This window comes from Chrysochloris asiatica, unplaced genomic scaffold (assembly GCF_000296735.1).
Source record: "Chrysochloris asiatica unplaced genomic scaffold, ChrAsi1.0 scaffold00104, whole genome shotgun sequence".
Classification (NCBI taxonomy): Eukaryota; Metazoa; Chordata; class Mammalia; order Afrosoricida; family Chrysochloridae; genus Chrysochloris; species Chrysochloris asiatica.
In genome coordinates, this window is record NW_006408622.1 from 10,563,118 (window position 1) to 10,614,138 (window position 51,021).

The window sequence follows — 51,021 nt, forward strand, 5'->3', positions numbered from 1 at the left end:
TAAGTGCTGTCGAGTTAAGTTCTGACCCACAGTTTCCAAGGAGGGGCTGGTGAGCTTGAACCTCCAACCTTGCAGTCCAGCTCATTAGCCCACAGCACCACGCAGTTAATAATATTGTGTGGCCTGCAAATGATGTTACACATTTTGGCAGAAAAAAGGTTCCCCACCCCTGCTCTGAAAGCATCTTTTACTTTTCTTTCATGGCACACATTTCAGGTTTTTATAATATTTTTATTTGTGTCAGGATTTGCTTAAAACCTGTTCCCCAAAACTAAGCCTTATGCAAGCAGGGAACATGGATATTTTGCTGACCATGGTATCCCCAGGGTCTGGCATAGAGCCTGGCACATATTAAACACTTGTTAACTATTTCCTGCCTAATGGATAGATGGCTAAATGGAAGAATTTGAATGGAAATGATTCCATTTTCAAAAGCTCAGAGTTGTTTGTTCTCAATGTCTCATTTCATTTTCTTCTGGGGCCCTGATAAGAAATCCCATCCCGTATTCACCCGAGACATCCCTTGTGGATTACTCGAGTCTTTCTGGGAGGAATGGAAATGTTTTTCCATTGTCAATGTTGATAAAACAGACTAATATACCTTTATTATATTAAAAAGACCAACCACCTTGCTGTTCATTCCGACTCATGGTAGTCCTGTGTTACAGAATAGAACTGCTTTGTAGGGTTCTCTTGGCTATAATCTTTATGGAAACAGATCCCAGATCTTTCATTGCATAGCTGGGTGGATTTGAATCACCCATCTTTTAGATATTTCATTAAGAGACTTCTTACTGTAAGGGCTACCAGCTTTTGTTTCTGTTTATCAAGGATGGACTTCATTTTTCTTGACACCGCAGGAAATTGTGCTTGATTCATGCAGCGTAAAAACTCAAGCACCACCAAATATGTTATTATATCTTAAATGATGATCTGTACATGAATGATAGGGATAGAAAAGAACCTAAAATAACAGGGGGGAACGCAGCATTTCACTGTTAGTAGCACTCAGATGAATAAAGACATGCTACTTTAATTCTTACATTTTCTTCTTCATTTAATTGGGGGTAGGGGCTCAAAAATATTTAATGCCAAACATAAATTTAAAATTCGCAGCTTCTTTTAAACATCGAAACCATAGCCTATTACAGCTTTTAACTAAAAAGCAACAGCCACACATAAAAAAACCCCCAAAACTCCAAAGCAGAACAATAGTATTTCTTCTTCTTTTTTTTTTTTTTTGTACACAAAACTACAATAATCAAGCCTCTTTTTTAAAAACAACAACAACAACAAACTATCTTCCCTTCACCCAAGTTAACACATGTCTACCCTCTAGCCAGTGAATAGTTCTCCCTTCCTTCCCACCCTTGGTAACCATCAAACAATGTTTTGGTTAGCATGAAAACCTTTTCTCAACTTTTTACAATAAGGATCTCATACAATATTTGCCGTTTTGTGATTGTGTAATTTCACTCTGCTGCACAAGACCTTTTTAAAGCGTTGAAGAGCAAAGCTGTCAGCTTGAGGGACTCAGGTGCGCCTGACCCAAGCCATGGTATTTTCAATAACCTCATATGCATGTGAAAGCTGAACAGTGAATAAAGAAGACCATAGAAGAATTGATGCCTTTGAGTTATGGTGTTGGAAGAAGTGCAGCCAGAGTGCTCCTTGGAGGCTAAGATGGCCAAACTTCATCTCTCATGCTTTGGACATATTGTCAGGAGGGACCAATCGCTGGAGAAGGATATCGTGTTTGGTAAGGTGGAGATACGATTCTGTACCGACTCGATGGCACTTAACAACAACAACAACAACAATGTCTTCCAGATTCATTCATATTCTGAGGTGTTTCACAGATTCAGAATTATTCTTCAGCATTTCGTAGTAGTCCATTGTGTACTTACCAAAGTTTAATCATGCCTCTGTTGATGGACATTTAGGGTGTCTCCATCTTTTTGCAATTGTGAATAGTACTGCAATGAACATTGTTGTTGTTAAGTGCCGTTGAGTTGGTTCTGACTCATGACAACTCTGTAGAGGATTTCTGATTCTGTAAATTTTTTCAGGAGCAGAAAGCATCGTCTTTCTCCCATGGAGAAAGACTGTGTTCGTAGTCCAATGCTCACTGTATGGAACCATGCACTCCCCAAGTGAACATGGGTGTGCATATGTAACTATGCCTGACATGACTCTTATTACTGGAGGATATATACCAAGCAGAGAGATTGCTGGGTCATACTGTATTTCTATCTCCAACTTTGTAAGAAAGCGCCATACCATTTTCCATATTGGTTATACCATTTCACAGTCCCACAGCAGTTTAGGAGGGTTCCAGAGTCTCCACATCCTTGCCAGCATTTGTCGTTTTCTGTTTTGTTGAGCTTTGCTATTGATACTGGTGTAGGATGATATCTCCTTGTTGTTTTGATTTATATCCTCAAATGACTAATGATTGTGAGTGTGAGTGTAATGACTTCATTTGTGTGTTGACCGGCTGAATGTTTTCTTTGGTTAAGTGTCTGCTCATGTCCTCTGCTCATTTTTTAATAGAACTATTTGTCTTCTTGTTGAGTTGTTCAACAAATTTCACAGTAGTCCTTTCTCTGATATGTTATTGACAAAAAAATTTTCCGAGTCTGTGGGTTCTCTTTTCACTCTTTTGGTGAAATCTTTTGACTCACATAAGTGTCAATTTTAGGAGGTCTCAGTCATCTATTTTTCTTTCTGCTGTTTTTGTTTGTTTTCAGTTTTATTTGATGGTATATTTATGCCATGTATCAGAGCCCTTAAATTTGTCCCTGTTTTTTCATTGATAATTTTATATGTTTTTTTAAGTTTTTCATTTAGAACCTTAATCTTTGTATGTGGTTTGAGAGACGTGTCTTGTTTCATTTTTTTGCAAATGGATTTCCGGTTTTGCCAGCACCACTTGTTGAAGAGATGATCTCTTCCCCATTTAATGTGTTTTGGTCCTTTGCCAAAGATAACCGAGTGACAGTTGATGGACTTATTTGGGGGTTCTCAATTCTGTTCCACTGATACATGTGTCTTTCATTGTACCAGTACCAGGATGTTTTGACTACTGTGGCTGTGTAGTAGGTTTTAAGATCGGGACTTGACAAGCCTCCTACTTTGTTCTTTTTTTAGTACTGCTTTGCTTATCCAGGATCTCTTTCCTTTCTGTATAAAGTTAGTGATTAGTTTTTCCATCTCTTGAAATAATGGTGTTGGAATCTGGATTGGGATTGTATTACATCTATAGATTGCTTTGGGTAGTGCTGATAGTCTCACAATATCAAGTCTTTTTACCCTGGTGTGGCACTGCAGGAGAATGTGCTGGACCACAAGGTCATTTAAGGCACAAGGACAGCAGTTCAAACCAACCAGTCACTCCTCAGAAATCCTATACAGGATCGCTATGAGTTGGAACTGACTTGATGGCACTTAACAACAGCAACAACATCCATAAACATGGTATATTCTTCCATTTTTGTAGGCCTCTTTGGGGTTTCTTGTGTAGTGTTTTGTAGTTGTCTTTGTATAGGTCTCTTGTTTCCCTGGTTAGATTTATTCCTAAGTATTTAAACTTTTGGGTGGCTATTGTAAATGGTATTGATTTCCTGATTTCCTTTTTAGGGCTTTCTTTATTAGTGTAAAGGACTCTAACTGATTTTGTATGTTGATCAAAGTACCTTGCCACTTTGCTGAATCTTTCAACAAGTTTCAGTAATTTTTTTTTCTAAATATAGGGTCATATCATCTGCAAACAGAGTTTTACAATTTTGGTACCTTTATTTTCCTTTTCTTGGCTTATCACTCTGGCTAAGACTTCTAGCACAAATTGAGTAGGAGTAATAGAAGGCATCCTTGTCTAATTCCTGTTCACCGGAGAATACTTTCAGTTTCTATATTCCCTTAATTATGTTGAAGAATTTTCCTTATATTCCTAATTTGTTGAATGTTGGATTTTTGATACATATACATACCTTTTCTGCATCAATTGATATGATAATGTGGCTCTTTTCCTTTGTTTTATTTATGGGGTGGGTTAGGTTGATTGAACCATCTAATATTGAACCATCCTTGCATACCTGGTATGAATCCCACTTGGTCATGGTGTATTCTCTTTTTGATATGTTGTTGGATTCTATTAGCTAGGATTTTGTTGACTCACTTTCATTCTTTCAGTTATCCTTTCAAGAAGTATGCATTAAATCCTAAGGATGTGTTGGGATCTGTGCCAACCACTGGGGCTATCAGAGTATAAAAAGCAGACATGGTCTTATTCTCATAGTTGTGGTGTACATTCTAGTGGGGGGAGATAAATAATAAACAAGTAAATATGAATACAGAACTAATCAGACAATAATAGAAGTTATGAAGGAAATGAGCCAGGGTGATGGGTTAGAGTCACCAGGGTGTGATTGGGATTCTTAAGTCAGAAGGTTCGGAAAGGCTACAATTATAGTTGAGCTGACACTTGACTGCTGTGAAAAGGACCAAATGAAGTTCAGTGAAAAGAGTGGTCTAGGCAGAGGAATGGTCAAGTTCAAGCAGAAAGCACCATTGTGTGTGAGAGGAACAGAAAGGTCAGTGTGGTTGGAGCATGGTGAGTGTGAACACTTGCAGTGAGGAGATGAGAGTACGCAAGGCCTGACTAATCACAGTGTGGAGTTGGGATTCCATTCTGAAGCAGTGGAAGTGGTTTGAGGACCTTAAGAGGATGGTGACATGATATGATTTATTATTTTAAGAGACCATTCTAGGGGATTGTAACCATGGCAATGAAACGATATATGATAGAATGAATGTAAAGCTAATATTCTCCCATGTAAACTATCACATAATTCACAATAAGACATTTTTAAAAAGACCATTCTGGTTGCTGTGTGAAGAATGGTCCAGCTAGAAATGCCTGGTGGTTATCTAGAGAGTATTGATAATGGCATGTGTTGAGGAGGATGATGGCAGCAATGGAGGTAGAGGATTAGTTGAGATTTGGATGTAACTTTAGATATATTACAAAGAACTGTAGAATGCTAGAGAGTACTGAAACTCTAGAGAGGAATTAAGAGAGAAGATCTTTCTAGACAAGTACATACAAATTGGATTTGTGATAGTCATTGCTCCCTTTCCACCATTCTCTTCTGTGCATCCCTCTTTTGCCTTATGATGGGAAATCACTCTGCTGTGAAGACTTTATATCCAACCCCATTTTACATCTACTCTTTTAGTTACTGCTTCTTCAGTCTTTCCTCTCTCCTTCCAATTTTGTCCTCTAATTCCGTAGCTGCCATATTTGTGAAGAAGAGAAATAAAAAGAAACAGCTCCAGGCTAGCATCTCAAGAGCGCTCCTTAGGCTTTTTCTTTTTACCTCTGTTGGGAACATCAACTCGTAATGCTGAAGGATTCTTTGGGGAAAATATTGAATGAGGAAGAAAGCATCAAAAGAAGATGGAAGGAGAGGAGAGCGGGACCTTATCCAGAGAAGCAGTGATGCCTGAAATGGAGGCAGAGACGATGACATGGAGAGATGAAGCAGTTGGGGACTTTAGACACAGAGAGGGAGAGGGGTTGTGTGCTGATGACCGGGGAGCAGGTTTGTAGTGTATACCCTTTGGTTGTTTGATGATGCATGGAGGGGATCGTAACCATGGCAATGAAACTATATACGATAGGATGAATGTAAAACTAATGTTCTCCTATGTAAACAACCACATAAGTCACAATAAAACATTTTTAAAAAAGAAGAAATGGCCAATTTTCACCCCTTTCAAGAGGTAGAATATTATCAAAAGTCAATGGTACTGAAGGAAGATGTCCAATGTACACTGAAGGCATTAGAAAAGAACAAGGCTCCAGGAATTGATGGGCTACAAATTGAAATCTTTTGACAGACTGATGCAGCACTGGAGGCACTCATTTAACGATGCCACAAAATTTGGAAAACAGCTACCTAACCAACTGATTGAAAGACACCCATTTTTATGTCCATCCCAAAGAGAAGCGACCCAATGGAATGCAGAAATCATTGGCCAATATCATTAATATCACATGTAAGCATAATTTTACTAAAGATAATCCCAAAACAGGTGCAACACTACATTGGTAGGGAGCTGCCAGAGGTTCAAGCTGGATTCAGATGAGGATGTGGAATGAGGAATATCATTGTGATATCAGATGAATCCAGGCTGAAAGCAGAGAATACCAGAAAGATGCTTACTTGTGTTTTATAGACTATGCAAATACTTTTTAAAGTGTAGATAATGGCAAGCTATGGATATCATTGTGGTGAATGAGTATACCAGAACATTTCATTGAGCTCATGAGGAACCTGTACATAGACCAAGAGACAGTTAGAAAAGAACAAGGGGACACTGAATGGTTTAAAATCAGGAAAGGTGTGCACCAGGGTTGTTTCTTTCACCAAATTTGTTCAATCTGTATCCTGAGCAAATAATCTGAGAAGATGGAATGTATGAAAAACCTGGCATCAGAAATAGAGGAAGACTCATTAACAACCTGCAATATGCAGATGATACAACCTTGCTTGCTGAAAGTGAAAAGGACTTAAAATACTAACCAATGAAGATCAAAGACCACAGCTTTCAGTATGGGTTGCACATCAATGTAAAGAAAGCAAAACTCCTCACCACTGACTTTAATATCATGATAAATGAAGAAAAGATTAAAGTTGTCAAAGACTTCATTTTGCTTGGATCAACCATCAACACATGGAAGCAGCAGTCAAGAAATCAAACAACATATTGCATTAGGCATATCTGCTGCACAAGACCCCTTTAAAGTGTTTGAGGGCAAAGGTGTCAGTTTGAGGACTAAGATGCATCTGACACTAGCCGTGGTATTTTCAATAACCTCCTAGGCATGTGCAAGTTGCACAGTGAATAAGGAAGATTGCACAAGAATTGATGCACTTGAGTTATGGTGTTGGACAAGAATATTAAAGATACTGTGGTTAAGTCCAGGACTGCAAAGTTGGTTTGAACCACAAAGTCGGCGGTTCAAACTCACCAGTCACTCCTTGAGACCCCTGTACTGGATCTCTTTGAGTCAGAACTGACTTGATGGCACTTTAACAACAGCAATGGACTGCCAGAAGAACAAACAAATCTGTGTCGAAGAAGTACAACCAGAATGCTCCTTAGAAGCTAGGATGGCCAGACTTTGTCTCTCATATTTTGGACATATTATCAGAGGGGATCAGTGTGTGGAGAAGGGCATCATGCTTGGTAAAGTGGAAGGACAGTGAAAAAGACCCCCAAAGAGATGGATTGGCACAATGGCGGCAACACTAGGCTCAAGTGTAGCAGCAATTGTGAAGATGGCACAGGATTGGGTGAGGTTGTGTTCTGTTTACAGAGGGATACTAAGGGTCAGAACCAACTCAACGGCACTTAACAACAACAACAACAAGGTGGACATCCATGAGTGTTGCCACCCATATCATCTGGAGGTAATCATACTCCAGTCTCCCCATGTGGAGACCTCTTTTCCTTTAGTCTTTGTCTGCCGGCTTTATTTTAAGTAGATTTCACTGCTGGCCAATACTACCAGCTGTGTTGTTGTTAAGTGCCGTCATGTTGGTTTCTACTAATAGTCACCCTGCTTAGGGTTTCTGAGGAGTGGCTGCTGGGTTTGAACCACTCACCTGTGGTTGGAAGTCCACTATTTATCCTACAGTGCTACACTAGGACTCCCTACCAGCTGTGTTGTTGTTAAGTGCCACTGAGTCGGTTCCGACTGCTGGTGACCCTGTAGACGATTTCCGAGGAGCAGCTGGTGGGTTTGAACTGCTGACCGTGTAGTTCACAGTCCACTGCTGATCCACAGTGCTTCACCAGAAGTCCTACTAGCTGTTGTTGTTGTTAAGTGCTGCTGAGTCAGTTCCAACCCATAGTGACCCTGTGTAGGGTTTCCAAGGAGCAGCTGGTGACTGGTGGCTGTGTGCTGTGGTCGGTTCCAACTCATAGCGACCCTGTACAGGGTTTCCGAGGTTGTAAATCTTTACAGGAGCAGAATGCCTCATCTTTCTCTTGTGGAACAGCTGGTAGTTTTGAACTGCTGACCTTGTGGTTCACAGCCTGATTCGTAACCACTATACTACGAGAGCGCCTTAGCTGGTGACTAGGAGACAGAAATTAGAATGATGCTGTCACAAGCTAAGGAATGCTGGCAGCCAACAAAAACTGGAATAAGAAAGCCCTCCCAGAACCTCAGTTTCTGCCCAGTAACACTGATTTTGGGCCTGTGACTTCTAAAATGAATTTTTTGTTGCTTTAAGCTACTCTGTACATGGTCATTTGTTATAGCAGTCATAGCAAACTAATACATCAGCCAACAACCATTGTTCATTTTCTGGTATTCTGTGGCAGGCACTACACTAAGCACTTTCCAAAGAAGACCTTATTGAATCCTTAAAACATTCCATGAGATTGACACCTTCATCATACTCATTTTATAGATGCAGAAACTGAGGCATAGAGAGATTAATCTTTCTAAAGTTCTACAGCTGGCAAATAAATGGAGGAGCTGAGCTCTGATCCTGGAACCCAGTCAGCAAGCAGTCTAAATCTGTTGTCCAGGATCTTTACCATGGTCCTTTAGTCCCCATTGTACTGTGAGGGTTAGGATTAGTACTAACTGTCTTACCAGACCTGGAAGTCCTGTGGCTCCAACAAAGGAGGACACAAGGAAACAGACAAGAATGTAAGACCAGATAGAACATGTCATCTGCTTCCCACAATGAGTATCTGCACCGTCACCAGACTTCCCCCAAAACTATGAAAGCCTGACCTTCACCCCTAATCTCACAGGATCTAGGCAGCTAGATCTAGCCTTTTGTATATTCTAGTTCCTGTTTTAACCCCAGATCCCAGATGCTATGCTCTTTCCATTGGTCTCTCCCTTTCTATCTCTAAACATTTTGTAATAACAGTGAATAGACTGTCTTGACTGTTTCTCTCTACCAGATTTACTTGTGTCATTTAGCTTTTATGATTTGCATTAATGTTTAGGAAGATGTGAATATGATTGCGAAACTGAAATAAGAATTTGGGAGGAGAATGACTCCTTTATTCCAATCCTGAAGAGGTTGTCTGACCTTTTGCTTCCTCCCTGCTGTCTATGCAGAGCTGATCTTCAGATCAGGAACAGAACTAAAAAGTCTCCCCCACTCTCAACCCCTACACACACACACACACACACACACACACACACACACCCCTTCCAGGTCAAGCAGAAGTTAGTTGGTTATCATCTCGGGCTATCTAGCTTAGTGTTGACTTTGAGCAGAGGAGCGGGGGAAGTTTCTAGAACTGGAAGTAGCAGAGATTTCCTCTATAAAGCTGGATATCACTGCAGTGCTGGCTGATCCTGCAAAGAGTGAGTCAAATCAGGCTCGAAGCTGAATACTTTGTGTTTTGTTTTTCAGCCCAGCCTTCCCGCTGCTTCCCTCACCTCATTTGTTTCTGTGACATATGCAACTCACCCTCCTTTGGTAGCTGTGAATTATCAGGGCTTCTTTCAGTTCATAGACTTAAATTTAATTTAGAACCACGGACCCTCAAGAAGTGTGTGGAGTAGTGTATCAGAATTTCCCAGGTGTGAGAACAGAGAACCGTAATATATGTTGTTTTGAAACGGCTTGGAAATTTTCTTGGAAGGGGGAAAACTTCAGGTTTTCTTCATACAAACCACAAAAAGTAAAGTTTGTGTTTATCGAAAGTGGGAATTGGTTAAAAATAGATTGAGAAATAGTGATGCAATTGTTGTAATACTGTAAGACTAGTTCTTAGGAAAGTTTATATGAACGGGGATTCTGTTCGTGTTGAACCAACACTTTCCATCACCAGAAATAATCAGTGAAGACTTAGCTTGCGAAAGTGGATTGAGAGCATGCAGACTGTCTTAGCTTGGGAGGTCTAAAGTGTGTATCTCTCTGCTTGTTGTTGTGAAGTGCCACTGAGTAGCTTCCAACTCATAGCGACCCTGTATAGGGTTTCTGAAAGCAACTGGTGGATTTGAACTGCTGACCTTTAGGTTGCTGGTGCAGTGCCTATCCTGTAGTGCCACACGATTGTCAGATGTGCCTGAAATCCCACATTACAGAGACTTAACACCTAGAGAACTATTTTTCTCATGAAACAAGAAAGAAACAGTTCAAGTCTGGTGCTGCCGTTTAAGAACAATTATCAACAACCCAAGCTTCTGGATTCTTGTCTGACCATCTGTAGATTTTGACTTTCGTTCGTGATTATAAGAAATATCTACTGTATAGTTTGAGCAGAAAAATAGGGGTGGGGAGTACAGAGGGCAAAACTAGATTAATCCGTTACTTAATCAAGAGAATTATAAGATTTCCCAGAAGCCCCAATCACCAGATATCTGATTACGTCTCATTTGCTATTCCTGTATCACATGGCCACTTCTAGGTCAAAGAGAGTCTGAGAAGGTAAATAGTAACGGGGAATGTTACCAACTTGACAAAATTGGCATTCTGTTGGTAAGGAAGAAGAGGAATGTGCCAACATTATACAACTCTTGAATAGCAAATATGGACAACAAAAACTTCTAAGACTAACATATTTACAGTGACCATAAAAACGTGTGGGATTTTAGAGAGTGTTTTTATAAATTGTTTTTATTGAAGTGTAGTGTACATACAATAAAACACAGCTGATGGATATTAACATCTGTACATAGGCTTGTAACCAACACCCACTATGTCAGTGGGTGAACATAATTTAAATCAAGTTCCAACAGTGGTGGTGGTGGTTATATGCCGTGGAGTTGGTTCTGACTCATAGCAACCCTGTACGGGGTTTTCGAGGCTATAAATCTTTACGGGAGCAGAAAGCCTCATCTTTCTCGCATGGAACAGCTAGTAGTTTTGAACTGCTGACCTTGCGGTTCACAGCCCGATTTGTAACCACTACGCTACCAGAGGTTATGTTTGTCTTCGAGACACATCGGATGTGCTCATTCTGTTAGGCATCGCTTTAACTCATTGTCATTGGGAAATTTTTAGATTCTGTAGATTGCATTTGTATTTTCTTTTGACAGATGTGTCTTTCCTGTCTTAGTGTAAGAATGCAAACACAGCACTGTGGGATAGGAGATAGGAGATGAGCCATCCAAATCCTAGCTGTCCCACCTGGAGAATAGAGGGAAATCTTGAAGTGTCTGGTGAATCCGCACTGCTTTAACTCTCAGTACCATTTCTAGCCATGAACCACGGAGCTCATAGGCCATGGAGAATCCTACTGTGGAACCAAAATCAAGACTAGACAAAGACAAAACGTCACTTGCCCAGAAGCATCTGACATGGGCCATGGCCTCAGCTGCCCTGAAAGGAGAGGAGAGTCAGGTTTGTCAGTATTGAGCTGAAGATGCAGATGAAGCTGCCAGACTCCCCCCAACCCCATCTTTGATTTACTTCTTTAACTTTTCATTGTGAGTTGAGTGACAGCTTACAGAACAGATCACATTTCTACCACTTGTCTGTCAGTTTGTCGTACTGTGGTGCCTTGTGAATTGCTGTGATTCTGGAAGCTATGCCACCGGTATTTTAAATACCAGCAGGGTTACACATGGAGGACAGGTTTTAGATGAGCTTCCAGACAGAGACAGACTAAGAAGAAGGAGTGACGAACTACTTCCAAATATTTAGTCACTGAAAATCTTATGAGTAGCACAGAAACACTGTCAGATACAGTGCTGGAAAATGAGCCCCTCAGGGTGGAAGGCACTCAAAATGCAACTGGGGAAGAGCTGCCTCCTCAGAGTAGAGTTGACTGTGATGATGCAAATGGAGTAAAGCCCACGGGACCTTCATTTGCTGATGGGGCACAACTCAGAATGAAGAGAAAAAACTGTAAACATCCATTAATAATTGGAACATGGAATGTATGAAGTATGAATCTAGGAAAATTAGAAATTGTCAAAAATGCAGTGGAACGCATAAACATCGATATCTTTGGCGGAGAAAAGATTGAAGTTGTCAAGGACTTCATTCTCTTGGATCAACTGTCAACATTCATGGAAGCAGCAGTCAAGAAATCAAATGACGTGTTGCATTAGGCAAATTTGCTGCACAAGACCTTTTTAAAATGTTGAAGAGCAAAGATGTCAGCTTGAGGGCTAAGGTGCACCTGACCCAAGCCATGGTGTTTTCAATAACCTCATATGCATGTGAAAGCTGGACAGTGAATAAGGAAGACCATAGAAGAATTGATGCTTTTGAGTTATGGTGTTGGAGGAGAATATTGAAAGTGCCATGGGCTGCCAAAAGAACCAACAGATCTGTGTTGGAAGCATTGTAGCCAGAGTGCTCCTTGGAGGCCAGGATGGTCAAACTTCATCTCTCATACTTCAGACATATTGTCAGGAGGGTCCAGTCCCTGGAGAAGGATATCATGTTTGGTAAAGTGGAGGGTCAGAGAAAAAGAGGAAGACCCCAGTAAGATGGATTGGCAAAGTGGCAGCATCAATGGGCTCAAGCGTGGCAACAACTGTGAGGTTGTCCCAGGATCGGGCAGTGTTTCATTCTGTTGTGCATAGGGTTGCTATGAGTTGGTACCAATTCGATGACACCTAACAACAACAACAACAATCATACACTTCTTTTCATCTCGATTGCAGTCCCTTCAGTGTAACATGGCTTATCCCACATCCTCTGTGGTTCTTGTCTCCATTCCTCCTCCTTTCCCCACTTTTCTGATTTTGTCCTTGGGTAATTGCTGCCCTTGGTGAGCCATGGTGATGAGTTCAGACCCACCTGAAGGGTGACCAAGGCCCTTAGTCTCAGGGTTCCAGCAGTCTCTATCTGACCTGTAAGCCTGTGTTTTTATGATTTTGAATTTAGTTCCACGTTTTCTTGCACTCTATAGGACCTTCTCTTGTGAGCCCTTTCAGAGCAGTTGGTAGTGGTAGGTGGGCACCATCTAGTTCTTCTGGTCTCAGGGTCATGGAGACTGATGTTCATGTGGTTCATTAGTCTATTGAACTAATTGTTTCCAAGTGTCTTCAATTTTCATCATTCTTCTTTCTTCCAGATGGGGAGACACCATTAGTTGTACCTTAAAAGACTGCTCATGAGCTTTAAGATCCCAGTTGCTATTTTCCAATGTAGGATGTAGAACATTGTCTTTGTGGGCTATGTAATCAAGCTGCCAGACTTGTCATTGATAAAAGAAAAGTGTGGGATCAAGTAAAGGTCTTTGAGAATGTTCTGCTTGAGTTAAGAAAAATTAGGGTAAGATACCACCCTGATTTTATGTTCCTTTGCTCATGCTTAACATACTTGGCTTCTATCAGTTGCTTCTTTAAACACCTGTTAGTCTCTCCTTTTCCACTTCTTGTTCGAATGCTTATTGAAAGCCTTGTGATCTGGATTGATTCTCCTCATCAAATTTCCCATAAAGCACTGGTCCACAAGGTCAGTTTGAACCACAGGGTCGGTGGTTTACACTCACCAGCCACTCCTTGGAAGCCCTATACAGGGTTACTATGAGTTGGAACTGACTCGAAGACACTTAACAACAACAACAACAACAATATCTCAGGAAAGCTTACTCTATTTCCTCTCCTAGACATCTCAGACTTTCGGCTTCTACCCTTCTTGGATGAGAAGTGTTCTTGTGAGGATTTTGAAGTTTGGAATCTCGAGCCTTACGAAGAAGAGGAGATAAGAAAAATGACCGTCACCGAGTTTCATCGGTGCTAAATTCTCTTATTTTCACAGACGTTTCTTTGCCTCTTCTGAGAAAGGCAAACTTGGTTTGAAGGAAAAGAGGGGTTTGATGGTTCTTTCTAGTAAGACTGCTCCATGCAGTGGCCTTCAGCAGATCAGGATCATATCCCCATGCACACAGTGTCTGCATTTCCAGCTGAGATCTCTAATCTGGTCCTCCTGGCTCTGAGTGGCTTGGCTTTTAGGATGGTACAGAAACTGAGTGGGAAGGGCTTGTTCCCAAAGCATAGAAGGAGGGAGCTCTGGGTGAGTCCTGCTGTTCTGTGATGTTATTCCTTCCTGCTCCCTCTAGAAAGGATAATGGAATACCCATAATGAAGGATGAAATTAGTAACCATTTACTACTCATCTTTTAGTTTACTTAAACTTACAAACCTGGACCTTTCAATATTATTAGGAACCAGTGACTTGCATTTGTTGCCTCTACTTGCCACATACCAGTGTGTCTCAACCTTGGAAAATTGCTGAGTTAGAAAACCAGGTAACCTGCCTGTGTTCTTTGACGTGGCTACCAATCTAAGCCTCTGCTTCCCGCAATCTTTAGATCACACTTCTTTTTCAAGTTGGCTCTCTTCACTGTTGTTACCTGTCAGATTGCTCCCAATAGTGGCACCTCCCACTCTCTGCTGTGTGTTCCAGTATCTCTTTGCACCCAGCACCACCATGGTGAAGGTGCCTGGACAGTGAAGGGTTTTCACAGTCTATCCCAGGAAACATCTTCACACGGCAGGGCTAGGGGTGCATGTCGGTAAGCACTTTGACCTCTTCTTTCCTTGGGACATAGAGCTTCCTTATTCAAGAAGTCATATATCAGAGGGATGAGGAGTAGTCAGTGAGTTCTTCCTGAGGCAGCTAAACATCTCTCCAAATTTCTACCCCTATGAATCTAATGGATCTCTCAAGTCCCACCTTTCCTTTCAGGTCTCTTTGTACATCTGCAATCTGTTTGATTTACACTTTCTTCTTTGGAGGATTCTTTCAATTGATTTTTATTTACTCTCCAACTGGTTCTTACTTCTCCTTCTGCTCTTTCTTCACCTCCCTTCCTCCCCCACTGTCACCCAGGACGACAGATTAAGTTCCTGTTCCCTTCTCAGCATGATCCAGCCAAAGCAGGTCCATCTCTGGTGTTTTGCATCACCTGGCATGCCTGACCATCAGAGTACATTTCGTAAAAATTGGGGCTACTGACTTTTAAGTCATGGAGCTCCAGCTAGCCCAAAAAAGTGTCCAAAGTCCAAGTGAGCCCTCTTAGTCCATTACTGCCTGGGGAATTAGGCTTAGCTCTTTTTTTTTTTTTTAATGTTTTATTGTGAATTATATGATAGTTTACATGAGAGAACCTCAGTTCCATATTCATTCCATCGTATATCATTACATTGCCATGGTTCCAATCCCCTCCATGCATTGTCTTCCGACCAAAGGGCATATCCTAGAAGCCCGTGCTCTACACTCCCCCTCCCCGCCTCAGTCTTCGGCCCACAGTTCCTCTCCCTCTCTGGATCCAAAGTCCCCAGCCGCTTCATCCCTCCATGTCATCATCTCTGTCTCCATCTCAGGCATCCCCGGTTCTCTGGGTGGGGTCCCGTTCTCGGCTCTTATCCGTTGGTGGTCCCAGAGACCTCCACTGCTAGACTGGAGAAATAATCACTCTCTTCCTTGCTACAAAACATCTACCCTTGCATTTCCAACCCTCACAATCCGTCTTGATAACCATTATTCACTACGGTATCGCATGTAACCCATCTGTATTTCATTTCATCAGCTCCACCTAGACAAATTGGATAGTACTCACTGGTGATTCTACCTTCCTCCATGCCCCCTAGCTCTAGGTTCCCTTTTGAAAGCTTGTAAGCCAGTTACTTCTTGCCTTTGTAGTCCCTTCCTCCCCATTGGGTATCCAATGTCCAAGTTGCCCCTCTCAGTCTACTCTGTGTGTGGAGAGTAGGCTTAGCTCTTGTTCCCATACATCTTCTCTTTCCCAGTGTCCTCTCTCTGAGATCTGAGAGAGACAACCCCGGCCTCCTCAGGCACTCCTAAAAGTCTCTTAGTTTAGGTAGACAAGATGCGTTACAATGAATTCCATTATTCATCTTTTGGCCTTGGTTCTTTGAAAAAAACGACTTGAGAGATTTTCCCCTTAAACTCTGAGAATTTACCTTTGCCTTAGTTCTTTGAAGTGATAATTTGTCTTCTTCCCTCCACGCCTGCAGGTTGCTTTCTACCCCAGACGGTTGTTACTTTTGCCCAGAGGAAGAACTGCAGAGATTGTTAATTTCGTACAAGGCCTAAATTGATTGACATCTCTTGGGTAATTGAAAAATCCAAACAAAACCAGTTGTCTTCACGGTATGAATTAGCAAGTCAACTTTGGGTTTGTTTTTAACTAAAGGTTAATGAGACGGTGACATCTTCACCCCAGCTCAAAAAGGGAGCTGTCTCCAGAACTTATTTTAGGCAAAGCTTTACGTTCCTCTCCACGTTGCAGCTTATATTACAATCCCATCCCAGCTCAGCACTTCTTCCAGACATTATAACCATTCATAATCCATATGGGAATGTATGAAGTGTTACAAGTTTTGGAGACAGAGTTGAGTTGGGTTGAAATCTTGGCTTCCATCCCTTGCTAATTTTGTGTTCTTTGGCCAGTCACCTACCCTGTAATTAACCTACTGTTACGGATTGAATTATGCACCTTAAAAATGTATGTTGTAAATTCTAACCTGTATGCTTATTAGGAAGATGAGACTTTGTGCTCCTTTATATATAGGTTCGCTATGAGTCGGAGTTGACAGAGAGAGGGGGAGAACAGGAGAGCGAGAGAGAGGGAGAGAACAGGAGAGCGAGAGAGAGACTTATCAGGAGCCCTGGTGGCACAGTGGGTTAAGCATTGGACTGCTAACCACAGGGTCAGCCATTCAAATCCACCAACTGCTCTGAGGAAGAAAACGAGGCAAGCTGCTTCCATAAAGGTTTCCTCTGAAACCCTATGGAGCAATTCCACACTTTCTACAGTGTTGTTGTGAGTTGGAATAAAGTCAACAACAGTGGGTTTAGTATTGGCTTGGTCTATACTTGTTGAAGGAGCTCTGGTAGCATAGTGGTTATAAGTTGGGTTGCTAGCCTAAAGGTCAGCAGTTTGAAACTACCAGCCGTTCTGTGGGAGAAAGATGAGGCTTTCTGCTCCCATAAAGATTTACAGCCTCGGAAACCCTGTACAGGGTCGCTATGAGTCGGAACCAACTCCACAGCACACCACCACCATATATTCGTTGAGGTGTGGCACTGTGAGTTAATGCACTGGACTGCAAGGTTGGTTTGAACTTCAAGGTCGGTAGTTCAAGTTCACCAGCTGCTCCTCGGAAACCCTATACAGGGTCACTGTGAGTCGGAATCAACTCAATGGCACTTTTAACAACAATATACTTGTTGAAGGAGTTCTGTGAAGGAGTTCTGGTATGGCACTGTAAGTTAGGTGCAGGACTGAAACGTCAGTTTGAACCACCAGGTCAGCAGTTCAATCTCACAAACCATTCCTTGAAAGCTCTATACTGGGTCATAGAGTCGGAACTGACTCTCTGGGACTTAACAACAACATACTTCTTGAAAGGAGCTCTGGTAGCATAGTTGTTACAAGTCAGGCTGCTAACCTCAAGGTCAGAGGTTCAAACCTACCAGCCATTCCGTAGGAGAAATGCTCCGGCAGAGATATATAGCCTTGGAAACCCTATACAGGGTTGCTATGAGTTGGAACCAACTTGGTGGCACCCAATCGCTACCACCACCGTACAAGTTGAAGAAGCACTACTAGTGTAGTGGGTTACAAGTTGGGCTGTAACCTCAAGGTCAGCAGTTTGAATCTGCCAGCCACTCTTTGGTAAAAAAGAGAGGCTTTCTGTTCCCATAAAGATTTATTGCCTCATGAAACCCTGTACAGGGTAGTGGCTATGAGGCAGAACGAACTCCAGGGTCACAAAGACTACAACCACCATACTTATTGAGGCAATCTCATTGGGGGATAGTGTTTTCTTTGTTATATAAATGAAACCATATCTGTGCAGGGTGTGTGCATGAAGTCATCACTTTTTTTTTTTTTTTAATTGGTCCAACTTTATTGAAAGGTGTTCTTTCACAGAAGAGACAAATAGGTACCAGTTTGTGGTTTTAAGGCAGGCAGAGATCCAAGTTATGTTTTACTACAAAAGAATATAAAATACATTAGGTCAAACTACAGTGTAAAAAGAGAAATGAGTAGCATAGCCTTATTAAATGTCTTCTTAAGCTCTTACCTAGTTGCAGCTCTTGAAAATTCAGATAACCAATTTGAATTTAATGATAAAACCTAGTCACTTAACTGTAACATAAAAGAAAGATGGTCACATTAATGTGTACGTCATCCCTAAACTTTTAAAAAACCACTTAAGTTAGAAGGTACCTTGTTTATACTACGTGAAAAAATTGGACTTGTATCAGGAAAAATCATACTGGACTACCATTTTTTAATGAACAACAGGTGATAGAGAGTATTATCTCTGGCTTTATAAATGCCAAATAAATTCTCTAGACTTCCCTTTCTGTAGGTTGCTATTCAGGCTCTGTACCTCAGCACAATTCATTTGCCACAGAAAAAAGACTTCAGTATGAGAATTGGCTCAAATGTATATACTGTGGGAATCTTGTCTATTTGTTTTTGTTAAGAATAATCTTGATCTTCAGGCTCTTTTTAAAACCTGCTCTGTTCCCAAGATCACTCTGAAAATTTATAAATACGACAGCACAGACAGCAACCTGAGTAATTTCAAGGCACTGTGTTTCACTCATGCCTCCTTGGTATTTCATTCCACTTTTTAATAACCATCCCCACTCCTCTTTAGAGTATTTGAGGTTCTTGCTGTCCAAGGCTTATTTCTGCACCAACTATTTAGGAAGGTCCCTTGACCATTAAATTAGCTTTTAGAGATTAGAATTTAACACACATTCAAAATTCCAGCTGTCCAACATCCATCTGTTCCTAATGTCGAACAAAGCTATACAATATAGCAAAATCCCATTTATTAAACTTTTACCTCATAGAATTTTTTTTTTTAATTCTATGCCCCAATGTATAATATAAACTTAATTAGATTCAAAACATGGTAAAACAAATGTAAAAATTTCCCCAGGCTTCTTAAAAATACTGTTTTGGGCTGACAGATTAACACTATAGATCCGATCTGTCTCTAAGAAACACAGTTTTTAACCTAGTAACAGAAAACCATTCTTGTCACCTGAGCTATGGCCAAGATTGTAAGTAAGGTTAAAATTAAAGATATCATTTTGGATTCTGTCCTTTAATATTTTTATAAAGAAATACTATGAAGAAGCTTCCAATTCAGTAGAAACATTGATGAAAACTTGGTAGAAGTGGGCCACATGGGGCTATCGCACTCGTTTTTTTTTTGTTGGTTTTTTTTTGTTTTTACCGGTTTCCCTTAGTCTCCTCTCCCAGCATCATGTTGTTGTTGTTAAGTGCCGTCGAGTCGGTTCCGACCCATAGCGACCCTGTACAGGGTTTCCGAGGGTGTAAATCTTTACAGGAGTAGAAAGCCTCATCTTTCTCCCGCGAAGCGGCTGGTAGTTTCGAACTGCTGACCTTAAGGTTCGCAGCCTGATTCATAACCACTACGCTCCCAGCATCATAGTCCTGCCGATATTCATCTCGTACCTGGCCACCTGAGCGCCCTCGGCCATACTGCCTGCCTTCCTGAAAGCCTGCATCCCAATCTGTGCGAATGACGCGCTCATCCAGACGAGTTCCATTTATGTACTGCATGGCATTTTCTGCATCTGGTCTTGAACAGTACTCCAAAAAACAAAATCCACATGCTGTTTTCTTCACTTTATCCAGGCCCGTAATGATTTTCTTTAGGTCACCTCTTTTGCTGGAGAGTTCATAGATTTGTTTCTTCAGTGGTGTCAAAGGAAAGATTTCCAACATACAGTGGACAGCGTTTCTTTACTCATTCTTCTTGTTCGTCAATGTCACCCCAAAAGTGCTGGTCCCGGTAGTGGCTCAGTTCTACGGAGGAGTCACAGCGCAACGCCTTCAGGAGTCCGCTGGACATAGTGCAAAGACGTGGACGAAGACGCCGCCACTCGGAAAACACTATGAAGGCAGCTGCAGCAGTGGTGGCCGAATCGGAAATAAGCCATCACTTTTGAGATAAAATTGAGAAAGGTTGATGCCACATGGAGACCATCAAGGAACTGAGGAACAGAACCTGAAAAGAGATAAGGACCTTCTTCTCTCAGCGCCAACACAGAGAGAATGCCTTTCCCTCATTGTTGTGAAGTGCCGTTGAGTCGGTTAAGTGGCCGTGCATAGGGTTTCCAAGGAGCAGCTGGTGGGTTTGAACCACCACATGACGACTTTGTGCTTCGTAGTTCAGTGCCTATCCTACAGTGCCACACCCGGAGTCCACCCTAGAATTGATTGTGTGACTAATTGGAGTCGGTGTCGGTTCCGACTAATTAACAACCCTGTGTAGAGCTCCTTCCAATGAGTGCCCTGAATTCTAACTTGTAGCCTACTATAAGAAAAGAAATTTCTGTTTTTTAAAGCTACCTACTTGCGATATTTCTGATATAGCAGTACTGAGAACCTAAGACATCTACGAAATGCCCCAATTTCAGGGTTTAAGAGCACAGACTTTGAAGCCAGCTATGTGGGTTGGATTCCTGAAACTTGTTGTCACTGTTACCTTGGGCAGTGTTACGTACCTTTTCTGGGACTCAGTCTCCTCATCTGTAGAATGGGGATAACATTGGTATGCCTACCTTATAGAGTTCCTGTGAGAAGCGAAATGGAAATCTATGTGGTTTTTTGGTACATTTATATACAATCATGTATGTGTGCACATGTGTAAAAATGAATGTATGTACCTGGCACATGGTGTTTGTAAGTACTGGTGATTACTATTACTAATATTTTATTTTTGTTTAGGATAAGACTAATTTATATGAAAATAAGTTAGTTTGGAAAAAAAGAGTAAATCATAATATGGGTGCTACATGAGTTGGTAAAAGTTGTTGTTGTTAAGTGCCGCCGAGTTGGTTCCGTCCCATAGTGACTCTGTACTGGGTTTCCGAGGCTATACATCTTTATGGGAGCAGACAACCTCATTTTTCTCCCACGGAGTGGCTGGTAGTTTCGAACTGCTGACCTTAAGGTTTGCATCCCGATTCATAACCACTACGCTACCAGAACTCCTTAAAAGATGTGGTAATGGTATTTTATGACTGAAAGGGGAACTTGTCCAGCCCACAAGCATTCTATCATCTAATTATCTACTGCATATCTCACTGTTTCCTGTGGATTTTTAAAAAAAATCTTACTTGGTATTTCTACTTACCAGATTGCTATCATGTGAAACACTAGCTCCTTAAGTCCCTGTTGGATATTTCTTCTGCCCTCTTGCCCTCTCTAAGGAACTCTGGTAGTGTAGTGGTTACGAATCGGGCTGTGAACTTCAAGGTCAGCAGTTCGAAACTACCAGCTGCTCCGCGGGAGCAAGATGAGGCTTTCTGCTCCCGTAAAGATTTACAGCCTCGGAAACCCTGTACAGGGTCGCTATGAGTCGGAACGGACTCCACGGCACATAACAACAACAACCCTCTCTACTTCTACACCTGAAAAAGAATTATACTAAGGATTCCAAACTCCCATAACTGCTCTCTGACACAGGAGCGGAAGATACCTATGACGTCAGATATCAGTGGTTCTCTTGGACCGACAGCATCGACATCACCTGGGAACATAATAGTAATTTAGATGTAATTCCATCCACACCTACTCAATTTGAAAGCCTGGGAGTGAAGCCCACAAATCTGTGTTTTAATAAGTCCTTCAAGAGGTTTTGGTGCATGATAAAGTTTGAGAACCAATGCATAGAGGAAAAGTGGGTCAGGTGACTGTTTGGGACACGTGACTCCTGTGCTGGCTCAGCTGTGAACATGAAAATTAGAGACATTTGCCACTTGATCACCCTGCCTTTTGTCCAGAGCTCAGGGATGTTGGGCCTGCTGTGTTGGGAAGATAATTTCCATGTGGATTCTGTGCTGATCAGCTGTGAGATTTTGGGGAGTCACTTAACCTCTATGGATTTCATTGTAGATCGTTAGCCCCCTGTGAATAGAAGAGTTTTTCTAGGGGAGAAATGAGGTAGCATATTTGAAAATAAGCTCTTTGCAGCACGATTTTCAACTTGTTTTCAGTAGCCACAGATAGGCCTGGTTATGCTCACAGGCTGAACAGACTCCCAAGACATCCCAGCTGTAACTTTCCCCATTCTTCTGCCAGTGAGGAAACGTTGACAAGTTCTGAGTCAGACTTACAGTGGGTCGAAGAGATGCTTCTATTCACCACTCCTTATGCCAGGCCAGCTCACTGTCTTGCAGTTTCTCCAGTAATACCTCTCTCATTCTGTTCTTTTGTCTGTGAGCTTTCTGTCTTATCCACTGGGAGTGGACTCCTCATCTTTCCTACCAACAATAATGTCACCCTGTCATGATTCCTTTTATTCCATGCCACCAACATTCCTTTCCTAGAGTACAAGCAACCACTTGGGAACTTTGCTTTATTAATTATTGTATTTTTACTGAGGCAGAGGGTAGTCCCCGGTTGAGAGCATGGATGGGGTACCCAGACTGCCTGCGTTCCAGTGTAGCTTACCAGCTGGATGAGTTTCAACAAATTATTTAGACTCCTGTCCTGCAGTTTCCCTACCTGTAAAATGGAGTAAAAAGAAGGTAGTCTCTCCCTCATGGGATTTTGTGAAGATAGTGTTACTGATATATACAAAGTACTTAGAATAGGAGCTCAGGGTCAGTGGTTCAAACTCACCAGCTGCTCCTTGGAAACCCTATATAGGGTCATTATGAGTCAGAACTGACTCCACAGCACTTAACAACAACAGGATAGGATCTGGGACATAGTGCTATGTGCTTGTTTTTACAGTTAGCATCCTAGATTCGTTACTGGTGTTGTATTACAGCATGGCTAACAGCCCCCATTTAAACTAGGTATTCGCTAAGTCCTTTCAGCCTCATTTCACCCTGCTCTCCCAACCTCACCCTATGGAAAAATAATATATAAACTTCTTACAGAAAACCTGCAAAGGTTAAAATAACCCAAGGACATCAGAACAAGTAGGATAAAGACTTGGCTAAAAAACACCAGCCCCTCTGCACAAACCGGATAAGGGTTTATTAGTGAGTTTACTCCCACTTACAGAATAAGGGTCTGCTGGAATCTTCCACCCCATGTGACAAGACAAGTCTGTTTGTTTTAACTGCTCTGTGTTTCTTGTATCCCCCTGCTTGCTTCAAGGTCAGAGTGATTTGGGCTTGAGCGGACACTCTGGCTGCTGACAATAAATTTTGCTCTTTAAGATTTTTGAGTTAAGTCCTTTCTGACCCACACTGCCGCAACAGTTGGATCCATCAGTTCCTACTCACTGCGGTGATGTCCTGTACAGCAGAAGGAGACACTGACCCTGCACCAACCTCACAATTGTTGTAGCCACTGTGTCAGCCCATCTCGTTGGGGGTCTTCCTCTTTTATGCTGAACCTCGACTTTACCAAGCATGATGTCCTTTTCAAGAAGCTGGTCCTTCCTGGTAACATGTCCAGAATGTGAGATAAAATGTCACCATTCTCCCTTCTTAATTTAACATTCTGTTAAAATTCCAAGACAGATTTGTTCATTCTTCCAGTTTGTTGTTATTGTTAAGTGCCGTCTAGTCAGTTCTGACTCAGAGCGACCCTGGTATAGTCAATATTCTTCACCAACACCATAATTCAAGGGAATGAATTTTTCTTTAGGAGTCCTGATGTGGTGCTATAGGATAAGCCCTGGACTACAGGTTGGTTGGAACCACAAGGTCGGTGGTTTAAACTCACCTGCCACTCCTTGAAAACCTTATACAGGGTCACTGTGAGTTGGAACTGAGTTTATGGCACTTAACAACATTTAACAACAACAAATCTTCTATGGTCTTCCCTATTTGTTCTCCAACTTTCATGCATATGAGGTAATTGACAATGTCATATCTTGGGTCTGGTGCACCTTAGCCCTCAAAGTGACATCTCTGCTTTTTAAGATTTTAAAGAGATCTTTGATAGCATATCTGGCCAATGTAAAACATTATTTAATTTCTTGGCTGCTGCTTTCATCAGCATTGATTGTGGCTCCAAGTAAAATGAAAGAAATCCTTGATAACTTCAGTCTTTCTCCATTTATCTTGATGTACTGATCTGATTGGTCAGGAGTCTTGGTGTGGCACTGTAGGATAAGCATTGGACAAGGTTGGTTTGAACTGCAAGGTCAGCTGTACCTCTTATACAGCATCGCTGTGAGTCGAAATCTACTCGATTGCACTTAGCAACAGCAACGTAGTGATCAAATTGTGAAAAATTTTCTTTTCTTTATGTTGAGGTGTAAGGCATGCTGAAGGCTTTAATCTCCTCTTCACTTTCAGCTAACAAAAGAATGTTGTTAAAATCCCCAACTGCTCCATCTCTCCACGTCATTGTCTCTGCCTCCATCTCAGACATCACTAGCTTCTCTGGGTAGGGTCCCGCTCTCTGCTCTTCTCCCTTGATGGTCCCAGGGACCTCTGCTCCTAAGCTGCAAAGTTAATCACTCCCCTCCTTGCTATAAAACGTCTACCTTTACATTTCCAACCCTCACAATCAGTTCTGATAACAATTATTCATCATTATATCACAAGAGACCTATCCGCATTTTAATTCATCGGCCCTGCCCAGACAGATGGGATACTACTCAGGGGAGATTCTACCTTCCTTGATGCCCTCTGGATCTAGGTTCCTTCTTGAAAGCTTGTTGATGATGCATGGAAGGAATTGTAACCATGGCAATGAAACAATATAGGATAGGATGAATGTAAAACTAATTTTCTCCCATGTAAACTATCACATAATTCACAATAAAACATTAAAAAAAAAGAAGGTTGTTAAGGAGTCTTCTTCCAATCCTGATGTCATGCTCTTCTTCATATAGTCCAGTTTCTCAGACTATTTGCTCAGCATACCAAATGAATAAGTATTGTCAAAGAAAATAATAGTGACATATACCTTTCCTCTGGTAGCGTAATGGTTACGAATCGGGCTGCGAACCGCAAGGTCAGCAGTTCGAAACTACCAGCTGTTCCGCCGGAGAAAGATGAGGCGTTCTGCTCCCATAAAGATTTACAGCCTCGGAAACCCTGTACAGGGTCGCTATGGGTCAGAATTGACTCGATGGCACTTAACAACTTAACAACAACAATTTTAGATTAAGGAGTGTCCCCTCATTCTGTTTGAAGAAGGTCTGTGTTCAGGTTCCACATGAGCACAATTAAGTGCTCTGGATTTCCCATTCTTCACAATGTTATCCATAATTTGCTATCCACATAGTCAAATGCCTTTGCATAGTCAATAAAACGCTAGTAAACATTTTTCTTATACTCTTGGCTTTTAGCCAAGATCCACCTGCCAACAACAATGATCTCTCTCATTTCTTGTCCTCTATTGAATCAGCTTGCGTTTCTGGCATCTCCTTAATAATATAGTGCTGCAACTGTTTTTAAATTATCATCAGCAAAATTGTACTTGCATTTGATATGAATGGTATTGTTTAATAATTCCCATTTTCTGCTGAGTCACCTTTCTTTGTAGTGGGCACAAATAAGAACCTCTTTCAGTTGGTTGGCCAAGTAGCTGTCTTACGCATTCCTTGTCATAGACACAATCTTAATGGTTCCTCTGTTGATCATTGTTGTTTTTGCCAATGCCTTCAGTGCAGCTTGGACTTTTTTCAACACCATCTGTCCTCTGTCCTCAATCATACGCTACCTCCTTTCTGAAGTGGTTGAAGACTTTTTTTTTTTTTTTTTTGTACAGTAGAATTCACAGAATCACTTGATATCCTAATATGATTAAAATACGTTGTCACACTTATTCCTTATTTACTCACTTCTGTTCTTTATTAAGAAACCTGGTAGTTAACCTTAGCAGGTTAACCTTCCCCCTTACAGCGCTCCCTTTGCCTTAGCTCTTAGTCTTAAGTAGCTATTATTTCCACTTCTTGGTTAGAATTGCAGACCCATCAGGGAATTGGACCGTGGGATCTTTTAGTTCAGACCCCAGATCCATCCAGCTTAGGAGAGTTTCCCCTGTCCTGTTGGCCCTACTTTATTAATTGTGGTTCCTGGTGACTCGAGCTCCTGTCTCCTCCTCCCCACCACTTCTCTTTGTCACTACACACCCTGTTCTGTCTCTGAGTCATTTCTGTACTGCACATTTGTAAGAGATGTTCATGGATGTACCAGGTCTTGTAGCACGGATCTTCAGCTCTCTCTGACTGCCTTTCACTTTCTCGAATGTCCTGTGCTTTTTCCCATCTTTGTCCTCATGGTTCAGATGCAAGTTCAGGCTGAAGCTGAAGGAAATGAAAACAAATCCAGGTGACTCAAATTAATGACCTTGACTATATCCCACCTGAATTTAGAGACCATCTCAAGAGCAGATCTGATGCATTAGACACTAATGACCAAAGACCAGAAGAATGGTGGGATGGCATCAAGAACATCATATATACAGAAAGCCAAAGGTTATTAAAAAGATAGGAAAGAAAGAAAAGACCAAAATGCATGTCAGACAGAATCTGGAACCTGCTCTTAAATGCAGAGAAATGACAGTGATTAGAAGAAATGATGAAGTAAAAGAAATGAACTGCAAAATTCAAAGGGCAGCTTGAGAAAACAAAGTGTTAATAATGAAATATGCAAAGACCAGGAATTGGAGAACGAAAAGAGAAGAACATACTCAGCACAAGTTTAAATAACTGAAGGGAAATTTCAAGCCTCAATATTTACTTAATTCAGTATTTATTCAACCTGTATGTTGGGCAAATAATCTGAGAAACTGATTATATGAAGAAGAACATGGCATCAGGATTGGAAGAAGACTCATTAACTGAGATATGCAGATGATACAACCTTGCTTGCTGGAAGAGAGGAGGACTTAATAAAATACTTACTGATGAAGCTCAAAGACTATACCCTTCTACAGTCTTCAGTATGAATAACAAAAATTCTCACAACTGAACCAATAAATATCGTAGTGGTTACGAATCGGGCTGCGAACCGCAAGGTCAGCAGTTCGAAACTACCAGCTGTTCCGTGGGAGAAAGATAAGGCTTTCTGCTCCCCTAAAGATTTACAGCATTGGAAACCCTGCACAGGGTCGCTATGAGTCGGAACCGACTGCACGGCACACAACAACAACAACAAGTAGAGAAAAGATTGAAGTTGTCAAAGACTTCATTTTGCTTGTATCGACAATGAACACTTAATGGAAACAGCAGGCAAGAAATCAAATGATGTATTGCATTAGGCAAATCTGGTGCAGTTCACTCAAACCATGGTATTTTCAGTCTCTCACGCTTGTGAAAATTACACAATGTGTAAGGAAAATCAGAGAAGAATCAATGCATTTGAACTATGGTGTTGGAGAAGAATACTGAAAGTTTCATGCACTGCAAATCTGTCTTGGAAGAAATACAGTCAGAATGCTCCTTAGAAGTAAGGATGCTGTGACTTTGTCTCTCATACTTTGGACATGTTGTCAGGAGGAGAGATATCATGCTTGCTAGAGTGGAGAGTCTGTGAAAAGGAGGACGATCCCCATGGGGCGGACTGGCATAGTGGCAGCACCGATGAGTTCAAAAATTAATAAATTATGAGGATGGTGCGGGACCGGGCCATCTGTTGTGCATAGGGTTGTTTTAAGTCAGAACAGCCTCGATGACACCTAACAACACCAACAGTGTTTCTTATACAATAGCCAGCTGCTGTTGTACAGATTCTCACAGAGAAATCGAGCCTTCCAGATTTGTTTATCATGGAGCCAGGCCATAAGAACAAGACGCAGGAATCAGAACTACTTGTCTTCCACAGGGAAAGTCGTGTTCCCTATCAGGATCCAACTGGTAGCCATGTGCCACAGAAGTCAGCATCAATCAGGGAAGGCCCAGACCATGGACCACAACGGGAGCTGGCTTCAGCCTGTCTGTCTTGAAGAGTAGCATTTGCTGCAGCAAGAGTTTATGGGTAGGCTAGGCAGGGCTGCTCTGGTAGCGTAGTGGTTACGAATCAGGCTGTGAACCACAAGGTCAGCAGTTCAAAACTACCAGCTGTTCCGCGGGAGAAAGATGAGGCTTTCTGTAAAGATTTACAGCCTCGGAAACCCTGTACAGGGTCGCTATGAGTCGGAACCGACTCCACGGCACATAACAACAACAACAACAGGCAGGCTGCATTACCAAGGGATATTCTCTTCTACCTAAAGCCAACTGATTGTGGATGTTAACCGCATACACAAAATACTTTCCCAGCAACACTTAGATTTAAGCAACAAAAAAGTTTCTGTTGAGTCTACCCCCACTCATGGGGGCCCCATGTGTGTTGAGTAGAAGTGTGATTCATGGGGTTTTCAATGGCTGGGTTCGTTAGTAGATTTCCCAGCCTATCTATCACTTCTAAATTAGTGTTTAATTAAGTAACTAAAGTCTTGCCAAGTTGATATATAAAACTAATCCTTATAGCAAAAGAAATCAGTGAAATTATTATACAAATTGCCTTAAATGTACTGAAATTACAGTGTTTTAACCACAAAAGATGTCATTCCAAAGCATCTATTCTGTTTCGTTAGAGACAAATTATTTACAAATGATTTGTATTAATCTTTTGACTCCAGATGAAGGAAACCTTACTTGAGCTGATTAAACAAATCTCAAAACGTATTGTAATGAAAGATTAAGGGGACAAAATGACTTCTGGAATGACCTGGCCCAGATGCTCAAATGATGATGTCTGTCCTGTTCTCCCTGTTTCAGCTCCAGTCTCCAAGGCCAGCTTTTGTCCCAGGCAGACTCTTCCCAAGTGATAGAAAAGACAGCCCCCTAAAACTACCATGTAGAAGAGAATGCATCTTTCCACATCATTCTAGAAAAGTCTAGAAAAGACTGACTCTCAATGGACTGACTTGTGTGTGAGCCTGAGTCTGGGTCACATGTCATACTCTGGAGCTGGATTGCGGTCAGCCCCATCTCTGCTGTATGAACTGAGAGTGCCTGACTCAAGGGAAATTAGTATGGAGTTACCAGAAGAAGAAGGAATGGATGCTGGGCGGGCAAGAGAAACAAGTTTTGTTGTTGTTTTCAAGTGCCGTCAAGTTGATTCCAACTCATAGCGATCCTGTATAGAGTTTCCAAGAAGCGGCTGGTGAGTTTGAACCACCAATCTTGTGGTTAGCAGTCCAGTGCTTATCTTTCAGCGTCACAGCAGGGTTCCACCCACAATACACCACCACGCAGGGAAGGATTCCAGCTCAGCAGTTAAATCTTATTTGTGCAACCAGTTGAATGGAACACCAGGGCATTTGTCTCCTCTTGATTAGAATGCCCAGTTTTCCTTGTGCCTCTATACTTCACCTTATCCCTCTAGCAATTTCTCTTTTAAATCCCTGTTCCGTTTGGGGGTTTGTTTTGTTATCTTTTATGATTCTGGCTTCACCTCTCCACTGGGAATGAATTTTTAACTTGTCTCCTGTGCTGGGGTAAGTAGCAGTAATGGAGATGTCAGGTAAGCACTGGACTGATAACTGCAAGGTTGGCATTCAAATCCATCAGCTGTTCTGTGGAGAAAGATAAGACTGTCTGCTCCTGTCAATATTTACAGTCCCAGAAACCCCATACAGGGTCACTATGAGTCCTTAGTTTTTTTAATGTGTTTTTTGTTGTTGTTGTTCCAACTGGGCTACTGTCATCACTTAGACCTCTCTAGATGAGATTTTAGGATGCCTTATATTTATATGGTAGGGTGGAGCGTCAGAGAAAAAGAGGAAGACCCTCAGTGAGATGGACTGGCCAAGTGGCAGCATCGATGGACTCAAGCGTGGCAACGGTAGTGAGGTTGGCCCAGGATCGGGCAGTGTTTCGTTCTGCTGTGCATGAGTCGGTACCAACTCGATGGTACCTAACAACAACAACAACAACAACATACTTATATGGACTCCTGGTGTAGTGCTGTAAGATCAGTCCTGGACTTCGAATCATAAGATTGGTGGTTCAAACCCACCAGCTGCTCCTCGGAAACCCTATACAGGATCACTATGAGTCAAAACTGACTCGATGGCACTTAATATCAATAACAACAACAACATACCTTATATATGGAGTCCCAGTGTGGCACTGCTGGTTAATGCACTGGACTGCAAAGTTGGTGGTTCAAGCTCACCAGCCGCTCCTCAGAAACCCTATACAGGATCACTGTGAGTTGGAACCAACTTGATGGCACTTGACAACAACAACAACCTCATTCTATTCCCAAGCAGATGGCTCTAAGCAATTGGCCCTAAATGGACATTTAACAACTTGTGGAATAAGATGCAGAAATATAGATTTCTCTCCCTTCTCTGAGTTTCCCAGGAACCAAGAACTTTTGTATGTGAAGTTGCTAAATATCAGAAAAGGGAAGGTCAGAAGTTGGATTTTTTCTCAGCACACTTGACCTCTTTTGGTTCCCCCCAAACTCTGTCTCCACAAGTCTAAACTCTTCTAGAGCTCAAGCCCTGGTTATTCTTTCTGGTTTTGTTCTGCTTTCAGAATTCAGGTATCCTGTTTTAGGTCCAAAATTGCCTACTTCCAGTTTACTCATGCATTCCTCCTCACTCCCTCCCTGTGCTTGTTTGATCAGCCCCTACTCAGGATCCAATTGGAATTGATTATTCTTCAGCCTGCCTCTTAGAATATCTAGACACATGGACATCCAAAAAGAAAGTGGTGTCCGTTGTTAAAATGTCCACAGATAGCTGGGAGTTCTCATAAATCTCATCACTGCCTGCAGGCAGGGGCTCTGAGCCTTTCATGTATACACACTAACGTCATCTCACAGGAGTCCTGGTGCAGTGCTGTGGGTTGATGCACTGGGCCACAAGGTCCGTTTGAACTGCAAAGTTGGCAGTTCAAGCTCACCAGCTGCTCCTTGGAAACCCTGTACAGGGTCGCTATGAATCGGAACTGACTTGATGGCACTTCACAAAAGCACAACAGCATCAACAACAATATCATCTCCCAGTATCCTGAGCCCTGCCTCTACACTGTTTCTGCCTCTCTCTTCCCTTTGTCTGTCTTCAAACATATAGATCCAAGATGGTTCCAGGTTCCTAGAAGTTATTTGACACAGATGGGAGAGTACATAACAGATAATGTTTCATGTCTCCATAGGAACTGCCTGTGTTAAATGACCAGAACCAACAGAGCCTTTATTCTCATCCCCACAAAGAGGAAACTTGACCTTCACCCCAGATCCTCACTCAGGATCCTTTCATCCCACCTGAAGACTTTATTGTTCTTCAGGACCAAGATTCTGTGGTCTTCCAGTTACCCCTTCTCCCCATGGACAGGTGTCCTTCCTATAGCAATGGTGCCTTCTTGGGAAAGAGACCCATCTCTGATGTATTTATTTCTATCATTTTGCCTTTGTGGTTTTTCTGGATGTTCACAATCACCTGAATTTGGTTAAGAGAGGCAAGGAGTGGGGAGATAGACCACTTCTTTAACTCTGGAGTCCTGGAGAGGTTGTCTGCCCTACTTTGCCCACCATAGTCCTTGTAGGACTTCCCCAGAGAGATAGTATAAATGCCAGGTAACTGGGTTACTTAGAAATTTTCTAAGGTAACCATTTTGAGGGTCTCAGGCCTTGTTTTAGCTCCTTTTCCTGTTGGCATGCAGGATGGGCCTGGGTTGCTCCTTGTCATTTATTTCCTGGTGTTGGCTGCAGGGAAGGGTTGGGAGAAAAGCCATTAGGAAGGCCGGGAGCTTCTGCAAGTGTGTATTAGTGAGCCTTTTATACCGGAAATCTGGATGTATGCCATCACCTTGGAGAACGGTTTGGCAGCTTGTACTGAAACTGGAAATGCACAAGGTGCCACCCAGTATCTGCACTCCTGGATTCCTCCCGGGGAAACTCTCCCACATATGTACAAAGAGACATGTACAGGGCTTTCAAAGCAGCATTGTTACACTGGGAGATTATCTAAATGTCTATAAATAATCGAATGGACAAATAACACTTGGCTTAATATGATGAGAGTAGATTTAATTAAACTAAGGAGCCCCAGCTGCACAACATTTAAAACACTCAGTTACTAAGCAAAAGATCAGTGGTTTGAGGTTAATCAACTAATCACTTAATTATTAATATGACAGCAGAAAAAAAAAAAAAAGAAATTGATGAGCTCAAGAAGCTTCAGTGGTAGAGGGTGTATATCAAAAACATGATGTTGGGTGGAAAATGGCTAATTACAGAGTGATCTTTACAGTATATATTTACAGACTTTTAAAAAACATAAAAGTGATAGATATAAGAGGGTGAGTCAAAAATTATCTACACGCTGCCTGCAGAATTAGTTTTAAACAACTTTCTGAAAAGATAAATATATCAGTTTTTTATATAATGTCCTTGCTCTTTAATACACTTTGCCCATCTGTTAAAAAGCTTGCATATTCCTTTACTAAAAAATGTTTTAGGTTGAGCTGCAAGCCATGAATGTACCACTGTCTTCCTTCTTCACCAGAGGTGAATCTTCATCCTCAAAGGGCTGCTTTCAGGAAACTAAACAGGTGAAAGCAAGATCAGAACTATAGGGAGGATGATTTAACCCCACAAAATAAAGTTTTTGCAGAGTGTCAGCCGTGTGGGCAGAGGTGGGCAGATATGAATTGTCATGCAAGATCACAACGCCCTGGGATAACAGTCTTCTGCATTTAATCTGAAGTTTAGGCTTCAGCTCTTCAGTGAGCATCTCACTGTAAAGAGCACTGTTGATTGTTGAACCTTTTTCTAATAGTGTTCCAATACTGGCCCTTGAGAATCCCAGAAAACTTGAAGCATTCATTTTCTAGCTGATGGTTGACTTTTGAACTTTTTCTTGGTTGGCAATTAAGGATGTTTCTATTCCATACGCTGCCATTTACTCTCAGGGGTTCATAGTGATGAATACACATCTCATCACCAGTAACAATTTTTTTTAAAGAAATGTTTACATTTCTTTGATTTATCCATCTAAATTTTGTTTGCAGATGTCCAAACATTTCTATTTGTGCTCTTTCATGAGTTGTTTTGGTCCCCATCTCACTGCAAAATTTTCAAAACCCAAGTCTGTTGTGGATTATTTCATAGGCAGAGCCATGGCTGATTTACAAATGATTTGCCACATAATTCACTGTCACTTGTCTATTCGACAGAATCATTTCACATGCACTCTCAGTGTTGTCATCAGCCATGATGGGCATTGTAATATAACCAGAGTGCAGAAAATATTTGACTAACCTTCGTATTATAACAACAACAAAGGAGTAGCTGTTTAGGATAATAGTACAATCAAATACCTCATGGGATTTGGTTCCTTTGTTTGGAGGTTTAGGGTCATGGTTTCATGGGACATCCCAGTTAATTGGCTTAATAACAAGTTTAGTGCTTCTGTTCTACCTCCTTGTTCATTGTGTAGTGCCTGAGGTCTTGAAAGCTTGCAGATAGCGAAACAAGGTACAATTATTCTGTATTCACCTGGAGCAACCGGAGAAGGAAAGTCTGGAAAAGGAGGAGAAAATGGAATGTGTGGCTAATTGCTTCCATGAACAACTGCCTCCTTTACCATGAGACCAGAAGAACCAGATGGTGCTTGACTACCATTATTGCCAAAGATTCTACAGAAGAATCTTGATCAAAGTTGGGGGAAATGCAAAACAGAATTTCTAATTTTCATGGAATCCAGATTTTCTGACATTTTTGACCTAAAGTAATCTTTAAACCTGAAACCAAATAATATTCCTTGAAGGCTTCTTAAAACTTTACAGTAGCTTAGTTTAACTGGTAAAGGATGGCATTGTGGAGTGGCCTTGTTCTCTGCCTGTCTTCTCTGTTTGTGCTGACACTTCCCAGCTTTCACCAGCCGTGGGTCTGCTGCCTCCTTAAGCTCGAACACCATGCGTTCAATTAAGTTGTAGAGTTCTGATGGAGAGATATTTGAAGTTGATGTGGAAATTGCCAAACAATCTGTGACTATCAAGACCATGTTGTAAGATTTGGAAATGGATGATGGAGGAGATGATGACCCAGTTCCTTCACCAAATGTTAATGCAGCAATATTAAACACGGTCATTCAGTGGGGCACCCATCACAAGGATGCCCCTCCACCTCCTGAGGATGATGAGAACAAAGAAAAGAGAACAGACATATCCCTGTTTGGGACCAAGAATTCCTGAAAGTTGACTAGGGAACACTTTTTTAAAAAAATGTTTTTTATTATGAATTGAGTGTTAGTTTACATGGGGACATCATCCTATTGTATTCATTTCATTGCAATGATTACAACTCTCTGCATACTTCATCATTCAACCGCATTTGCTTCTAGTCACTCTGGTTTTTTTGATTTGCATGTTCACCAAAACACTCAGGAATATACAATCATTCAAACAGCCAAAAGGCACACCCTGCAAACTTGTCCCCCGGCTGCCAGCAAACATCCTCTCTCCCTCCATGAGTCTAGAGTCCTCTAGCTGCTCCATTTCTCCATGTCTTCATCTCTGCCTCCATCTCTGGTGTTGCCACTTCTCTGGGTAGGGTCCCACACTCTGCTCCCGCTTTTCTTCCTTCATGGTCCCAGGGTCCTCCGTTCCTGGACCCTGGAACCACTCACCCCTTTCTGCTACAAAACTTCTACCTTTACAGTTGCAACAATCACAAGTAGTCATGATAACAATTACTCACTATTGAATCATGAGAGTCTTGTCCCCATCTCCTTTCACCAGACCTGTTTAGATAGGATGAAAACCACTCAATGGAGATTCTACCTTCCCCCGCACACTCTGAATCTAAACTCCCTCTTGAACACTTGTAAACCAGTCACTTTGTGCCTTTGCAACCATTTTAATTAACCAGTGTCCAAGTTGCCCATCCCTATCAACCTTGTATACAGAGGAGATGGGAATGATCCTTGCTGTAAAGATTCTTTCCCTCTTGGTTGGTATTTTAAGCTACTACATCCATAAAATTTCATCAGATTGTAGAGATTTACACTTGTTTTCTTAAAAAAAAAATAAGAATAATAACTTTTTTCCCCCCTCCCTTCCTTCCTCTAGTCAGGTTCTGAATATCTAGCCATTGAAGCTAGGTCCAATGGGCACTATCTGCAAGTTTGGGTGCCTTGTACATATCCCTTTACTTCATATCAACTGGACGCTTCACTGTCAGCTGTAGCCCTCCATAGCCATGTCCTTGTCCAGGGGCTCAGGAGTCCCCAGGTCTCACCGTACTTCAGGCCAACCAGCTCTCACCATACTCCAGGTCAATGAGGGTCTGTGTAACTTGGTTGGACTCAACCCACTTCTTCATTGCTACTTTCTCCCACTTCCACTCACCAGTAGACCAGTGTGGTTGCCAGCAAGCTTACATGCCTGCTCGTGTATTCCCTTTGAGTTTCAGTCTTGGGAGGGGGCAGGGAACACTTTTTGAACTTATTCTGGCTGCAAACTACTTAGACATCAAAGATTTGTTTAATCTTATTTACAAGACTGTTGCCAATATGACCAAGGGGAAAACTCCTGAAGAGATTCGTAAGACCTTCAGTATCAGAAATGACTTTACTGAAGAGGAGGAAGTCCAGGTACACAAAGAGAACCAGTGGTGTGAAGAGAAGTGAAATTTGTGCCCGACACTGTACCACTGTAGGGATTATTCCAAATACTAATTGTGCTGCTCTGTTTCATAATTGCTAATCTTAGACAAAGAGTAGAGAAATGCAGCAGCAAATCAATTGTACTGGAAGAATATTGTCTTCACTGCATGTGTACTACAGATTGTAGAACCTATTGCTGAGTTTCCCCCAGTGTGATCAAAAGTTTGTTTTATCTTTGCTCTGAATAAAACTCAACTGTGGGTTCGCTATATAAAGTGATTTTAAAAAAAATGGCATTGTGTCTTTTAAGGTGTGCCTGTATGGGATCAAATTGACAATACCAACTCAAAAGATTAGCTAAGAAATTTAGGGGACAGTGAGTTTCTGTTCATGGGGGAGAAACAATTCAGGAAAGGTAGGTAAGGGTGACTAAAGAACTGGAGGAAATGTGATCAGTGTTACTGAATTGTGTATTTAGAAACTATTTAGTTGGTTTATATTCTGCGCCATACACATGTATTCTCAGCAACAACAACAAAAATAAAATAATTATAAACACACTCAAAGGGATACTGAACAATGTCTGTGGACTCAAGTGTGGAGTAAATGTCAAAAATGTAGGCAGGAAAAAATACACTAAATTCCAAGATAATGTTGTTTCTGATAAGAAGGGAAGAAATTCAGCAGGTGGACAGAAACTTAAAAATTAAGTATCTTGCATAATGAGCAAAGTCATATTTGCTATATTTTTAAGTTCCTAAACTCAAAAATCTTTAATCCAAATAACAAAGAAATGCTGAATGTAACTTTAATATCTTGACTGTTGACTTACCTTTTAATTGTTGGTAACTGAAAACCCAATTCAAATAGGCTTAAGCCAAGAGGAGATTGTTTTGGCTTTCAGATCTGAGAAGCCCTATGTTATTTCTGTTTTAGGGCTTTCTCTCTTTGCTGTGTGTGCCTTCAAGTTGACTTGAACAGTCAATTCAGGCAGCCTGGCTCCTCAAAGTGGCCCCAGAAGCTATGGACCTGCATTCTCACAGGGTCAAAATCAGTCAAACAGGGGACAAGATAGTCTCTTCAGCAGATTGTTGTTGTTGTTAAGTGCCTTCAAGACGATTCCGACCCATAGCGACCCTGTATAGAGTTTCCAAGGAGCGACTGGTGAGCTTGAACCACTAACCTTGCAATTCAAATGACTTTGAAGTCTGGTGCATTAACCCACAGCACCACAACAGGCTGGCAAAACTGGAAATCTACATGCAAAAGAATGAAATAAGACCTTTATCTCTCACCATATATAAAAACTAACTCAGCATGAATTAAAGACCTAAATGTAAATCCCGGAACTATAAAGGTCATCAATGAAAAAAATAAGGACAAATTTAAGGGCTCGAATACAGGACAGAGTCCAAGTTCTATTTCATGGATCCACTTTTTCATCACTGTCTCCCTGCCCAATTAGGTAACACCAAACTGGAAAATCTAGTCTCCTCTAAAGTTGGTATTGTTCATACCTAAGCTCTCATCTCTTTGCTCTAGAGCCTGCTCTTGAATTTCTCTCCTCCAGCACCCTGGCAATGAGGAATCCCAGTTCTGCAACCTCTGCAGCCTTTCATCAAAGGCTTTGCGCACAGCTGTGAAGGAGAAATCAAAAATTAAGGGGTTGATGCAAGCATTGAGCACTCTAAGCAGTACCGCACTTGCATGCCAACTCTGACTTTGTCCTTGGAAGAATCCCACCACGTGAGACACATTGTAAATCCCAACACAGAAGAGGAAATTGGTGAGAGTCACAGCAGCCAGCCCCACGGCTCTCTAGCGCATCCGAGCTCCCACTTGAGGCTTGGAAAGCATGATGGTCACAAAGCACCAGTAGCAGAAGATGGTCCCTCCCATGGGGATGAAGAAGAGGTCCAGGCAGAGCTCCAGCCTCACAGTGAGCCCCATGTCCACTTGCTGCTGGGTAAAACTCTCATAGCAGACTGGAAGATCTGTAGTATGACTTACAGTTTTGTCAGTTGGTAAATATTGGACAATGATCACGATGCTACAGTGTCCAAAGGACAAGACCCAGGAGATCACAGCAGCAACCGCTCCATATACCGGCTGGCAGGTGGCCTTATACTGCATGGGGAAAGCTACACTTCTGTAGTGCTCAATGCTGATGTCCACCAGGAGCCATGTGCTGCAGTAGATGTTACTGTAGAAGCTGTAGCCAGTGAGTGCAGAGTATGTCACCAAGGGGCCAGAAGAAGTCGTTTTCCGCTTCAACCATCTTGAAAGGCAGCAGCAGTAGCAGGAGGAGGAGGTCCACCAGCGTCAGGCTGAGGAGGAGGATGTGGGTAGGTGCCGGGTGAGGTTGATGGACCTGTCCTACAAAGGCCCACAGGGCCAGAAGGTTGGCAGGGACACGAACGAGAAAGGATACTATGTAGACAAAAAGAAGTCCTAGGCTCCGGGGACTAATGGTCATCTTTCCTGAGGAGACAAAGATGGGGTCAGAATCCTCTTTGATCATGGGTTTCCTAATGCCAGATCATAGTGAATCCATTCTCAGCTACATTGCAGCTTTGCATTACCAAGTGATTATTCCTAACCCTTCAAACTCACTACTGTTTGGCTTCCTGTGTTTGGCACCTTGTGTCACGAACAAGGTGTTTTCCTACAAAATTCTGTCATTAGCACCCTTTTTATACCCATTTCAACCTTACCAGAGAAAAAATTTACTTCCATAAGAATTTGATGTTCCATAAGCTCCCATAAGAAAAGCTCTTGAGTCTCTAAGACCTCATGAGAAAAGGCAATTCAGGAGGACAATGAAGTCTTATTCTGTCTTGTTCTGCACTGTATCCTTAATATTTAGAATTATGCCTGGCACATAGTAGGTGCTCAACAAATATCTGTTGATCGTTAAATAGATATATGAACAGAGGGGAAGGAAATCATAAAGTTTACCATAAAGGGCAGTAAATTCTGTCTCAGAGTTTCCCCAAGTCCAAAGTCTACTCTTTTTAGCCTAGCTATGGGGTTTTTCTTGATCTCTGTCTCTCTTCTTTTTTCTTTTTTCTCCCTAAGATTCTCAGCTTCACATCTGACAATGGGAATTTGGTTAAGCTTGAGAAAAAAGTTGGTCCAACCCAAGGTTGGTTCAGGACGTTCGGCTTCTGGATTCCGGGCTGAATCTTCCAAAGAAAAGCTGTAGGTTTGGGTGGGATAATGGACGGGGCCTGGGGACCCAGATTGAAACCCCAGCTATGCTTCATATCAGTTGTGTGACTCTGGGAAAACCATTTTAACCCCTGTACACATCAGTACCCTCTGATTTTATTTCCATTTGGACAACATAGAATGAATGATTTCACCAGGGCCACCACAGTTCCTAATAGGCTACCTGCAAATCCAAACTTTCTTGTCCATTAAAGAAAGCACAAAGGCATGAGATTTATGACAGTCAAGAGCGTTACCTTAAATTTCCTTTACTTTATCATTAAACTGTAGTCCTTTACAATAAAACTTGAGTCCTTAATCTATTTCTGGTAACATATTGCTGGTGACCCATCTATGTATCTCATTCCCACATTTGAGAATCTCAGAAGTAGAGGACCAGGGAGATTCCCTACCTAATTGGGGCTGAGCTATCTTCTGTTCTCTTCAGATTCTCTCTCCCACGTTAACACCATCTCTCCATCAACTTTTCCTGACTTCGTATCCATTTCTCTAACCTTTTTACTTTTCTCTTTGAGGAGAAAGCCCCATGTTCTTCTCCCTTCTCATAAGACCTCATCCTGACCCTCCCTAAAGTTATAATCCCAGAAGCCTCTTCTCTGAGTATAAGCAAATTGAGTGCCTTGCCTTTTCCTGAACAGACGATGACTTTTCAGTATATGTCAGGTTGCAGAAGCAGGCAGAAACCTTGGCGAATTGATCACTTCATTATCTTACACAGCTTTTATACCTGGAAGCGTTGTGTAGTCAAAAAGAGGAAGATAAGTTGTTGAGCCTTTTCTGAGACAGCCAGACCCTCTTGATCTCCCACAAAACTGTATCCTCAACAAACTTAATATATCTCTCTCAGAATCCTAATCACAACTGTGCTTTCAGACTTCTTCCTACTTTTGCATTATGAGTCATCATTATGTTTCTTTTCCAGAGGCAATTATTCTAGACAATTTTCTACATGCATCAGCTTCTTTCTCCCTCTGTTCTTTCTTCATCTGCTCCTTCCCCATCTTTCCTCCTGAGGTCCCTGACCAGGTCAATTTCCTGTTCTCGTTCCAAGGGGCTCCAGCTAAAGTTGATTAATATTTTAAGTAATGGTTGACCTCCTCTGGACCATTAGGTCCTTTCTTATAAATGATGACCACTGGGCAGATCTTGCAGAAAAGTTCTTGGTGTCCAGAAGGGAGTCAGGAAGAGCTAGGGTCTGAGTCTGCCTCTCCACTGATTCCTTTTCTCAGTGAGCTGTGCCTTGCCTATGCCATCCTCTCTTCTCATTGTAATTCTCTAACCAATCTACATCACTTCATTATCACCCGTGGTGCCTTTGAAGCAGATATATGACTTTGTCTTTCCTCAGGGAATGTGTATCTGTCTTAGGTAATGGCCACCTTAGCAACAGAGACTCATTCTTTCCTCTTGACTCTCAGAAGAAGTAATCCTTAGCCAAGTTCCTCCCCCCCCCCACCCCCCCACCCCCCAGGAAGGATTATTTGTCATTTAGCTCTTTACTCACTGGTCCCAAATTTTCACCCTCGTACCCAAGTGGTCTCTCTGCATTCCTTCCAGCTGGCCCTCCCTATCTTTCATGATGCTTGTCTTAAAATCAACACTCAAGAAGTGGTTTTTGATGTTCAGTGCAAATGAAAAGAAGGCAACATAATTATCTTTTCGCTTCTATCAAGTTAATTTGTGACAGCTTACTATCTGTATCTGATTGAACCACAGAAACTTACTAGACAGGCAAGTATTACCAGATAGGACTGCTCTCATAATCCTAAATACTTGGCAAAGATATCCTCTTTTTCTCATCCCCAACCATGCAGAGATGATTCCCAGGCCAGGAAAGAGCTATAGAATCCTTTCTTCTAGAGGTGCTTGGGTAATTGCTAATACCTCAGGAGTCTCTCAGTGGGCTCCATTCATCTCTTTGGCGAGTCCTCCCACCTCTCATCTGCTACAGGTGACTGTAGGTAAGACTGGCTCTTCAGGAAGTGGTTTTTATGAGGTGTTTCCATAGCAAAACTCCCAGCGCAGTCCCTGGCACCTAATAGGCACGCAAATACTAGTGGAATGAAAAGATGCAAGTTGGATATGCTTGTAAAGTCTTGTTAGCTGATAATTCAAGCAGCGATTGCTGACTTTCCACAGAGGTCAGAACCTACTTTTTGCTCTTTTATCTCCATTCTATCATCCAAGTCATGGGTATTAGGTCATTTTTGGTATTGGGGTCTGTGATAGTTAGGTTGTGTGTCAATGTGAGTGGACATGGATTTTCAGTAGTTTAGCATTTAACATGGAGTAATCCTTCATGATGGGATCTACTATGATGTCATCACTTCCTTCATGTGATCTGATGTGATCAGCCTTAATCTGATGTACTTATCCTATGTGTTTCCCCATGATGTGATCTTATGCGATCAGTCTTGATCTCATGCACTTATCCCATGTGTTGTAAATCTTCCCTTCTGTGATGTTAATTCGCCATTCCTCTGTCAGTTCATTGTACCATGGTGGTTTGTGTGTTGCTGTGAAACTGAACACTATACCACCAGCATTTTAAATACCAGAAGGGTCACCAATGGTGAACAGGTTTCAATAGATCTTCCAAAGTAACGTAACTAGGAAGAAGAAGACACAGACCACTTCTTAATGGTTAACCACTAAAAACTTGATGAGTTTATGAGTTGTCTGATATAGTGCTGAAAGATGAGCCCTTCAGGCTGGAAGATACTCAAAATATGACTGGGGAAGAGCGTCTCCTCTAAGTATAACTGACTTTAATAACAGGAATGGAGTAAAGCTTTTGGAAACTTTATTTGCTGATGGGCATAACTCAAATGAGAAGAAACAGCTGCGAAAATTCATTAATAATTGAATGTGAAATGTACAAGTTATGAATCTAGGAAAATTGGATGTTGTCAAAATGAAATGGAATGCATAAACATTGATAGCCTAGGAACTGTTGTTGTTATTTGGTGTATTTGTATTAGTTACAACTCACAGTGACATTGTATAAGGTTTCCAAGGAGTGACTGATGGGCTTGAACCACCATCCTTTTGGTTAGAAGTCCAGTGCTTATTTTATTCTGCACAACCACACCAGGACTCCTAGGCATGAATGAGCTAAAATAAACCAGAATTGGCCATTTAAAATCAGACAGTTGTATGGTTTACTAAGCCTGGAATGACCATCTGAGGAGAAATGGCATCACATACATCATCAAAAAGAACATTTCAAGATCTATCTTGAAGTACAATGCTGTTTGTGATAGGATAGTATCCATTTGCCTACATGGAAGACTAATTAATACTACTATTATTCAAATTTACACACCGACCACTAAAGTCAGTGATGATGAACTCTGCGGTGTGAAACTGATCAAACATGCAATCAAGATGCATTGCTAATTACTGGTGATTGGAATGCAAAAGTTGGAAGCAAAGAGGAAGGCTTGGTAATTGGACAATATAATCTTGGTGATAGAAACAATGCTGGAAATCACATGATGGAATTTTGCAAGACCAATGACTTATTCATCACAAATAGCTTTTTTAACTAGCATAAGAGGTGACTATATACATGGAATACATAAATATCAAATTGATGATATTTGTGGGAAGAGAGTGGAGAAGTAAATATCATCAGCTAAGACAAGGTTGGAGCAGACTGTGGAACAGACCATCAATCGCTCATATGAAAGTTCAGGCTGAAGCTGAAGAAAATTAAAACAAGTCAATGAGAGCCAAAATATGACCTTAAGTATATCCCACCTGAATTTAGAGACCATCTCAAGAACAGATTTGATTATGCATTAGACGCTAATGACCAAAGAGTAGAAGAGTGTGGGATAACATCAAGAACATCATACAGAAGAAAGCAAAAGATCATTAAAAAGACAGGAAAGAATAAAAAACCAACTGGATGTCAGAAGAGACTCTGAGACTTGCTTTTTAAATACTGAATGGCTAAAGCAAATGGTAGAAATGATGAAGTAAAATAGCTGAACAGAAAATTTTGGAGGGCAGCTTCGGAAGACAAAATCAATTATTATAATGTAATGTGCAAAGACCTGGAGTTAGAAAGCCAGAAGGGAAGAACATGCTCAGCAGTTCTCAAGCAGAAAGAACTGAAGAAAAAATTCAAGCCTCGGGTTGCAATATTGAAGAATTCTATGGGCACAAGAACACAGGAAGCATCAAAAGAAGAGGGAAGGAATACATAGAGTCACTGTACATAAAAGAATTGGTCAATGTTCGATAATTTCAAGAAGTTGCATAGGATCAAACACTGATGGTACTGAAGGAGGAAGTCCAAGCTGCACTGAAGGTATTGGCGAAAAAACCCCACAAAAACAAAAAAAAACAAGACTCCAGGAATTGATGGAATATAAATTGAAATCTTTCAACAAATGAATGCATTCATTGCTGGAGACACTCACTTGTCTATGCCAAGAAATTTGGAAGATAGCTATCTGGCCAACTGATTGGAAGAGATCCATATTTGTGGCCGTTCCAAAGAAAGGTGACCTAACAGAATGTGGAAATTATCATTAATATAACATGCAAGTACAACTTTGTTAAAGATAATTCAAAAATGGTTGCAGCAGTACATCAAAAGGGAACTGTCAGAAAATCAAGCCAGATTCAGAAAAGGACATGAATGAGGGATATCATTGTTGATGTCAGAAGGATCTTGACTGAAAGCAGAGAGTGCCAGAAAGAAGTTTACTTGTGCATTATTAACTATGCAAAGGCATTTGATTGTGTGGATCAAAACAAACTAGGGTAAACTGTGATGAATGGGAATTCCAGAACACTTAATTGTATGTACATAGACCAGGAGACAATCATTAGAACAGAGCAATAGGATACTGAATGGTTTAAAATCAGGAAATGTATGTTTCAGGATTTTATCCTTTTACTGTACTTATTCTATCTGTGTGCTGAGAAAATAATCCAAGAAGATGGATTATATGATGGAAATTTTGGCATCAGGATCGAAGGGAATCTCATTAACAACCTATGATCTACAAATGACACAACCTTACTTACTGGAAGCAAAGAAAACTTAAATAGTTACTGATGAATATCAAAGATGACAGCCTTCAGGATTGCACCTCAGTGTAAAAAACAAAACAAAATCCTTTCTACTAGTTCAATAAATAGCATCATGATAAATGGAGAAATGGATTGAAGTTGTGCAAGACTTCATTAGCAAGATGATCAGTGGTAATGGAAGCAGCAAATAAGAGATCAGAAGGATGTATTGCATTAGACAGATATGCTGCAAAAGACCTCCGTAAAATACTCAAGAGCAAAGACGTCACCTTGAAGACTAAGGTGTGCCTGACACAAGTCATGACATTTTCAATCCCCTTATATGCATGTGAAAGCTGGACAGTGATTAAGGAAGACCAGAGAAGAATTGATGTATTTACATTATAGTGTTAGCAAAAAATATTGAAAATATCATAGACTGTACAAGAACAAGCAAATCTGTCTTGAAAGAAGTACAGCCAGATGAAATGAAATGCAGATAGGTCTCTTGTGATACAATAGTGAATAATTGTTATCAGGACTGATTGTGAGGGTTGGAAATGTAAAGGTAGATGTTTTGTAGCAAGGAGGGGAGTGATTAATTTTGCAGTCTAGGATCAGAGGTCCCTGGGATCATCAAGGGAGAAGAGTAGGACCCTACCCAGAGAAGCAGTGATGCCTGAAATGGAGCCAGAGATGATGATGTGGAGAGATGGAGCAGCTGGGGACTTTAGACCCAGAGAGGGAGAGGGGCTGTGTGTTGAAGACCTGGGGTGTGTGTGTGTGTGTGTGTGGGCAGGCTTGTAGTGTATACCCTTTGGTTGGTTGATGATGCATAGAGGGAATTGTAACCATGGCAATGAAACAATATACAATAGGATGAATGTAAAACTAATGTTCTCCCATGTAAACTATTACATAATTCACAATAAAACATTAAAAAAAAAAAAAAAAAAAGTACAGCCAGAATGTTCCTTAGAAGCAAGATGGCAGGACTTTGTCTCTCATACTTTAGATATGTTCAGAGGGACAAGTCCCTGGAGAAAGACATCCTATTTGGGAAAGTGGAGGGTCAACAAAAACGAGGAAAGCCCCCACAAGATAGATTGACCCAATGGCAACTACTCCAGGCTCAAACACAACAGCAATTGTGATAGTGTCAGACCTGGTAGATTTTCATTCTGTTGTGCATTGAAACTGACTGGATGGCACCTAACAACAACATGATGTTAATGAGGCTAGATGCAATGTACAGGATTATGTTGTATCTCGGAATCAATCTCTTTTGAGTATAAAAGACATTAAACAAGCAAGCAGAGCTCAGAGTGACCTCCGATTGCTAAGAAAGAAGAGCCAGGAGCGGAGTGTGTCCTTAGGACTTGGAGCCCCTGCACTGTGAAACTCTTAGATCCGGAGAAAGGCTGAAGCCACGCCAAATGGAGAGCTCCATGGAATGCTGGGCCTACTACAGGTGCTGAAAGGAGACAAAAGACCTTTCTCCAGAGTCGATGCTTAGAATGCAGACTTCTAGCCTCCTAAAATGTCAGAGGATAAATTTCTGTTTGTTAAAGTCATCCGTGTGTGGTATTTCTGTCAAACCAGCACTAGATAACTAAGAGCCTCTAGGGTCACTGGAGTAGAAGGGAGAATTCATACTAAGTTGGTTTAGAGACTATAGGGCTTATTAAGCTGACACACAGTTGTATTATGTGAGTTGTTGTTGTTATGTGCTGTGGAGTCGGTTCTGACTCATAGCGACCCTATACAGGGTTTCCGAGGCTGTAAATCTTTACGGGGGTAGAAAGCCTCATCATCTTTCTCCCACGGAACAGCTGGTAGTTTCGAACTGCTGACCTTGTGGTTCGCAGCCCGATTCATAACCACTACGCTCCCAAAGTTCCTTGTATTATGTGAGTTGTTGTTGTTGTGAAGTGCTGTTGAGTCAGTTCCGACCCATAGTGACCCTGTATAGAGTTTCCAAGGAGCAGTTGGTGAACTTGAACCGCCGACCTTGCAGTTCCAACGGCTTTGCAGTCTGGCACATTAACCCACAACATCACACTAGGACTCCATTATGTGAGTGGGCAGTGCCAAATATGAAGTCTAATTAGATGGATTCATTATAATTCATTCATGTGAGGTTCATCTCCATGACACCACACCAGTCACCATCATTCCACTTCCCATTCATGAAACACTCTGAGTCCTAACTTCTGCAACACACTGCTCTAGGCTCTGGGGATATGTGTGAACAAAACAGACAGTAAAGCAATGAAGAAACTAACCAGGTGATTTCAAGTGATATGACTTATGAAGGAAGTAAAACAGGAGACTCTAGAGAGGAACCAGCATGGATATTTTTTAGATAGGGCTGTTGAAAAGGGCCTGGGCTGAGAAGAGATGTTTGCACTGATGAGAAGCAGCCATGTTCTCTTTTCATGTAAAAGAGCATTCGCTATAGAGGAGACAGCAAGAACCAAAGTCCTGCTGTAGGAATGTGCTCCCTGCGTCAAAGAAACAGAAAGGACAGTAAGATTCCGTGTAGAAGATGAGGTCAGGTTGCTCAACCTTGTGGTTGTGTAAGAGACGGCCCAGGGGTGACCTGACTTTAGTTTGGAGCCGTTTGCCCTCGGTAATCTCATTTATTGATGGTATCTTTCTCCCCTAGACTTTGAAATGTCTTGATAATTGCTGCAATCAATCAGAGCCTAGTAGCCCCTTTCTGGTCCACACTTGCCTGATTATCTTGACAACAGCACACAGAAAGCCTCAGGATCCTCTTCAGCTTCCAGCAACAACAGATAAAGTGAAGGTCACATAGGGGACACGAAACACGTGATAGAGCTGCACGTACCAACAGGGGACTCAAAGGGAAGAAACACAGATCCGATCCGGCCAGGGCACTGTGCTTGGTTACTCAGCGCTGTTTTTGCTTTTGACCTGGGCTTCCAGTACAGCTGAGCCCATTACAGTTCAACTCAATCCCTTTAGTGATTCAAAAAATTTTATTGTGGTGAAAATGTAGATAACAAAGCATATGCTATTTCAACAATTTTTGCATGGACAATTCTGAGACATTGATAACATGCCCTTCAAGTGAGATAAACACTCTTGATATCTTTTTCCAAATCATCCCACCATCATGACATAAACTCAGTGGCCCCTAAGCAGAAAAATCCCCCCTTTACTTCTCCCTCCCACCCCTGGTGAACACGAATAATCTTTGGTTTTAATATATTTACTTATTTCTAGTGACATCCTACAATGTTTGTCCTTTTGTGATTGACTTATTTTGTTTAGCATGATGTTTTCAAGGTTCGTCCCTGCCCAGGGCTTCATTGTTCTGGCTGGTGCAGTACTATTCCATTGTATATACAAACTACACGTTGTTTATCCATTCATCCATTTCAGTTGTTTCCAGCTTTTGACTATTGTGGAAAGTGCTGTAACGAACTGTGATCAATAGATTTCTGTGTGCGTTCCTGACTTCACTTGCTTTGGAGCTCTGGTAGCATAGTGGTTACAAGTTGGGCTGCTAACATCAGGGTCAACAGTTTGAAACTACCAGCCAGTCCATGGGAGAAAGGTGAGGCTCTCTGCTCCCCTAAAGATTTTCAGGCTCAGAAACGCTATACAGGGTTGCTATGGGTTGGAATGGACTCCACGGCACACCACCACCACCACCATCAGGATTGTTGGGTTAGATGATAGATCTGTGGTGCTGAGGTGCTGCCAGACTGTTCTCCACAATGGCTGCACCATTTTGCATTCTCACTGACAATGAATGAATATTCCAGTTTCTCCAACAATCTCACCAGACACCTATTGTTATTTTTGCTTTCTTCCTATCATTACCATTTTAATAGAGGTGAGGTGGTATCTCTTTGTTGTTTTGATTTGCATCTCTCTACACCCTCGGAAAGCCTGTACAGGGTCGCTATGGGTCGGACCCGACTCGATGGCACTTAACAACAACAACAACAACTGCAAGGTCGGTCCAAGCTCACCAGTCGCTCTTTGGAAACCCTGTATAGGGTCGCTATGGGTCAGATCTGACTTGATGGCACTTCACAACAACAACAGTGCCCAATGGGCATCCTGGTGTGTCGCTGTGGGTTAATGCACTGGACTGCAGGGTCCATTTGAACTGACAGGTCAATGGTTCAAACCCACAACCTTCTCCTTGGAAGTCCTATACAGGGTCACTATGAGTCAGAATCAACTCGATGGCACTTCACAACAATAACAACAACAACTACCTCCCTGGTTCAGCCTGCTGTCACTCTATCACACCCATGTTCCTCTTGTCATCTCTCTGATCCTCCTGCTTCCTTTGCAGCAAGAATGGTTCTTTTAAAACATAAGTTGGTTATGTCCTCCTCTTCTACACAAAATCTCACAGTGGCTACCTACCTGTCTCATTAAAGTCAGAGCTCTTACTCTGACTTTGGGTCATAGTTACTCTGACCTGTTGGGTCATAGTTAGGGGGTTTATAAGAAAAGGAATAGGCTACAAATCAGGATTAGGAAGGACTCAGGATCCATTCCTAAGGTTAGGACAGCCTCTTTTCAGCTGTGTTTGCAAGCTGGTCTCTCTCTATAGCCCTTGGTCCCTAGAGTCTCTTGGGCCAGCAGGACCTCTGCCTTGCTCGGGCAGTATTACAAAGCTCCTTAGCTCCACCAATAATTACTTAGGCGTACATTCTGCCAGGTAGCCTTGGCCCAAAAGTGCTTAGCTCTCTTGCTCCGTGGGTCAGCATACTTCATCTCCTGCCATCTCCCCTGGTCTCCTTTTCTGCTGCCACAAGTTCCCTGACACACTTGCTACCCCTGCTTGCTGTCTCATGCCATCTCCAGTGTTATAACTCTCTGTTGCCTAAGTCTAGGAGGTTCTCAGCATGGGGACCTCAGGCCCAAACGACATGCTCTGCTCCCATTTCTTCCTCATGGTAATGAGATCCACCTCTAAGATGGTTCATTTTTAGCCTAGCAGGATGGCAAAACTGGCCAATATCCTCATTAGGGTTCCATACACCATATTTGTATGAACCCTTTAAGAGCTTCATAGCACCACCCCCATAAGCAGTCCATGGACCTGATTTGCATTATTATCAAATTCCCTTGGTGGGTTATAAGCACCTCATTTACATAGCCCCACCCAGTCATTTAGTAGGATTCCTGGTGTGGCCCTGTAGGATCAGCACTGGACAGAAAACCACAAGGTTGGCAGTTCAAACCCACCAGCTGCTCCTTGGAAACCCTACACAGGGTCAATACAAAGTCTGAAACTACTCAACAGCACTTAATAACAACAAGATCAAGGCAAGAAAGGTCATCTAAAAACAATCCATGCATCACATGTGTATAATCTTACTTAAAAATTAAATTAAAAGCAAGATAAAGAACCACAGCTAGCTCTACAGGATAAGCACTGAATTGCAAACCACAAGGTTGTCAGTTCAAGCCCACCAGCCACTGCACAGGATAAAGATGAAACTTTCTGTTCCCACAAAGATTATCAATCTTGGGCTGCTAACTGCGATGTCAGCAGTTAGAATCCACCAGCAGTTCCACAGGAGAAAGATGAGGATTTCTGCTCCTGTAAAGATTTACAGCCTCGGAAACCCTACGTAGGGTCCCTATGAGTCAGAACTGACTCCACAGCACACAATAACAGCAACAACATAGGGTTTTCAAGGCTGAAATCTTTATGGAAACAGATCAACACATCTTTTTCCCATGGAACAGCTGGTGGGTTTGAACTGTGGACCTTTTGGTTAGCAGCCAAGCACTTAACCACTGCACAGCCAGAGCTCATCAATAAATGTTGTTGTTGTTAAGTGCTGTCGAGTCAGCTCCAACTTATAGCAACCAGAGCAGACTGTGGAACAGACCATCAACTGCTCATATGCAAGTTCAGGCTGAAGCTGGAGAAAATTAAAACAAGTTCAGGAGAGCCAAAATATGATCTTGAATACATCCCACCTGAATTTAGAGATCATCTCAAGAACAGATTTGATACATTAGACACTAAAGACCAAAGACCAGAAGAGTTGTGGGATGACATCATGAACATCATTTGAGAAGAAAGCAAAAGGTCATTAAGAAGACAAGAGAAGGAAAAGACCAAAATGGATGTCAGAAGAGACTTTGACACTTGCTTTCCAGTGTAGAGATGCTAAAGCAAACAAAAGAAATGAGGAAACACAATAGCTGAATAAGAAAATTTCAAAGGTCAACTCGCGAAGACAAAGTCAAATATTATAAGGAAATGTGCAAAGACCTGGAGTTAAGAAGCCAAAAGGGAAGAACACACTTAGTATTTCTCATGGGAACTGAAGAAAAAATTCACACCCCAACTTTCAATATTGAAGGATTCTCTGGGCAAAATAATGAATGATACAGAAAGCATTAAAAGAAGATTGGAGGTATATACAGAGTCACTGTACCAAAAAGAAATGGTTGATGTTCAACCATTTCAAGAAGTAGCATATAATCAAGAGCCAATGATCTGAAGGAAGAAGTCCAAGGTACATTGAAGGCACTGGCAAAGAACATGACACTGGGAATTGATGGAATACAAATTGAAATCTTTCAACAAATTGATGTGGCACTGGAGGCACTCATTCATCGATACCAAGAAATTTGGAAGACAGCTACCTGGCCAACTGACTGGAAGGGATCTGTATTTGTGCTCATTCCAAGGAGAGGTGCCCCAACAGAATGTGGATATCATCAGACAATATCATTCATATTCTATGCGAGTAAAGTTTTGCTAAAGATAATACAAAAACAGCTGCAAGCATGCATGGACAGAGAACTTCCAGAGGTTCAAGCCTGATTCAGAAGAGGACGATGTGGAATGAGGGATGTCATTGCTGACATCAGATGGATCTTGGCTGAAAGCAGAGAATACCAGAAAGATATTTGTCTGTGCTTTATCGACTATGCAAAGGTGTTCAATTCTGTGGATGATGGAAAGTTATGGACATTAAGGAGAATGAGTATCCTGGAACACTTAATTGTACTCTTGAGGAACTTGTACATAGACCAAGAGGCAGTTACTCAAATAAAACAAGGGAACAGTACTTAAAAATTAGGAAAGGTGTGTGCCAGGGTTGTATTCTTTCAATACAACAATACAATAATTATTCAATCTGTATGCTGAGCAAATAATCTGAAAAGCTGGATTATACAAAGAAAAAC

General features: G+C 41.7%; 1 protein-coding gene and 2 pseudogenes across 1 annotated transcript; 1 reads left to right on the forward strand and 2 right to left on the reverse strand.

Annotated features, from left to right (window-relative positions):
- Positions 1–11,360: 11,360 nt before the first annotated feature.
- LOC102826778 (nuclear cap-binding protein subunit 2-like) lies at positions 11,361–19,879 on the reverse strand. Its single transcript, XM_006867415.1, is given in 3 exon segments — positions 11,361–11,369; positions 19,441–19,716; positions 19,718–19,879. Coding segments are annotated over 3 exon segments (447 nt in total).
- A 13,986-nt stretch (positions 19,880–33,865) lies between these two features.
- LOC102829985 lies at positions 33,866–35,580 on the forward strand (annotated as a pseudogene).
- A 1,461-nt stretch (positions 35,581–37,041) lies between these two features.
- Positions 37,042–38,032, reverse strand: LOC102827163 (annotated as a pseudogene).
- Between the last annotated feature and the right edge of the window lie 12,989 nt (positions 38,033–51,021).